The sequence below is a fragment of the Nicotiana tabacum genome, chromosome 8 (genome assembly GCF_000715075.1).
Source record: "Nicotiana tabacum cultivar K326 chromosome 8, ASM71507v2, whole genome shotgun sequence".
NCBI lineage: Eukaryota > Viridiplantae > Streptophyta > Magnoliopsida > Solanales > Solanaceae > Nicotiana > Nicotiana tabacum.
Window position 1 is genome coordinate 32,137,810 of NC_134087.1, and position 72,089 is coordinate 32,209,898.

The window sequence follows — 72,089 nt, forward strand, 5'->3', positions numbered from 1 at the left end:
ACGTGCGACACTTGACAACTCGCTCACAATCTTGCACAACTTGCTTACGTTCTTGCTATGTCAAGTCAGTCTTACTACACTCAAGATCAGAACATAAGAGAATTGTTAAAGGAAGCTTTGTATTAGAGAGAACATGAATTGTTTGTTTGATAATTACAAATGAATGGCCCCCTTTATATACTAGTCTCCTAGGGGCTATTGGGTAAATATTAATTATTACACAAGTCCTTGATATTTACAAGATAAGGGTTTTTTCTAGAATTCTTTACAAGCCTAGAAGATTCCAAGGACTTTCCTAGCAAATTCATAATGATCTAGGTTTTTCCTAAGGAAATGTCTATATCTCTCTAGAATCTTTTCATAAATGAATGGTGCCTATGTGGCATGATGACATGATGGGTCATCACACTCTCCCCCACCCAATACTGCGACGACCGCGGCACAATGTTGTTGCATAAACTTTCGGATCTTATTTTTGAATTGCCACAAGTCTTCATATCGTTCCCACGTGGCCTCCTCCGGTGATTGCCCTTTCCAATGGATGAGGAACATAGCTGTGGCTTAAAGAATAGCTGGGTGGCTTCCTTGGCTGTGCAACATGGTAAGGCGGGCATGAAGGTGACATATTTGGAAAATCTATCCACGACCACCACAATAGTACCATAACCGTCGGACCTTGGTAGGCAAGTGATAAAGTCCATAGTCACGCTCTGCAATTGGTAGTGGCTCCAAAAGTCCTTCGGGCTGTTGTTGCTCAACCTTGTCCTGCGGACATACAAGACAAGTTTGCACATAACATTCTATATCATCTCGCATGTGTGGCCAATAGTAGACTGACTCAACCAAGGCCCTGGTGCGACGTTGGCCTGGATGACCAACCCACATTGTATCATGACTCTCCCTTATGATTCGCCGTCTAATGTCTCCAAACTTAGGCACGTAGACCCGCCGACCAGTGGTAAGCAATATGCCGTCTTCTACCCAAAAACGTCTTGTCTTGCCCTGGTTGGCTAACTTGATAAGTTGTTTGGCTGCTGGATCATGTTGCATGCCTTCTTTTATAGCCTCTCGAATATCCCATCTCGCTGAAGTGATTGCAGCAAGCTCGGCTTTTCGGCTTAAGGCATCGGCTATAACGTTACCTTTGTCCAGCTTATACTCCAGCGCATAATCAAACTCGACCAAGAAATCCTGCCACCTAGCCTGCTTTGGTGTGAAATTCTTCTGTGTCTAAAAGTAGCTAGTAGTCACATTATCAGTCTTGACCACGAACCTCGACCCAAGAAGATAATGTCTCTATGTATGAAGGCAATGCACAATGGCAGTCATTTCTTTCTCTTGTACCGTGTAACGCCGCTCCGTCTCATTTAACTTGCGGCTCTCAAATGCTATGAGATGTGTCACACCTCCTTTTTCCGCACCCGAGGGGGCGCAAGGGAGTTTTTTCCAATTAAAGGACAATCGAAACGGGATTTGTTTATTTATTTCAGAGTCGCCACTTGGGAGATTTAGGGTGTCCCAAGTCACCGATTTTGATCCCGAATCGAGGAAACGAATGACTCTATATTATAGTCTGCGTACCAGAAATCCGGATAAGGAATTCTGTTAACCCGGGAGAAGGTGTTAGGCATTCCCGAGTTCCGTGGTTCTAGCACGGTCGCTCAACTGTTATATTTGGCTTGATTATCTAATTTTAAATACAATTATGAACCAATGTGCCAATTTTAACTTTTAACCGCTTTATTATTATTGTTTTACTAGAATGTGAACATCGCTTAAAACATGTCTTTGGACTGCGTCACATGAAATGCACCCACAATCCGGAACACATTTTATTTGATGTTTTGGGATTTGGATTTGGGTCGCATGAAATGAACACCCATGTTCAAGAAAGTAAATTATTAAACACGCGCCTAAAGAGACTATCGTGTTATTATTCTGGGAAGACCGTGAAATTCGCTAAACGGCCCTCTTAAATTCTAAGTAATTTTAAAACAAGTATTTACTGAGGGCCCCGCAATTTGTATTTTTATTCGGCGAGGCTCGTCTCATTTATTTTAAAAGGGTAAGCTTAAAGTAACTACACTTTACTTTGTTTATTTAAAGAGTTAATTCAAGGTTATTAAAATATATTGTAAACCACGCTACATGGAATGCACCCGTGAGTCACGACAAGTTCTATTTAACCTTGTTCCGAATCGGAGCCGGGTCGCATGAGATGCACCCCAGGTTCCTTTAACCTAATTACATATAAACGACAATATTACCACAAATCGCTAACTTGATGCTATTTATAAACTATCACTCTCTTCTTCTTAATCTAGTTTAATGAAGTATAAGCTAATAACCTCCTAACCCTACAATAAATGGCAAGGCAACTAACAATCAGTGATAAACAGAAATATAAAAATCAACAACAGAACATCACATTAACAATCAGTAATAGACTAACATGACAATATAAATTTTAAGATACGACAAATACATTACTACTACTCAAATTTACCTAGACAAAATGCAAAAGCAAAGAACAATCGGGCCAACAACAGTAACACGAATACTCACGTTTAATAGCAGCGTCGAGCTTCAAATATCTCGAACTCGCCGGAAACTGGACAGCAACAACTTCGACGGAACTCATAACCCGAACGGCAACCTCAAGAGTGGTTTCATGGCTGCTCTGGTGGTCGTTTATGGAGGTCTGGAGAGGAATAGAGGTTGGTTTAGGTGGTCGTTGGCGATGCGACGCAGCAACGCAGCCACAACTGCTGCTCGAAAGGAGACGATGAAGCTACTATTTTTTCCGGGCAACGGCAGTCGAAGGGCAGCGACAACGGGGCTGGTGCGTTGGGGGGAGGGGGGGCTTGCTGGAAGGGTCGCTTGGTGGTGGTCGCAGCGGACTGCTTGGGCAGTGACGACGTGAGGGAGTCGGTTGAAGCTGCGAGGAAGATGAAGCAGGAGGTCATCGGAACAGGCGGTCGATGGGGGAGTTCCGCTGGTTCGGGTGGTGGTTATGGCGTGGAGGTGACGGGGTGGTTTGATGGTGGTGTTTTGGACTGGTGGTTTTCGGCGTTGGTGAAGGGAGGTCCGACTGGTTTGGGTGAGGGTTTTCGTTGGTTTGGGTGGTGGTTATGGCGGTTTCGGATGTGAGAGAGTTGGTGTCGTCGGAGCAGGTGGTCGACGAGCAGGTGCCGGACTGGTGGAGTAGGTTTTTGCTAGGGTTGTTTCCTAGGTTTTCTTGAGGAGGAAGGAGATGGGGTGGTCGTTGATGGTGGTTTGGGCCGTGGTTGACGATGGCTGCTGGGTTCCGACGTGAGGGGAGTGGAGGTTATGGCGTTGTGGGTGTTCGTCAAGCTGGTGGAGGGGGAGTTCGTTTGTTTTCCGGCGTTCGTTCGGACAGTAGGGTATTTCTCGTTCTTCTCCTCTTGGAGAAGATGATGAATAGTCCCTCTTTCCAAAAATTTCCAAAAGTCCTCCTTCCCAAATGTTTCATCCGTGTATTTGACATGGCTTTGCCCAGAAAAATGAGCCCACGCGTGGTGGGGTTCAAGGTTTGTGTCCCCCACGCGTGGTGGGGTTCCCCATGTGTCCTGGACACGGTTTATTATGGGTTAGGTCCGAAATTAGGCCTAAAACCGGGTAGTTTGAACCCGAATATTATTCTTTTGCCCGGACCCGGGAAATAGGAACACATTGCTTAATTAGTCCTATGTAAGCAAAATAACTACAAAAAATAAGACTAGTATTTAAACAAAACTATATCCTTTTAAATATTTTTCAAGATTTAAAATAGCTACAAAATATTAATAAAACTATTTTTTGTAATTTTCGTTTTTAAATATTAAGATAAAATGTGAGGTAATATTTTTGTATTTTTCAAAGTTAAAAATGACTATAAAACCTTAATAGAACTATATTTTTTGTAATTTTCGAAATTATATAAAGTACAAAAAATAAAGTGCAATTTTTGTATTTTTCAAGTTTATGAGAGATACATAAACTAAAATTTATATATATATTTTTTTGAAATTTTCTTTTTGCAACGAAATAAAGTAAAAATAGTTAAAATAGCTATACTAGACCCAATTTCACATATTCACGCTAAAAATGTGAAAATTCTCGGGGAGGGTCAAAAATCACGTGCTTACAGCTGCCCCTCTTTGACTGGAAACACGAAGAGTTTTCCGACAAAGAACGACTAGACGTGTTTTTGACCCGACCATTACTTGGACGGACTACACTTAAGGAAAGGGAGGGAATGTGACCGAGCCCTGGTATCTGAGCTGCCTACATATCCTTGGTTATACAGGAATCAGGCCACGTGTAGTTCGGGATGAGAGAGATAGTGAAGTGTACCGAGGTGAAGAGCCGATCGAGGTGCCGTTCCGTTGAGGTTCCGGTCTGCGGTCCTGTCATTACAACAAAAATGAAAACTGAAAAAGACTAACTAAGCCTATCAGCTACTAGTTACAAGGATTCCTATCTCCTAAGTCTTCTGAAACTTGGTCTTGAGTCTTGAATGGTGCTTCATACAGACTTTGGATCTGAACCTTGATACTTGCTAGTTGTAGGTGCTAGTTCTTGAGCAGACCACATTTGTTCTCCACTTCCGTAATTTGGATTCTTTTTCTTTTTTCTTTTTTTCTCTTTTTTTTTTCTTCTTGTTTTTTTTTTTGTTTTTTGGTGACCAGCTTCTGTTGATCATCCCAGACTATTGATTCGCGTTCTTGAGGCGAGCTTCTAACTTGGATTGAATGCTGGGGATTTCTTTTGTAATCCTTCTGCTTTTCAGTGGGTCACTGCTTGATCTTTGACAGGCGGACTCCTGACTTCTTCGATCTTTGACATACCACAAACTCCGTTCTACAGGCGGGTCCCTGACAATCAAAACAAACAAAACAAACAAAATTTCCTAACCCAGTTTGCACTGGGGAGGTTTGTGAGTCGTTAGCAAAATCGTAGCCCACTGATACTACTGATGCAGTGCTGAGAGTGAACTAAACACTAGATTAGGATGTATTCCCTTGTTATACAGGTGGGCGCCTAACTTCAATACTTGAAAAGTAAAGACTGAAATGTATGCCTCTGTTATCTGGGCGGGCTCCCAACTTCAACACTTGAAAGTAAAAATTGAATGTATGCCTCTGTTATTATGGGCGGGCTCCCAATTTCAACACTTGAAAAGTAAAGACTGAAATGTATGCCTCTGTTATCTGGGCGGGCTCCCAACTTCAACACTTGAAAGTAAAAACTGAATGTATGCCTCTGTTATTTGGGCGGGCTCCCAACTTCAACACTTGAAAGTAAAAACTGAATGTATGCCTCTGTTATTACGGGCGGACTCCCAATTTCAACACTTGAAAGTAAAACTGAAATGTATTCCTCTCGTTATGCAGGTGGGTGCCTGGTTTTAGGAATGAAAATACTGAAATGTATTTCTCTCGTTATACAGGTGGGCGCCTGGTTTAGGAAAATGACTCTTTTATTTTTCAACCGTTTTTTTTTTTAATTTTTATTTTTATTGTTGTTTTTTTTTAGCATCTTAGGAGAAAGATTCATCAGACTAAGATTTTGATCTTTTTTTTTTGGTATCTTAGGAGAAAGATTCATCAGACTAAGATTTTGATCATAGGAGAAGGTTCGTCAGACTAGGTCTCTATCTTAGGAGAAAAATTCGTCAGACTAAGATTTGGATCCTAGGAGAAGGTTCATCAAACTAGGTCTTTTCTTTTTGGTATCTTAGGAGAAAGATTCATCAGACTAAGATTTTGATCCTAGGAGAAGGTTCGTCAGACTAGGTCTCTATCTTAAGAGAAAAATTCGTCAGACTAAGATTTGGATCCTAGGAGAAGGTTCATCAGACTAGGTCTTTTCTTTTGGGTATCTTAGGAGAAAGATTCATCAGACTAAGATTTTGATCCTAGGAGAAGGTTCGTCAGACTAGGTCTCTATCTTAGGAGAAAAATTCGTCAGACTCAGATTTTGATCCTAGGAGAAGGTTCATCAGACTAGGTCTTTTCTTTTTGGTATCTTAGGAGAAAGATTCATCAGACTAAGATTTTGATCCTAGGAGAAGGTTCGTCAGACTAGGTCTCTATCTTAGGAGAAAAATTCGTCAGACTAAGATTTTGATCCTAGGAGAAGGTTCATCAGACTAGGTCTTGTTTTTTTTTCTTCAAAAACAACTTAGGAGGAAATGCATCTCCTATGGGTAAAACTTAACTTTGAGGAAGTGCGTTTCCTGTGGGTACAATAAACTTAGGAAGTGCGTCTCCTATGGGTACAATAAACTTAGGAAGTGCGTCTCCTATTGGGGATAACTGTTCTTAGGAAGTGCGTCTCCTACTGGGTGAACTATTCTTAGGAAGTGCGTCTCCTATTGGTACAATGGATCTAGGAAGTGCGTCTCCTATTGGTAAAACTTAACTTAGGAAGTGCGTCTCCTATCGGTGAAACTTTTTTAGGAAGTGCGTCTCCTATCGGTGAACTTAACTTAGGATGTGCGTCTCCTATCGGTGAAACTTTTTAGGAAGTGCGTCTCCTATCGGTGAACTTAACTTAGGAAGTGCGTCTCCTATTGGTGAAATCAACTTAGGAAGTGCGTCTCCTACTGGTGAAACTTGTCTTAGGAAGTGCGTCTCCTACTGGTAAAACTTGCTTAGGAAGTGCGTCTCCTCAGGAAGTGCGTCTCCTATGGTAAAACTGAACTTAGGAAGTGCGTCTCCTATGGTAAAACTTTTTAGGAAGTGCGTCTCCTACTGGTACAATGGATTTAGGAAGTGCGTCTCCTGTGGGTACAATAAACTTAGGAAGTGCGTCTCCTACTGGTGAAACTTGTCTTAGGAAGTGCGTCTCCTACTGGTAAAACTTATCTTAGGAAGTGCGTCTCCTATTGGTAAAATTTTTCTTAGGAAGTGCGTCTCCTATTGGTAAAATAAACTTAGGAAGGAAATGTATGCCTCTATTATCTGGGCGGGCTCCCAATTTCAACACTTGAAATAAAAAGACTGAATGTAGCCTCTGTTATCTGGGCGGGCTCCCAACTTCAACACTTAAAAGTAAAGACTGGATGTATTCCTCTGTTATTATGGGCGGGCTCCCAATTTCAACACCTAAAAGTAAAAAGACTAAATGTATGCCTCTGTTATTATGGGCGGGCTCCCAACTCCAACACTTAAAAGTAAAGACTAAATGTATGCCTCTGTTATCTGGGCGGGCTCCCAACTTCAACTCTGGAAATATAAAGACTGAAACCAACATATCCTATTTGAGGGCGGATGAACCCAACATATCCTATTTGAGGGCGGATGAACCCAACATATCCTATTTGAGGGCGGATGAACCCGACATATCCTATTTGAGGGCGGATGAACCCAACATATCCTATTTGAGGGCGGATGAACCCAACATATCCTATTTGAGGGCGGATGAACCCGACATATCCTATTTGAGGGCGGATGAACCCAACATATCCTATTTGAGGGCGGATGAACCCAACATATCCTATTTGAGGGCGGATGAACCCAACATATCCTATTTGAGGGCGGATGAACCCAACATATCCTATTTGAGGGCGGATGAACCCAACAGATCCTATTTGAGGGCGGATGAACCCGACAGATCCTATTTGAGGGCGGATGAACCCAACATATCCTATTTGAGGGCGGATGAACCCGACAGATCCTATTTGAGGGCGGATGAACCCAACATATCCTATTTGAGGGCGGATGAACCCGACAGATCCTATTTGAGGGCGGATGAACCCAACATATCCTATTTGAGGGCGGATGAACCCGACAGATCCTATTTGAGGGCGGATGAACCCGACAGATCCTATTTGAGGGCGGATGAGCCCAACATATCCTATTTGAGGGCGGATGAACCCGACATATCCTATTTGAGGGCGGATGAACCCGACAGATCCTATTTGAGGGCGGATGAACCCAACAGATCCTATTTGAGGGCGGATGAACCCGACATATCCTATTTGAGGGCGGATGAACCCGACAGATCCTATTTGAGGGCGGATGAACCCGACATATCCTATTTGAGGGCGGATGAACCCGACATATCCTATTTGAGGGCGGATGAACCCAACATATCCTATTTGAGGGCGGATGAACCCGACATATCCTATTTGAGGGCGGATGAACCCGACATATCCTATTTGAGGGCGGATGAACCCGACATATCCTATTTGAGGGCGGATGAACCCGACATATCCTATTTGAGGGCGGATGAACCCGACATATCCTATTTGAGGGCGGATGACTGCTAGGGATAACACTGTTGAGGAATTATTTACTTACCTGTTGGGGGTAAAATGTTATCAGCTGGGGGTACCTGACTTCCAGAAAATTTTCTAAATGGAAGGAAAATTTTCTGCCCCAGTTTGATAATATCCCTTGTGGCATGCGTTTCTGCATCAATGCCATTTCCTTTACCTGTTTCAAATCAAACAAAATTTGTTAGTTTAAAACATGGTGGTTGGCTGTGATACTCCTATTGGGATTGCTTTCCCTTTCTCCTTCATTGCGCTGTGCTCCACGACTTGTTGGGGATGATATTATGTGCTGGGGATAATCCCTTCCTGCTGGGGATATCCCTCTTCTTTTGTGGCATAGCTTGGAAACTGGCATTTCCCCGACCTTTTAGTCTAGTATGGATTTCGCCGAATCATGCTCACTGCTCTCCTTGCTTTGTTCACGGGCCTTGTCTTTGAGGTTTATAACCTTGGTTTTGGCAAGGATATCTCTCTTGACGCTCGTCAATCCTTTTGTCAATTCCCTTTGCGGGGGATATGTTTTTGACATTGGCCTCGCACTTGTTCCTTGACGACTATACCATTTGGGTGCACTAGTCAGATCTCATCTGGCATAATTGGAAAGCTGATGGCATATTTTGAAGTCAATTCACACTTGTTCTGACCAAACAGACTCTATTGAGGAATTTTTCTATGAAAGGAGAAAGACAAAAGAAACAAAATAAAAGACAAAGGAAACGATGACTCTTTTACAAAAGAAACTATAAATAAGAATCTATCAAACGCAGATACTGACTCTAATGGCCATGACATGCGTGTGTGGCCTATCCTCTACCGTCAATCATCTTTCAAGATCTTCAATTGGCGATTCCCCATCTGATTCTCAATCTTATTCGACTTGTAGTGCCCGAAGGGTTTTCACTATCAAGCCTCTCTCATTTTGGTTTTCTCTCAGCTTTCATCGCCTTACGGTGCCTGTGAAGGTTTTCACCAATAAGACTCTCTCGTTTTGTATCTCTCTCCAGCTGGGGGATTTGGAGTGTCGCCGGTATGACTCTTTCTGCCGGGGATTAGAGTCTTTTCTGCTGTGGATCAGAGTGTTATGTACACCGGTAAGACTCTCATTTGTCTGACTTGACATCTTTTGAAGACTGATCAGAAGGTCTTTCTTTGGACCGTAATGTGGGTTTTGGATAGGGCTAGAAAAAAAGGGTATTAAAGGCTCAAAAATGCATGAATTTTGGGTTATTAATTACAACCTTCGGAATTAGATTTATTTACAACAAACGCAACTTTTGCCCCAGTTTCTTGCTTGGGGATATTTTAATTGATTTTTTTTTTCATTTTTTTTTTAAACTATGACCGAGCCGTGAAGCGCCTACGTATCCTCTTTGAGGAATCAGGTCAAACGTAGTTCCCCATTCCTCTTTTTTTTTCTTGTGACTTTCTTTTCACTCATTTCTTATCTTTCTTTTCTTTTTCTTTTGCTTTTTTTCTCTCTTTTTTTGTTTTGTTGTTTTCTTTCTTTCTCTTTTTCTTTTTTTTTCTTTTTTTTCGTTGCAACTGATTCCGAACGAGGGGTATGAAAGAAAATAAATAAGGCTCAAAAGGGGTTAACGAAGGATAAAGTGTTTAGGTAGCAGAACAAAATGCCTTCGTCATTTCAGCCTTCAAAACATGCCAAGTGCAAATAACACACTTTAAATTTGTAGTCTCTTCTGATGGTGCTGGACTTGACAATTATGTTAAACATTTTATTTTCCTTTGTCATTTCTAAGCACCGTTGGGCGACACTCTCATTATCATGACCGACCCTCATGCCAATTTGGCGAATCTTGCTTTTAATGGTTTTCTTTGTGCTTAACTTGCCCCAGTTCCACATGACTCAAGCTCTGAATAATCTCAAACCGTCCTTATTTTCTTTAAATGGTCTGATCGCCTTTCCAGGGTTTTATGATTAACTTTAAAGACTAGGCCCAAAGTGTGTGCGCATGTCATGTCCCTAGAATCGGCATTGAACGAAATGATAAAAGGACTAAACAAAAGACGACTGGAACTAACAAAAGACCGACTTTGTATTAGACTACCGGCGAAATGGTTTGAATAATAAAACAAACAAAACAACAAGAATAAAATCCTAACACAAACTGGACAAAATTTAAACAAACTGCTATGACAAAATGGAAAGATAAGAAGGTTTGACACAGGACAAAATCCCAATTACAACCTTAATAATCCGAACAACAGAAATGACCACAAAATAAGCCACCACAAGCTTCTCTCTTGCTGACCAAGGAACGAAGCGTCCTCCAAAAAAAATTGGCATCTTAGCCACTGAGCTTTGCATCAATACTGCCAAGACTATTGCCAGCTTCAACATCATCAACCTCCGTCAACAAGTTCTCGATAGGGTTTGAGTGCTCCATGTCCCTGTTATTGATCATAATCCGCCCTTCTTGGATCATTTTTTCTATTTCTCTTTTCAAATCCCGACAACTTTCAACATTGTTCCCCTGGGCATTGGAATGGTATTCACATATTTTAGAAGGGTCAAAGCTTCTTGCACGTGGGTCCACACGATTTGGAGGAATAGGTGCAATCATGTCATGATTCTTTAATTTCTCAAATAAGCTTTCATAGGACTCTCCTATTGGTGTAAAATTATCTTTCAACATTTGTTCCCCTTTATACCACTGGCTTGGCTATGGGTTATAGGGCATCTGAAAATTTTGTGGAGACTTCTGGAGATTTTGTGATGCTCGTGCTCGCCTCCTGGGGTGTTTTGGTGGCTGGACAACATACTGAGGTGGAGCGACAGAGTATTGAGCGTCCTGAGGTGGATAATACTGCTCAGGGGAGCCATAGAAAATCTGAGGAGGCTGCTCATACCTTCGAGATGTTCTCCTGGGACCTCTTCTAGACTGTCATCATGATTTCTTCAATCTCCTCATTTGTGTCGCTAAGATTATCTGACTCAACCCGGATAGCCTGAGTTGCGGCTTTAAGAACAGCTTGACTTATAATTTTGCCTGTCTTAAGACCATTCTCTACCATTTCTCCAATTTTGATTGCTTCCGAGAAGGTTTTGCCAACTGCGGACACCATGTTTTGAAAGTAATCTGGCTCTTTCGCTTGAAGGAAGACAGTAATTATCTCGTGGTCATCCATGGGTGGCTTAACTCGAGCTGCTTGCTCTCTCCATTTTATGGCATATTCCCTGAAACTTTCACTTGGTTTCTTCTTCAGGTTTGAAAGGGACATGCGGTCTGGGGGAATGTCGATGTTGTATTGGAACTGTCTGACAAAGGCCTGTGCCATGTCATCCCAGACATACCAGCGAGACGTGTCTTGATCCATAAACCATTCAGAGGCTACTCCCGTAAGGCTTTCCACAAAATAAGCCATCAACAATTTTTCATTTCTTCCTGCCCCTCTCAGTTGATTGCAATACCTTTTCAGGTGGGCTATGGGATCTCCATGTCCATCGTACTTTTCAAATTTTGGAGTCTTGAAACCAGGCGGCAAGTGGACATCGGGGAACATACATAGATCTTTGAAGGCAACACTCTTTTGGCCTGCCAACCCTTGCATGTTTTCCAACCATTGTTCTAAGCTTTTCACTTTTCGGGTCATTTCTTCCTGTACCATCTTTCGGGCAGGCTTCTCAGTTTTTGCAGCAAGATCAAACGAGTACGAGTGGTACTCAGGAGAGTGGTACTGCTCTTGTTGTGTCGCAAATTGTGACTCATGACGAGGAACCCTCCGACTCTGAGTCTCTGGAGCACTTGTAACAGCTTCGACGTTAGTTGTCATTTTTCTTTGAGGCACAAACCGACCACCTCAACTTTCTTCACAATTCAAAACCAAATATGTTAGAATGGACTCAGTCGGTCCTTATTATTATCAATATATATATATATATATATATATATATATATATATATATATATATATATATATATATATATATTTATTTATTTATTATTATTTTTTTACCTTTTTTTTTTTTTCTCTTTTTCATTTTTTTTGTTGTGGTCGAATCTTATGGAGATTGCCTACGTATCATGACCCCGCATGAATCAGACCTTGCGTAGTTCGTGCCAATAAAAGATAAACAATACTAAATACTTTTCAATTTTCATATTAGAACAAACTGAGTTTCAAAGGTTTGAAGATGACCTACAAACTTGAAACTCAGGCAACCCACATTATTCTAATCAGGAGATTTATAAACTCAAAAACAAAAGGCTAGCTCCCTTTCTCTGTTCGACAAATGCAACCAGATGGTTATTTTTGCAAATGTGGCCCCTTCCGAATTTCACATGAATTTTGATGCCGGGGAGGATTATTTTATGACACTTTACCAACTTGTCCATTCTTTTACGAAAATAACCTTTCGACAACATGAAAGATACTCTAAGGCTATTTCGGCAAGAACGGTTTAAGACGCGGCCGAAGCTGACTCGGCTTATTATGACAAAATTCAAACGGTATTCACCTGACCGCCGACTCTTTGTTTTTTTTTCTTTTCAAATTATAATAAAAACTTGGTGTTGCAAACACGGCCCTTCAGCGCCTCGGGGACGAAGATTTTTTAAGGCTGAGTGGGTCAACTGGATCAAAATAAAAAATGACCCGAAGATGGCTGTTTATGCAAAGTCAGCCTTCCGGCGTCCCTTTCGAGAACATTCGGCTATGTCTTGACAAAACAGCGTCACCCGACTTCTTTATGACAAAATTAAAATTTGACATATTTTTTTTTTATTATTATTTATTTGTTTTTGGCTTTTTAGCAAAAGGTGGGGTTGGACCCGATGAGGGTTGCCTACGTATCTCACATCCGGTGAGAACCAAACCCGCGTAGTTCGGGCAAAAGAACAACTTTAAAAGAAGAAAGGAAGCATTTTTTGATTGATTTTCTTTTTACAAGAAACACTTCTAAGATATATTTTGAATTTTCATTTGCTCTTTTTTTTTCTTTATTCTAAAGAAGAAGAAGAAAATATTTTTTCGGAATTTTGCTTTTAATAAAAGAAATGCTTCTCAAAATGTTTTTTTTTTGGATTTTGAATTTTCTTTTCAATTTTGAAAAAGAATCAAAATATTTTCGGATTTGTTTTTTATTTTATTTTATATTATATTATTTTTTTTGAAAACAATTAGAAAGACTTCCTAGAGAAGCCAATAATGGAGAAAATATTTTTGGATTATTTTAATTTTGTCATTTTCATAAACAAATAAATAACACATATTTTAAAAACAAGACTCTTTTTTTCATTTTTATGGCAAGACAAACAATTTTCTTTTCTATTAATGCTTTTTTTTAATAAAACAAACTAATAAAACATATATTTTTTATTTTATATTCTCAAAATTTCGGCAGAGTTTCGACACTACTTGGACATTTATTTTTTTTTTCTTTCTAAAAATAAGTAGTTATATCTCTACACTGCCATTTCCTCATCTTTTCACGATTTTCTAATTTGTGGAAAATGATGACAACATACAAAATCTTTTGAATTTTCATGCCTTGTGTTTATATGTATTTTTATTTTTTTGTATTTATTGTTATTTTCAAAATGTGGCATGGGAAACATAAGGATTTCCAAGACATCTTGGATTTCGCAAATGTTCCCCATGTGTTTTCCCAAAAAGTAAACGTGGGGGACATAGGGAATTCCAAGGCTTCTTGGATTCCACAAATGTTCCCCATGCTTTGATTAAAATAACATCATGCTGGAAATGACCAAATGACCCATTCGCCCTTGACTGAATACAACATGTAGCACATAGGATGCCATAAGATGGTCTATTATTTTCAGGTTGCTTGTCCTAGACGGACCCAACCCCTGTGTTGAGTCCCCTAAGTCAAATGCACATGATGCAAATAAACGTTCCTACTAGGGATCCGGCATGTGGCTTTGTTATACTAGGTTCAGAACCTGGGTGTTTGTTCTAGACCTGGCTTACCCGAGCGGACAGCTCGAGCCGGGGGGGGGGCAGCGTACCGGGAATACAGAAGCTTCACCGGCTTAGCAACTTATCCGAACCTCGTTCTAAATTGGGATTTGACGCTATACAGAAAAGAAGTCATACGAAGTACGCCCTCCTTCATGATTTAGAAGACTCAGAGAGAAGATGGGTTTCGGCACAATTTATATACAGTTCACATAATATCAAAGCGGTAAAAGCAACATTTAGCACATTAGGCTCAAAACATGTAAAAAATCAGATAAAGCCAAATATAACAATTTATCTAAGCTCGAATTTCTAACCCTGAACCAGTGGTTCTGGGTTTATCTTCCCCAGCAGAGTCGCCAGAGCTGTCACACCTCCTTTTTCCGCACCCGAGGGGGCGCAGGGGAGTTTTTTCCAATTAAAGGACAATCGAAACAGGATTTGTTTATTTATTTCAGAGTCGCCACTTGGGAGATTTAGGGTGTCCCAAGTCACCGATTTTGATCCCGAATCGAGGAAACGAATGACTCTATATTATAGTCTGCGTACCAGAAATCCGGATAAGGAATTCTGTTAACCCGGGAGAAGGTGTTAGGCATTCCCGAGTTCCGTGGTTCTAGCACGGTCGCTCAACTGTTATATTTGGCTTGATTATCTAATTTTAAATACAATTATGAACCAATGTGCCAATTTTAACTTTTAACCGCTTTATTATTATTGTTTTACTAGAATGTGAACATCGCTTAAAACATGTCTTTGGACTGCATCACATGAAATGCACCCACAATCCGGAACACATTTTTTATTTGATGTTTTGGGATTTGGATTTGGGTCGCATGAAATGAACACCCATGTTCAAGAAAGTAAATTATTAAACACGCGCCTAAAGAGACTATCGTGTTATTATTCTGGGAAGACCGTGAAATTCGCTAAACGGCCCTCTTAAATTCTAAGTAATTTTAAAACAAGTATTTACTGAGGGCCCCGCAATTTGTATTTTTATTCGGCGAGGCTCGTCTCATTTATTTTAAAAGGGTAAGCTTAAAGTAACTACACTTTACTTTGTTTATTTAAAGAGTTAATTCAAGGTTATTAAAATATATTGTAAACCACGCTACATGGAATGCACCCGTGAGTCACGACAAGTTCTATTTAACCTTGTTCCGAATCGGAGCCGGGTCGCATGAGATGCACCCCAGGTTCCTTTAACCTAATTACATATAAACGACAATATTACCACAAATCGCTAACTTGATGCTATTTATAAACTATCACTCTCTTCTTCTTAATCTAGTTTAATTAAGTATAAGCTAATAACCTCCTAACCCTACAATAAATGGAAAGGCAACTAACAATCAGTGATAAACAGAAATATAAAAATCAACAACAGAACATCACATTAACAATCAGTAATAGACTAACATGACAATATAAATTTTAAGATACGACAAATACATTACTACTACTCAAATTTACCTAGACAAAATGCAAAAGCAAAGAACAATCGGGCCAACAACAGTAACACGAATACTCACGTTTAATAGCAGCGTCGAGCTTCAAATATCTCGAACTCGCCGGAAACTGGACAGCAACAACTTCGACGGAACTCATAACCCGAACGGCAACCTCAAGAGTGGTTTCATGGCTGCTCTGGTGGTCGTTTATGGAGGTCTGGAGAGGAATAGAGGTTGGTTTAGGTGGTCGTTGGCGATGCGACGCAGCAACGCAGCCACAACTGCTGCTCGAAAGGAGACGATGAAGCTACTATTTTTTCCGGGCAACGGCAGTCGAAGGGCAGCGACAACGGGGCTGGTGCGTTGGGGGGAGGGGGGGCTTGCTGGAAGGGTCGCTTGGTGGTGGTCGCAGCGGACTGCTTGGGCAGTGACGACGTGAGGGAGTCGGTTGAAGCTGCGAGGAAGATGAAGCAGGAGGTCGTCGGAACAGGCGGTCGATGGGGGAGTTCCGCTGGTTCGTGTGGTGGTTATGGCGTGGAGGTGACGAGGTGGTTTGATGGTGGTGTTTTGGACTGGTGGTTTTCGGCGTTGGTGAAGGGAGGTCCGACTGGTTTGGGTGAGGGTTTTCGTTGGTTTGGGTGGTGGTTATGGCGGTTTCGGACGTGAGAGAGTTGGTGTCGTCGGAGCAGGTGGTCGACGAGCAGGTGCCGGACTGGTGGAGTAGGTTTTTGCTAGGGTTGTTTCCTAGGTTTTCTTGAGGAGGAAGGAGATGGGGTGGTCGTTGATGGTGGTTTGGGCCGTGGTTGACGATGGTTGCTGGGTTCCGACGTGAGGGGAGTGGAGGTTATGGCGTTGTGGGTGTTCGTCAAGCTGGTGGAGGGGGAGTTCGTTTGTTTTCCGGCGTTCGTTCGGACAGTAGGGTATTTCTCGTTCTTCTCCTCTTGGAGAAGATGATGAATAGTCCCTCTTTCCAAAAATTTCCAAAAGTCCTCCTTCCCAAATGTTTCATCCGTGTATTTGACATGGCTTTGCCCAGAAAAATGAGCCCACGCGTGGTGGGGTTCAAGGTTTGTGTCCCCCACGCGTGGTGGGGTTCCCCATGTGTCCTGGACACGGTTTATTATGGGTTAGGTCCGAAATTAGGCCTAAAACCGGGTAGTTTGAACCCGAATATTATTCTTTTGCCCGGACCCGGGAAATAGGAACACGTTGCTTAATTAGTCCTATGTAAGCAAAATAGCTACCAAAAATAAGACTAGTATTTAAACAAAACTATATCCTTTTAAATATTTTTCAAGATTTAAAATAGCTACAAAATATTAATAAAATTATTTTTTGTAATTTTCGTTTTTAAATATTAAGATAAAATGTGAGGTAATATTTTTGTATTTTTCAAAGTTAAAAATGACTATAAAACCTTAATAGAACTATATTTTTTGTAATTTTCGAAATTATATAAAGTACAAAAAATAAAGTGCAATTTTTGTATTTTTCAAGTTTATGAGAGATACATAAACTAAAATTTATATATATATTTTTTTGAAATTTTCTTTTTGCAACGAAATAAAGTAAAAATAGTTAAAATAGCTATACTAGACCCAATTTCACATATTCACGCTAAAAATGTGAAAATTCTCGGGGATGGTCAAAAATCACGTGCTTACAAGATGCTTATCCTGCATCAGGTCACCCCCAATGGCAAAGTCTGAGGTATCTATGTGCACCTCAAAAGTCTTGGCAAAGTCAGGTAATGCCAAGACTGGCTCCTCTATTACAGCTGCCTTAAGGCCTTCAAACGCCTTTTGACAATGCTCCGTCCAAACTCATGGCTTGTTCTTCTTTAGCAACTCAGTCAATGGTGCGGCCTTTGCTGAGTATCCACTGATGAACCGACGATAGTAGTTAACAAGGCCAAGGAAGGATCTCAACTCAGTTACCTTTATAGGTACCTCCCACTCCTGGATAGCACGTACCTTAGCCTCGTCCATGCGTAGCTCGTCATTGCTAATGACATGGCCCAAGAAGTGCACCTTTGATTGTGCAAACTCGCACTTTTCTCTCTTGATGTATAGCTCGTTCTCCCGCAAGACTTGGAAAACCTTCCTTAAGTGCTCCATGTGTTCCTCCAAGGTGTTGTTGTAGATGACTATGTAGACTACCACAAACTGATCAAGGTAGGGATGGAAAATCTTGTTCATAAGGGTGCAAAATGTGGCCGGTGCATTGGTTAAGCCGAAGGGCATCACCAACCACTCAAAGGCTCCATATCTCGTCACACATGCTGTCTTTGGCTCATCCCCTTCCGCAATGCGAACCTGGTAGTAGCCCTTTCGAAGATCCACCTTGGTAAAGTACTTGGCTTGCCCAAGTCTATCAAACAAGTCAGCAATGAGCGGGATTGGGTACTTATTCTTCACGGTGACCTTATTAAGTGCTCGGTAGTCTATGCACAAACGCAACGATCCATCCTTCTTCTTAAGGAACAATACTGGTGTGCCAAAAGGTGCTTTTGATGGGCGAATGTGACCAGCATCTAGCAGCTCCTTCAATTGTTTTCTGAGCTCCTCTAGTTCGGGAGGTGCCATACGATATGGGGCAAATGCGAGTGGCTTAGCCCCTGGCTCCAACTCAATCTTGTGATCCACCTTTCTCCTGGGCAGCAAGTGCTTAGGCAACTCCTCGGGCATGATATCTTTGTTTTCCTTAAGCAACTTCTCTATGCAAGGCGGCACTATCTCTTGAAAAATTTTGTCTTCCTCTAGACTTGCAATGGTTGCCACGAACATCGGCTCCCCCTTCTTGATCCCCTTGAAAACCTGCATAGCTGAGAGTTGTGCTTAGATCTGTCCGCGTGGCATAGTCACTGTAAGTACCATGCAAGCTCCTTCTCGCTCCATAACCAAGAGACATTGGAGATAGGGGTCGATTAAAGTATGACAATGTCTAAAAAACTCTTGCCCCAGTATGATGTCAAAGATATACATAGCGGTTACGGTAAAGTTTGTCATACCTTCCCAAGCTCCCAATTTGACACCAACTCCATTAGCTACCCCACGAGCATTCTGTATCTCGGCATTCACGGTCTTGACGCGAGAGTTGGTTGGAGCAAGCTTCAATTCTAGTCTCTTTGCGGCAGCCTCAGTCACGAAATTATGAGTTGCTCCAGTATCCACCATTGCACGAGCGGGCTTGTTGTTGATGGTGAGATCCACGTACTGATTGCCATTCTCGGTGGGTTGTATAGCTTGCTTCGTGACAGCACCACATAATCCGATCATACCCAATTGTGCGGTTCCCGGACTCTCTCCTTATGGCTGCTCCTTCCGCTCATGTACCATGGCACTGAGTCTCTTGAGGTCATGACAATTCCTGAAGCCATGTGGCCCTCCGCATATATAGCATCCCTTCTTCTCGACCTGCGCCTTCTTTTCCGCGTAACCCTGACGACCACTCGACTTTTTGAAATTTTGAGTCTTGGAGTATTGTTGTTGTATCTCCTTGACTTTGCCACGGTCTCCCCCACCTTTAGCATTGTCAACCTTTGACTCCTTGACATTGCCTTTGTTGTGCTTGTCATGCCTGAAATCCATTAATGATTCGGCCTCCATTATGACTTGGTTTATATTAGTGACTTGTCGGCGTTGCAACTCATGCTTAGCCCAATTTTGCAATCCGTCCATGAAGTGGAACATCAAGTAATCATTGGTCAGGTTGGGGATTTGAAGCATAAGGGTAGTGAACTCCTTGACATAGTTACGTATGCTCCCTGTTTGCTTCAATTCCCTAAGCTTGCGCCTTGCCTCATACAAGACATTGTTTGGAAAGAACTGTCACTTGAACTTGGTTTGAACTGATCCCATGTGCTAATAGTACATAGACCTTTATCCACGTCAACCATCTTCCTTCTCCACCATAGCATGACAGTATCTGAGAGGTACAATACCGTAGTGTTGATCTTGGCCTCGTCGTCCCTCACTTTGTCGTTCCTGAAGTAGTTCTCCAAGTGCCAAAGGAAGTTTTCCACTTCTTGTGCATCACGAACACCTTTGAACACCGGGGGTTTGGGAGCCTCGATCTTGGCCTCCCTCGTCACCACAACATTGCTGGCTATCTCGGTCACGCCAGCATTGACATGCTTCTCGAGTGACTCTATCTTTGCCTTCATAGCATCGATAGTACTCAAAGCCTCTATGAGTTTGCATTCTAAGGCAGTGATGGTTAGCCTTAGTTCCATCTCAGTATGTGTACATCCCTCCAAGTCATTTCGGATACTCTCAATCTCTTCAAGAGTGTGCCCCTCAAGAACGTTAAGGATGCCTTCCACCTTCCCCAAGCATTGGCCAAATATCTCCACGGTGTCCATCCCCACGTTCATCTTCATCACCCACTCTTTACCGAGCGAGACGTCCTCTGGAAGGGCCTCCATTTCATCCTCGCTCGCCTCAGTGGCAGATGGTTCTTGGGATGTAAGCCCTTCGTTTGACATAAGCCTCAGGTGGTACCTCTTGGCTCTTGTTGGTGGCATTCCTCTTTTTGCTACGGCCGCTCTTGCCAGCAGCATCCTGGATGACGTTGGCTTGGGTGTTGGCAGTGTTAATTTCTCCATCGTTTGTCATTCCCTTAGTTGAAACCTTCGCTCTGATACCACGTTGTCACATTCTTAGTTGTTAACTAAGTACACGTGTGGCACTTGACAACTCGCTCACGATCTTGCACAACTTGCTCACGTTCTTGCTATGTCAAGTCAGCCTTACTACACTCAAGATCGCTAAGAGAATGGAAGAAAGAACATAAGAGAATTGTTAAAGGAAGCTTTGTATTAGAGAGAACTTGAATTGTTTGCTTGATGAATTACAAATGAATGGACCCCTTTATATACTAGTCTCCTAGAGGCTATTGTGTAAATATTAATTATTACACAAGTCCTTGATATTTACAAGATAAGTTTTTTTTTTAGAATTCTCTACAAGCGTAGAAGATTCCAAAGAGTTTCCTAGCAAATCCATAAGGATCTAGGTTCTTCCTAAGGAAATGTCCATACCCCTCTAGAATCTTCTCACAAATGCTAGCCTTCTTCTTATGTAAGCTTTCACATGGCATTAATATATGCCAAATGGTGTCTATGTGGCATGATGACATGGCGGGTCATCACATAGTGCTATGTTTATTGTTACTTTTTGACAATAAATATAATGTGAATATAAAATTATATATATATATATATGTGTGTGTGTGTGTGTGTGTGTGATGTGAACGGTAGGAAAGTAGTGAGTAACATTACACTTACTAATAGAGATGTACATCCAATCTTGCCGTAGCCACATCCCCATTAAAAATAATGGGAATATTTGCATTTTCTCATGTGATATAAACGAGAAAAATGGACCAAATAAAGACAAGGACAAATAGATAGAAAAACAACATAACTAAGTGGGTTGAGTAGGTGCACTGTAGACACTTTTTATTACTCGTATCACTTACCAGTCAATACTACCTATGCATCTGATTTTAATCCACACATCAAATTATACTGCAGACAGTGCTTGCATCTCTCAGACATTACTTGGTACTAGTAAGGGTGTAATGTGGGCCGGATCCGGGCCTAAACGGGCTTTGTGGGCCGGTCCTAAATGGTTCCGGGCTTCGTGGGTTTTTGGTCGGAACCTGCTTGGGACCAGGACCACGAACTGATGGTCCCGGGCTAAGTGGGCCCAACGGTTAATTTTATTTTTTTTTAAATTGTTATCTAAGGCAATTTCTTGTAAAAATTATATTATAGAATTGTGAATTCAAATTTAAACATAAAAATATTGTAAAAATATATTCAAAGCAATGCGTTATAATTTTATTATAGCATTAGCAAAACATGACAATATCTTTCTTAGTCTTCCTCCCCCATGGAATGAACACAACAAGGTGCTAATACCACCATTGAGAAGAAAAAGAAACTAATCAAGATGTGCAAAAATACAAGTTACATATTAGTTTTACATGGTACCTCTTACAAATTTCATAAATTTTTTAACGTTCGGAGGAATTTTCGTTATTGGTGGTGGAAAAGAAGCTTGTTCATCACCGCTTCCGGGCGAAGCTGCATCCTCCACAAGTTCAGTTAGCATTTCTTCGTAAGTTTCGTCTACCTCTGGTTGTGATTCAACAATTCCAAAATTTCTTCGTTTCGAACGGATCCAATCTCTCTAAAGTACTGATTTTTCCAAGATCTCCCTCATACACGCTCTATAATCACCGAGTTGAAGTCTTGCTTGACTAAAAGCGCTCTCCGATGCCACTGTTGAAACTTGAATGGTTAAAATGTCTCGGGCTATCCTCGAAAGAATCAGAAAGTATTTCTTTGTCCTTCCGCCATTCCAAAATATTAAAAGAGCCGCCGGGATTCACTTGCTCAATTCCCTGTGACAAATAAACTTTCAAGGTCGTTTAGTTGTAAACAATCACTAGTACTAGAACCTCGAGAACCCAACCCAAGCAGTAAGTGCTCTTACTCCCGCAGTTCTTTTAGATGATTGAGAACTAGAAGAAGAAGTTGGAACATTTGGTGTAGCATGATCTATTGCAATTTGATAAACACTATAAATAGTTTGAGCATTTATTTTAATTGAGGCTTGTGCTTCCGAAAGTGTAGATAACTCCTCATCTTTAAGTGTGAAACCATTATAAACAGTTTTATACCAAAATTGAGGACCTCTTAATTTCATAGTAGGATTTAACAAGGCAGCAACACCATAAATATGGGTAATAGGGAAAAAATATTTTTTAAACTTTTTTCCAGTTATTACGGGGTTGCACCAAGGGTCTGCGCTCAGCCCATTCCTATTTGCCCTGGTGATGGATGCACTGACTCATCATATTCAAGGGGAGGTGCCATGGTGCATGCTATTTGCTGATGACATTATTCTAATTGACGAGACACGAGGCGGCGTCAACGAGAGGCTAGAGATTTGGAGACATGCTCTTGAGTCTAAAGGTTTCAAGTTGAGCAGGACGAAGACGGAATACCTCGAGTGCAAATTTAGGGTTGAGCCGACGGAAGCGGGAGTTGAAGTGAGGCTTGACTCTCAAGTCATTCCCAAGAGGGGTAGTTTCAAGTACCTTGGATCGGTTATTCAGGGGATCGGGGAGATTGACGAGGATGTCACACACCGTATAGGGGTGGGGTGGATGAAGTGGAGGTTAGTGTCGGGAGTCTTGTGTGACAAGAAATTGTCACCGTTACTAAAAGGTAAGTTTTATAGAGCAGTGGTTAGGCCTGCCATGTTATATGGAACTGAATGTTGGCCTGTAAAGAACTCATACATCCAGAAGATGAAAGTAGCAGAGATGAGGATGTTGAGGTGGATGTGCGGGCATACAAGGATGGATAATATTAGGAATGAAGATATTCGAGAGAAGGTGGGCGTGGCCCCCATGGAGGACAAGATGCGGGAAGTAAGACTCAGATGGTTCGGGCACATTCAGAGGAGGAGCATTGATGCACCGGTGAGGAGGTGTGAGCGACTGGCTGTAGTGGGCACGCGGAGAGGTAGAGGGCGACCTAAGAAGTATTGGGGAGAGGTGATCAGACAGGACATGGCGCGACTTAGGATTACTGAGGACATGGCCCTTGACAGGGAATTATGGAGGTCGAGCATTAAGGTTGTAGGTTAGGGGAAAATTGTGAATATTTCTACAGCACAATAGAGTGAGACTAGCCAGTTAGGAGTTAGACTAAGAATGTCATTGCTCGTCTATTGATGCAGGGCTTTACCTGCTAGTTTTTACTATACCAGCCATCTATTTCGTATTTCGTATTCTGTATTTCATATCTCCTATATTGCTGTTATTTTATTATGCATTTTTATGGTACTAATATATCGTCTCCTGTTGCTTTTTTGAGCCGAGGGTCTCCTGGAAACAGCCTCTCTACCCTTCGGGGTAGGGGTAAGGTTTGCGTACATATTACCCTCCCCAGACCCCACTTGTGGGATTATACTGGGTTGTTGTTGTTGTTTTCTTTCTCATAGAATCAATAGCTTGTTTATAAATTTCCCCACCCTCTGAAAAATAAGCAAAAAAATTTGCAAGTTCTGCAATATAAACTAAACAGTTAGAATAGTAGGATAATATTATCCAGAAAATTCATTTGTAGCAATATGAAATTTTTCTAAAAAATCTACAAGCATTTTAACATTAGCCCCATCTGCATTTGTAAGGTGCTCATCATCATCACTTACATGAGCATTAAGCGTTGAGTTTATGGGGTTTCTATATTCATATGCAACAACTAAATTTTTATACATGTAATTACATCTAGTTGGACAAGGTTTAGAAACCTTTCTTTCTCTTAGGCCAAATTCATCGCATCTTTTAAAATATTCTCTAAATCTACTTCTACGGTTTGAATAAAAAGCCAGTGAAGAGCCATTTTAACATTTTCAATTTCAACATTTAAAATTCTCATACCATCACCCACAATTAAGTGGTAAATATGACAAATACATCTAACATGAAAAATATTACTAAATTCAGGATTTAGTGTAGTGGTAAGCAAGACTACAACATTAATGTTACTAGTAGCATTATCCATTGAAATTGACATTATTTTATCACTAATGCAAAAATATCTACAAATATCCGTAACCGTGCTAGAAATAAACTAACCTGTGTGATGTAAATTAATTATTCTATAAGCGATAATGCACTTTTGCATTATCCAATCCTCATCAATCCAATGACTGGTAACAGTAAGATAATCACAGTCATTACCATTTCTACCAATATCAGTAGCAATAGCAACACGACAATTACTATAAGTAAATAAACAACGCAAATATTGTTCATATTCATGCTTATATTTATAAATATCGCTCTTTACGGTTGTGCGAGACCATCCTTTATAAGCAGGATTTCAAACTCTTCTAATATAATGCACAAAGTGAGGGTTAGAAGGAAAACTATAGGGTAAGCACATAACAGTAATTATTTTTGCCAATTCTTTCCTATCTTTCTTGGATCATAATATAAAATATCACCGGTAACAGTGTTAATTCCTGGTTGAAATTGATTTGACCCAGTACTAGGGTCAGGCTGACTAGGTACACTTGTCCCCTCGGCCGACGCTTTCATATGAAGATATTTAACTTTATCTTGAGGGTGTAGCATTATGTGTCTCCTCAAACTTCCTATCCCCCGTCGACCTCCAACATATTTAAAAGCTAACTCTTTGCCATAAGTTCTACACTTAGCCCTATTTTTTTCTCGTATTTGAATAAAAAATGGCCAAACAAGAGATGTTTCGACCCGTTTAGAAGGTTGTCTAGAAAAAGTAGGGGCAGTAACAGGGGGGTCAGACGGGACATCATTTGGATTATTATTAGTTGGGTTAACTTCAACAACACGACTAGTGGATGTATCGTTATCCGGTTGCGTTTCATCAAAATCTATTTCCTCTTCATTATCTTCATCAATAATTGGATTACCATAAAGAGCATTCATATATTCATGGTCTAAGTGTTCACCACCTCCAACATTATGCAAATATTGACTCTCAGTAAATTGTAATAAAGTATTATCACTATCAAGAATAGGAGCAGGTGGAGGGGCGGGTATGGGGTTTGGGTAGGGGAGCCCGGGGAATTGGAGGAGGAATAGATTGGCCACTAGATTCATCACTCTTGGATTTTCCCTTATTTTCACTAAACATTTTTTTAACGAAAAATCCATCTTAATTAATCAAACAATACAAAAGAGTAAATAAAACAAACAAAACTATAATATTAAAACTTATGAGTTGGAACGAATTTACTGAATTGACGAACAACTTGTTGAAAATTATATATCATTGAAGACTTGAATACTTCAATTCACCAACTTCACAATTTTTCACAAATTGCAATAATAAAGTAAGCAAATTATAGAAGAAAATTAGAGAGAGACTAAGAGATTGATGATTTTATGAGAAAAATGAAAGAATGAGAGGGTATTTATAGTTGAAAATAGGGAAAAAGTGTGATTATAAAAAAGTTTGGGGTTAAAACAAAGTTGGGAGGAGTTAAATGGCTATTTTAGAAATATCAAACGGCTATTTTTGCAGGCCAACGACCATTTTTTAAACTTTTGTAACGGCTAAACAAAATTTTGGAATTAAATTTTTTTTTAAAAAAATTATCGTTGGGCCCGTTTAGGACCGGTTGAACCGGCCTACTTAGCAACCGGTCCCGGACCTAAATGGTCCCGGTGTCACGGGCTTTTTTCAGTGGACTGGCCCACTTAGCAGCCCACTCCCACCTGATCTCGAGCTTAAACGGTTAGGCCCATTTAGGCTCAGTACCCATTTAACCGGCCTACATGCCAGCCTTACTCGTTAGTCGTTGGGGGACGATATCGTTAGTAGGAAAAACTATTGAAAAAAGAATCTATCAACACTTGTGTTTGTGTCAAATCACATTAATATACTACTCTTATAATAAAGTAATACATTGCGGTGAAAATACACATTTATTAACCATGATTGGTAGTAATGCAAAAAGTAATCATATTTTCGTGATTTGATGTGAGCATTGGCGAATAACACTTTCCAATCGTATGTAAAGAATTGAATGCAAGCAGCGAGTTTGAATTTACTTTATTGACCAAGTGAATGTACGAGTAAAATTATGCTACAATTGAGCTCGGATTACACCCAATCTTCCAGGCAACGTTGGATAACTATGAGCTTGTAATGGTAATATCGTTGTCGCAAGTTGTTGCGATAGGCTGCAGTTAATTTACAGTCCATCCACATGCTGTTAGTATTTGTTTTTACATCCCAGGACAACATTTTCCAGCTGAAGACTATGTTGACGGCGATCGTGTTTAGTGACATTAATTGAAGAGGACCATAGACGCGTAATATTTTCCCTTTCTTTGATACCAAAACTTAAACAAAAACTTTTACAATTCATAACCAGCTACCCTGCTGATACCAATGCGGAAACAAAGTAACAAGAACACAAATAAAATGATAGAATGATAAAGATTTAATAGAGAACCAACTAAGGAAATTGAAAGAACATTTGAAATAAACCAACACCCAATCAATTTAGGGAAAACTTCCCTGTATAGCCCTTCAAAATTTTAATAGCCCAAAGTTTTCCCCTTGGACCCGAAATGTCCCTCCGACCCAATCTTATTACATCTACTAGCCCATAATCCATAAACCACCCATACTTTTGAATTCGCTCGTTTAACTCGCTCTCTCAAACCACCTTTCTCCTCAAACACAGCTTCTGCATTTTTACTCTTGGTTTCAATGTAAGTCAAAATTTCAGTAGGTTTTCCGATTTTTCTTCATAGTCGACTCTAGGTTTTCCGATTTTTGTTCATAGTCATCTCTATAATGGGGAAAAGGAAGTCTTTGAAGAAAAAAATGAAGATGATGACATCTCCAAATTCTCTGAAATTAGCCGGTAAATTAGTAAAATATAACCCTAATTTCATTAGCAATGACGATGACGATTTTGAAGATTTACCAGAATTTGGGTGCGATTTGGGGTATGCAACCCATAAATCTGTTGAAGCAATGCAAAATACCCCTAGTGAAGGAAAGCAAAATACTCATGTTGATAGAAGGACTCGTTCTCATAGCGGGACTCTCAATGATAGAGTAGCGAGGTCACACACTGCTCAACATGTAGTTGTTGAAAAAGGTACAAGTTCCAAAAGAAAGATTAAAATAGCGAAAAAGGATGTTGTGAAGGATAAGGGTAAAGGTTCTAAAAGGAAGGCTAAAAATGATGGGGATGATGTTCCATCAAAAAAGAGAAAAGTTCATGTTAATCAAAAATGTTCTAGCTCATCTGATTTGAAGGTATTTTCTAATGATATAACTTTGACTTGTATGCGCCTAGTTTATTTTAATATGTAGAAATTTAACCAATATGGCAGTTATGTTCCAGATTTGTATATAAAATGTATCATTCTTTTTCATATTGTATATAATGTGTATCAAGTCAATAAGTAATGTGCAACTTTTGTATATAAAGTGTATCATCTATCCACATATTGTATAAGTAATGTTTAAAGTGTGTATTTGTGATTGTTATGAAGCTTATATATATTTATATTTTTGTGTTGTTTGCAGCTTTGGGATTACTATGTTCCTTTGGCTGATCATTATAGTACCCGTATGAGTGTGCATACAAACTGCAGTATAGTGGAACATTTGAAAAATAATCTGGATGATCAGCAGATTGAGATGTTTAGAAGAACATGTTTTGGTTATTTTGTGGACTTGCCCAATTTTTTTATACAGAACCAACTTATCCATTCACTATTTCTTAGGGAAGTAGTGTCACCTAAAGATAATGAGTTATGGATTAAAGTGAATAGCACCAAGTTGCGCTTTGGACTTGCAGAGTTTTGTATTATTATAGGTTTAAAGTGTAATGGTGATCCCAATAAGGATTATGAATCTGTCCAGTCGAGTCGGTTGATGGAATTGTACTTTCCAAGCATGTCAAAAGTGTCTAAGAAATCGTTAACTGACTGTTTCTTAAACAAGATGTGGAAATCTGATGAGGATGCATTAAAGATTGCAGTATTGTATGTCATTCACAGTTTTCTGTTTTCTACTACGAATGATGATTTGATAATAAAGAATGATTTTATGTTGGTTGAATCTGGTGATTTTGAGACTTTCCCTTGGGGAAAAGTGGTTTTTAATGCTATGTTGTGTTCAATGAAGGATAAGGTTCATAGTAGGAGAGAGATGTACCGATATGGTGGTTTTCCTTTGGCATTCCAGTGTTGGTTTTATGAATGCTGCCCCTATACTCGCAAAAACCTCGCTTGCCGGATTGGAAATCTTATGCCACGCATACTTAACTGGAAAGTAAAGAAGAAGGTGACGTTTAAGAGGTTGAGGAAAGAGTTTTTTCTTTTAAGTCAGGAGCAGGTAAAAGATATATATTTCTGATACATAAATTATATATTTCTGATACATACATTATACATTTCTGATACATTTCTGATACATGAATTATGCATTTCTGATACATTTGGTGATTGCTAACTTTTATTTACTTATTTGTAGTTGGTGTTTGGTAACATTTTCCCAACAAATGATGAACAAACAAGGCTTCAATTGGATGACTTTGTCCCGGTTTGTGAAGATAAAAATGAGATTCATATTGAATCTGGAGTCGTGGCTGAAGTTAAAACAAATGCTAAGAAGCACTCCAAAAATAAGCCAGAATCACAATCTATCAACAATGAGAATCCGAATCCACAGTCTAGTAACTTGAATTCAAGCGAGAAAGAGCTGAAACTTATGAGAAGTGAAATCAAGAAGGTACAATTCTATTTTGTCTTTGAGCAGTTCTGACAACTTAATTGATATTCGGTTTCACTTTTCTTTTTATAGGTAAACGACAAGGTTTCATCTTTAAAGAACTTAATGATTTCCTCATTTAAAAAGGTTTTTAAAGCTCTAGGTGTACGCAATGCTTCAAAGGTATTCTCATGACTACGCTTATTTGTTATTTTTACCTTTTACTACAATTTTACAACTTGTTGTATATTTTTTCTGAACAGGGTAATCAAAAAAATGACAACCATCATGATAAGGAATTTTCAGAGAATAATTTTGGTAGTGAGGAAGTTATGGAGAAAAATATTGGCATTGAAAAAGTTGTAAAGAAAAATGTTGACAATGAGGTAAGTCTAGAGCAAACTGTTGATGTTATGGAGGGTGTGGTGAAGGATTCTATACAACATGGTAAAAGTAGTGAAGGAGTTGGTGATGACGAAGCCTGGATTGAGGATGCCGAGCCTGAAATCACTGCAATCACCAACAGCTTTGTGACAAAAATACTTCTAATATGGGGAGTTTGGTGGATGATTCTGTACAACTTGGTAAAAATAGTTGTGAGGAAGGTGGTGAGGAAAATAGTTGGAGTAATGATGCTGAGGCTCAAATAACTGCAATCACCCAAAAGTATTTCAATCAAAATATTGTACATGGTGATTGTTTAGGAGTGGAGAAAAATATTGCTACTATGCAGGAAGATCATATAGTTGTTGTTGATCATGACACACCTGAAATGAACCCTAGAGAAAGAAAACCAGTAGGGGTCATGAAGTCACCATTCATAAACACATTTGACTCTGGTGGCACCATCCAAGTTGTTGAAAACAAGCTAACTAAGTCAAAGAAGCTCATCTTGACTATAAAGTATCCTTTTGAGGGAAACGTTGACAATCCTGTTGATTTCAAAGTATTGTGTAAGTGGAACACTTTCATCAATAGAGGCTTAAGGACTAATGCGCCATAAGTTTTATGTTTCAGTTTTTTCTTATTTCTTTTTTTGTTCTTGTTTATTCCATGTTATGAACCATATCTTTTTATCATGATTCATCAGGGACGGTGTTTATATAGAGGCTGACAATAAGCTAAATAAAATCTTTGAATTTGGAGTTGATGATATTGGAGAAAAAAATGGTTCTTCACATTTGCATATCCCGGCCTACCCTTATGTGATTCAGTACGTCAACACTTTAACTGTAAAATATAAACTTGTGATATACATTTTTAGTTTTCTCATACTGTAATTTTCTGACTGTGTATATTCTTCACATTTCAGCATATTGATGTAATTTTTTACTATTTGAGAAAGAAAGGGAAGTACGATGTTGATGTTCCAATAAGATTCACAACGACTGACTGTTGGTTTAACCGCTTGATTTCGAATTTGTACAAGGAGTTTTTGGAGAAAAATAGAGACATGAATTTGATTACTGAAACAGATCCAATTGTTGAGTACATACTTGGGTATTTTTTACGATGTAATGTTCCTTGGTCTACTGTTGATGAAATCCTTTTCCCTATAAATCTATCTGATAAGTGGCACTGGATATTGGCGAGATTGTCATTCATAGATCTGCACATTTATGTATATGATTCCATGAGTGGCGCACGACAGAATAGTGCAGTTCGGAGATCAGTTGAGTCATACTCAGTGTTGCTCCCATATTTCCTTCATCGTATTGGTTTTTGGGACACAAAGGAGAATCCTATGGGAATCCCCGCCAATGATCCTTTTGAGATTCATGTCGTTGATGGGTTGCCAACGCAAGATAACACGTAAATTATTATTGAATATTTCTGATTCTTATTCATTTTTTGTATATGAATTCCTATTTGGATATTATCCTAACTTTTATTCAATGTTTAGGTGCTACCTTGTATGTAGTGATTGCGGTGTTTATGTTGCTGCATTTGCTGAGTACATCATTCAAGGCAACAATATTCCTAAAGCTATTGATATTGACGGGATACGGAATCGATATGGTATATTGCTATGGGATTATGGAGTGAAGAAACAAAGAGGATATGCAACTAGTGATGATGAGTCTACTGGTAGATTGAAGGATTAGATAAAAAAGGATAACAAGAAAAAGAGCAAGTCGCATTCCATTGTTGATGACAAGTCTTTGAAGGATAACAAGAAAAAGGGCAAAACGCATGTTGGTGATGACGAGACTTTGAAGGATATCAAGAAAAAGGGCAAGTTGAAGGGCAAGATGAAGTAGTTTGGGATCGTTTAACAGAAATTTCGCATGTAGTTTTAAGATGGAAGTAGTTTGGTTCTTATATTGTCTATGATAGGATACAGTTGCATACCTATATCACATTTTATGCTTTTTGTTTGGGATGTCTTTGAACAATATGTTTGAAATGCTAATGTTGAAACAGCTATTGCATTTTCGACAGCAAATTGGAAAGGCATGCAAGAAATATATGTTGCTTGTAATGTTACTGTTTTGCTGTTTTCATATTATGCCAGTGAATAGGTGATAAGAAAGCGTTTAAAACCTGTCATGTTGCATTGGGCCAGTTAACTTTACAATCTTAAGCACTGTGGCATCATTAACTGTAGCGTAAGTGTAAGATACTGTTAACTGTAGTTTTGTATATCTATCTGTATATTTTTTGGATAGTCAGAGTCTATTATGTAATTGTATATATATACAATTTCTATTTTGTATATTTAATTGGTAATCCCTCTTTTTTGTATAGTTTTTATATAGTGACGTCTATTTTGTATATTTTTTGTATAGCTATAGTTTATTTTCTATTTTTTTGTATAGGAACAAAATATTTCATATAAATTGTATAGTGACAGTCTATTTTGTATATTTTTGTATAGTAACAGTCTTTTTTGTATATTATTTTGTATAGTGATATCCATAATAGTATTTGAAATAAAACTTCTACCAATACTTTCATTATAACAAAAAGTAGCATCTTAATTCATACATCAGAGAGAATCTGATTGCAAATCTCATTATTTTTCCAATATTCTAATTGCAATATTCAGAAGGATTTTTTTTACAAAATACTAAATCACTGTAGCAACATCTACTAGTTGTCTTGAGCATTCATGCATGTTCTTCTGTTATGTCCTTGTTTTCCATACAGTCCACATGTAACAGTTTCAGTATACAGATATTCATAAAGTCTCTTGCGTCTCGACTTCGTCGGTCTTCCTGGTTTGCCCTTCACTATCGGTGGTAGGACCACATTATCTAACACCTATGTTGGAAGGTCCCATGTAGTTTCATCAGGAAGTGGATTAACTGGCACTTCATATGTCTTCTTGAAGTATTCCTTGGTGTAATAGGAAGAACAATATTTGGGTGCTTCCATGTGTGTGTAGTCCAATACTGCCATAGCATGTGGACAAGGAATCTCATCTACTTGAAATCGTTTGCACCAACATTCTCTTTTTTGTATGCAGACTATGTTCCGCCTTTGTTCAGCATCCATTACTACATATACATAATCGGTTGAAGGCTTAACCTAAATTTAAATAGATATTATTAGTAAAACTAAAACAGGGATATGACAAGTATTACTGCATTTTTGTCAAAGTATGTTACTCCGGCGTATGAAGTAAGACATGATAAAAGAATATTTACCGTCATCTTCTGCGACAAATAGTTATTTTCCTTCAGTACCTCATGATATTTTTGTCCTATGTCAATAAATGTACTCATTGCAGTCATTCTATTCGTATTATTCCATTCCATAACCAAATTCATCATGTAATCTAGCAAACTCATGATTGGTAGCTCTCTTGCCTCTCTGTTCCTTGCATTGAGTGACTCGGCAATATTTGAAGTCATCACCATGGATCTATTAACAGTGGAATGCACTATAGACCACTTTTCATAACCAACTTGGAATAGGTAACCCCTTACCCTCTTATCAATGATGTCCATATCTTCCATGAGGCGATTAAAATCTTCAATTTTGTATGCTCTGGCCATTGCAAAAAATACTTCCCTCAGCCGGTCATGGTTCTTCTTGAACTGCTTCTTTATGTTATTCCAAAGATGAAAGATGCATACACAGTGAGATACCTCTGGATACACAATCGAAGCACCCCTCAATATGCTTGCATGACGATCCGATACGATGCACATCCTTTCCCTTTCCCCAAAAGCTTGTCTAAACATTTCACAAAACCATTCCCATGAAGCATCATTTTCAGAATCTACAACAGCGTATGCTAGTGGAAAAATTTTACCTGCTTAAGCAAATAAGAAAGTATCCACATGTTATTTTTTTATACACAAATAAGAACTATCTATACCATATATAATTATTATACAAGTCTGCAACATATTCACCTGCTGCATCTTGTGCGCTAGCTGTTAACATTGTTCCTCTGTGTGATGATTTGAGGAATGTCCCATCAACCACTACGATAGGGTAACAGTATTTCCATCCTATGATTGATGCATTTAGCGCAATAAAAACATACATGAAGCGCATGTCCTCTGATTTATGTAACCTTGTGACAGAACCAGGATTTGTCATATTTATCATATACAAGTGACCCGGCAGCTTTCTATAAGATTCACGTGGTATCCCTCTTAGTAGTTCAAGCGCCTTTTCTTTTGTTCTATAAGCTTTTATGTAACTCATATTAATCGCATATTGTTGTTTCATGTCGCTCATGATGTCTGTCGGAGTGTATATTGTTTTTGGATTGGTATATTTGTTGCAAATCATTTTTGCAATGGTTGACGAAGTAGCATGACGTTGTAAAAACAATCTACTCATCTCTAGGCAAGTGTGAACATCATTGAACCGTCTAACCTTGAAGACATTTGATTTGTGTAGACTTGAAGATCTAAGACTCCATTTGCAACTTTCATCCATGCATGTAAGACAATACCTATTTAAAATATAGTGTTATGATAATGCATTTATTCAGATTTTTACACGTGTCTCAAATAAACAAGCAGTATACATATGCAATCTCACTATACAATAACTATATATTTTTATACAGATCTGTATACAAATTACAGAGAAGTGCAATCTTATTATACAATAATTATACATTTTTTATACAGATCTATATACAAAAAATTACAGAGAAGTGCAATCTTGTTATACAATAATTATATATTTTTTATACAGATTTGTATACAAAAAATTACAGAGAAGTGTAATCTTATTATACAATAAATATACATTTTTATACAGATCTGTATACAAAAAATTACAGAGAAGTGTAATCTTATTATACAATAATTATACATTTTTATACAGATCTATATACAAAAAAATTACAGAGAAGTGCAATCTCACTATACAATAATTATACATTTTTTAAATAGATCTGTATACAAAAAATTACAGAGAAGTGTAATCTTATTATACAATAATTATACATTTTTTATACAGATCTGTATACAAAAAAATACAGAGAAGTGCAATCTCACTATACAATAATTATACATTTTTTATACAGATCTGTATACGAAAAATTACAGAGAAGTGCAATCTCATAAGTAGAAATCATACCTTGTTGTAGATGATCTATCCACTATAAATTGATATTTTTTCCGTATTGCGTAGTGCTTCATTACACTAATGAGTGTATTTTTGTCCCAATACAACTGACCTTCTGCAATTTCTTCATGTTGTGGATTGTCTATTATACAATTTCCCTTCAATATCTCAATTTTGTCTTCCTTTACATGATTATCCATCATTTCAACAATATTAGTTCCATGTACTTCTTCTATGTTCTGACATTGTAAACCAACTGAAGTTGTTGCAAGTAAGTTTCCAGCTGAAGTTGTTGCAAGTAAGTTGTCACTCAAGTATGAACTTGAATATGAGCATTCAACACTTGAATATAGAGTTTTCAATGTTATGCATAATGGATATTCAGTGATATCCAGGTTTTTCTTTTTCATCTCCATATACAAGCGCACACTCATATCATTGTATATTGGAATTGCTACATAGTCATCCTTCACTGTATATTTTATCTCCATTGCACTCGTAATTGAATCTCTACCCAATTGCTTGTATGTCTCATCAACAAAATAATCATAGCTACAGTCCGAATTGATCAACACGCCATTAACAAGGAAATTAACAAATTTACTCTCACTTACCCATTCACCACTGTGTTGAAGTAAAATCGGAATCAAAGTTGGAACTGTAGTTCCAACATTCACAATCTCCATAGACATTTGTTGATTTTGTCGATTTTGTATTAATTTCACAATTTAAGAACGAAATCTCAACTCTATTAAGCTGATTGTAGGCAGCAATTGTGCAAAAAAATTGAATTTCAGCGTGAATTTTTGGGAACTCTTCTCTGGGTTTAATCTTCAGAAACCCTAGAATTTCTTTCACAATGTGAATAATTGGGCGACTTTTATAGTGTTTGGAGGTTGAAGATTCCATATTGAATGTGTGAATTTAGGATACAAAATCGATTAGAACTGCTTTCCTTTTCGTTTGCGTTGAACGTATGATTTCAGCTTTTTCAGTTGCTAGCCTTTGTTATTGTTTTGAGGCTATTACTTGTAAGGGGTTATTTTGTGGCTATCAGGTGATATAAGTTTGGCCCTAGTGACTATAAATGAAGTTTGCTCATCAATTTAAGACTTAATTGACCCAAAACTAAAGGAATAACCCCCCTTGCAAGTTCACCATAATAAGTAATCAACCAACATAGGAATTCATCCTAAACACTCTCAATAAGTTTTCATTCACAATATCAAAATAAGCTAACCCTAAAATAAAGAGCCTTAAGGGCTATTTACACTAGGGAGCTAAATATTACAAATATAGCCACCAAATGTAATATGGTCTTTAATTGTTGGCGAAATTATACATGTAGCCGCCCCGTTATGAAAGTAGCCTTCAATGCTCGATGGCTATCTAGATTGTATCACATTCTCACAGAACTACTGAATTTTGCTACGTTGCGTACTTCCATAGCACTGCTTACATAATAATTCATCACAGTTACTTTTACATCCTCCAGTGTGTCATATGTATATAAAATATCCAGAAAGCCCAATATACATAAGAATAATGCTACAACCTAACCTCTGTTTTCTCCTTTTGGGTGGGTTTGGGTTGGGGGGAGGGTTGAGGGGTAGCCTAACCTTTTGATCCTTGAAGTGTTTCCAGAATATGTTCTATTCTGTACTTCATGACAGGTTGGCCAGACTTAGTTTTCTTGAACATTTTCTCCCTTAGCATTTTCCTTCGACATTCAGCTCTCTGTCTTTCTTCTTTCTTTGCTAGAATAGTGGCTTCTCTCTCCATCCTTGCCTTCTCTTCCTCCTCCCGTTTTCTCTCATATACTTCTCTCAAGCTTCGAGCACTATACTTCTGGTTCTTCTTATTTCTGTTATCCACCTTATCAGTTTTTTCAATCTTTTCTTCATCCTGATATAGCAATTGGAATTAGAATAAACATCAACCTCCCTTTCCTAGTTCCAATTTTACTCAATAATGTAGCATGAAAGTAGAGAACAATAACACAACCCAGAGATGTCATAGATCAAAGCATGTTCATACTATAAATCAGCTAAGTTGAGCATTTCCCAAATGATTAAATTCCATAATTACACTACATTCTAAGCCATTTTGAAATGAACTTTAGGTTGTCCACATAAAGCGCATGTCTTCATGCTTTAACCAAATTTAATTAGACTTTGCACAACGTAGAAGGAAACAAAAGGAACAAACAAGAGATGGCTAATAACAAACCTCTAGTTGTCTAGCACCCTCAGAAGGCTCTCCTTGTTGCTTAACTATCCTCTTATATTTATTCACATATTTGGCATTCTTATAGAACTCCCTTTGCTTCTCTGCGCAAAAATAACAGCGTATAATACATAAGGTATAGTTACGCGACAATGGCAGACACATGAACTTTAATAAGGGAACTTCAGAATGATGAACATACTGATCAAAATTGTGGGCAAACATCCATATATAAGAGTAAAATCTGAGATTTATCTCATCTAAAGTAAGAAACTCAGTAACTCCCCCAGAATGATAAAAACAAAAACAATCGGGAAATCAGTTAAAAATTCCTCTTGTGCTTTCTATTGTCTACTGTCTATTGAAATTGCATGACACAACACCTCATTAAGCACAATCAGGAGTATCTATAATCATACTGCTTCAAGTAAAATATTAGAATGAGTTATATTACATTCAAACCTAATAATTATAAAAAATAGGTTAAATTGAAATAAAGCAAAAAAGAATGTTCTTTTTTTGCAGAGAGATTTACTTATGATGGCAGGGTTGTAATTGTTGCTCTTGGTTTTGGCGTTGGCAAATGCTTCCAGTGATAAGCCTCCTCTTCCTCCTAATCTTTGCATATTCTTCTTCATCTTCTTCTTCGAATTTGAGCCTTTGATTTTCTGATTTGTGTCCATCTCACGCGCATTTTTTGAGTCTGCAATTTTCTTCATAATGCTGCGGAGAAAAAGCACCCCTACTTAAATTTGGGGCTGATAAACTTCAATCTGAAACCCTAGATTGCAGAGAATGAAGACGAGGGTGATGAATCTAGGTTTAAGATGGGCTCATCAATTGACCTGCTAATCCAATACGAACCCCTCTAAAATGGAGGCCCAATAGGCTACCCAAAATATTTTGTAGGAATTAGCCTATGTGTCCTGAATTTTAGTTTTCTAGTTTAGTTTCAGGACATTTGTGTTATGAATTGTCTTGAAATTAAGATTTTTAGTTTAAATTTTGAGGACAAAATAAGTACTGATTAATCTCTTAATAGCAACCCTAAGAATAGTTGTTTGTGTTCTTTCCCCAAATACTTTCCCCAAATACAAAAAGACTCGAGGATTTGCACAAATAGGATACTTTTGTGCTGATATTTAAGTTCTGTCCATACTAGTGCGAAATTGACATTTTTAAGTTTAATGAAAAATATTTAAAGTAAAATATCCTCAACTTCATGATCTGCAGCTCCAACCTTCAGTTCCAGTAGCTTCAAATAGCACTATGTGCTAGATATAGTTATTTTACCAATTTAAAGAGGTTGGGTAATAAGTGAATTATCTTATTTTTTTTAACATAGGAGCAAGAAAAGTCTAACTAGACGAGTTCAAACTCATGATGTTGTGGATCAAATTAGAATTTTAGCCAAGTTTAGCAAACTTCTTTTAGGTTGCATACTATCATAAATAGTCCCAAAAGTTTGAGATTTCCAATTATACATAATTGACGTAACAATTAAACGGGCATCCTATTTGGTGGCCCTCATTTAATCTATACCCATTTTTTTAAAAATTTTGACTTGTACCCACTTTTTAAACAATTTCAGCCTCTTTTCTCCTTCTCCTTCTCCTCCTCAAAGTTATATCCGCCCTCAATCCGATGGCCCACTCCTTTCTGAAGCCGCTGATTGTGAAAATGTTCCAGTAATTGACATGGGCTGTGGAGATAAAAACCTTTTAGCTCATCAATTTGGTATTTAAGAAGTATACCAAATTGGAGGAATCTGACCAAGAGGATTACATAAATTGGTAAGCACTTGTATTTCCATCTAATACTTTCAACTTTCGAATCATATAGAAAGTCAGTTAAAACTTCAACTCTAAGAAGGCTGGAGCTGAAATTCGCCAGTTACAAACAAAACCATTACAAAAACAAAAACTTCAGCTCTAGAGCTGAAGTTCGCCAGTTACAAAAACAAAAACTACAACAATTACAAACAAAAACTTCAGCAAATAAAGAACAAAACTTCAGCTACTATGCTTAAGTTCAACAATTACAAGCAAAAACTTCAACAAATAGAGAACAAAACTTCAGCTACTATGCTTAAATTCAGCAATTACAAACAAAAACTTCAGCACACTTGGTTCAGCACACTTGCTACTTCAGTCTCGTCTACTAGAATGCTGAAGTTTTGCGTGATTGTCTTTGCTACTTCAGCCCCGTATGCTGAAGTTACGCGAAAAAGTGGGTACGCTTGCAATTTTTTTTGTAAAGCGGGCACAAGTTAAACGTGACCCAAAAGGCAGATATAGATTCAAATGCCCCATAATTGACGAATTTACAAACACAGAATCTTCATTGCAAGTTTAATGCAAGTATTAATAAGTAAATTAGTTGTCAATGGTAAAAAATTACTCACTCAAATTTCTAACCAAGCAATGAATGCAAGACATGCATCATCCACACATATATCACTTAATTAACCATAATTATGTAATATATATTCCCGCCTTAATTTTTGATTGCTATGGTTCAATTGTTTGGTCCCCTCACGCAATTGCAATACTAATTTTAAATTCAGTTAATGTAGTTCAGACAAACGCAAGAGCCATACATTCACCAATTAGTCCCTTTGTAGTGTGTCACCAAACTTACAAGCAAGAGCTCAGAGGTAAACATTTGTGTATAGAGTTGGACCCAAAGTTTCATTTCAGTGGATGTAACAATTACATTCATTGTTCTTTTTGTGGTAATCGATGCAAACTCAGCATATATATGTTATTTAACTATACTTGTTCTGCTTTGTGATACTTTCTGAAGATTTTCACTAAGCAACAGGATAAGCTTTATCGGATGATTATTGCCCATATTCTTTACAGTTAAACGGCCGATCACTAGAAGAAATGAATCAAAATGAAAAAAGGAAAAAACAAGTAGAGGCAGTTGCCTGTTCCATGTAAAAATACACCACTTAGATCAAGCTGAGCATATAATGTCCATTGCCCATGTCATTGGGGATCTTCGCCAGTACCAATCATGCGGGTGTTATATGAATTACAATGCTTGCATTTGTGGCCAAGAATGTGAAAAAATGCTCTACCAGTACAATTGCAGTCATTGCAGAGAATTGGAACCTGCAAAGTAAAAGCTCAACCTCTATCATCCATGTTTTTTTTTTCCGATTCAAAACAGCATCACAACAAAACATTTCCTTCTGGAAAAGAAATTTTTTACCTACAAAACATCTCAATCTTCTAAAAAACAAAAATCGAGATAAAACAGTTAATAACGTGACCAGATCTGTAAGATAAGCATGCATTGCCTTCAGCGACAAATATCTAAGTTCACTCTCAAACTAACCCCACACCTTACCCATTTCTTTCCAATATTCACCAGCAAAGCTCCAGGCCAAAATCATCATAACCCCTCCATTTCTGCTAGGTAGTCTGTTCCCTTAATCACCACCCCAACCCCCAACCCCAACCCGCTCCTACCACCTGCAGTTATAAAGGAGAAAAAAATAAAGCAGAAGAGAAGAAATTTTGCTAAAAGAGGTTCCTATGACTCCAACTCAAGAGCCTGCTGCAATTAAGTTTCTTGTGACTTATCCCCAAAAAAAATCCTTACGCTCAATTTTCTTTTACAACAACACGAACAACATACCCAGTATAATCCCACATGTGGGGTCTGGGGAGGGTAATGTGTACGCAGACTTACCTGGAGAGATAGAGAGGCAGTTTCCGATAGACCCTCGGCTCAAGAAAGTGTGGAGAGGAAGAGAAGGGAGAAGAAGAAGAAATAGGGGGAGGAAAGAAACAAGAAGGAGACAAAGGACGATAAGACAAAGGGGGGAAGTAGTAGCTCAATTTTCTTTTAAATCCATATAAAAGGAAACACATGAATCCAAAATGACCAGCAACATTTAAAATTTAAAAGTAAAGAGAGTACCAAAACAACATTTTCCGACAAGAAAGAGCCGCTTACCTCATACCGATATTCTTCAGGCATGGCTGTTGCCTCAATCTATACAAAAAAACTTGATCATCAGTAAACAGTCATAATGTGCTATGGTTCATATCATGCTCTAAAACTCTGTAATACTTAAACGACAAACATAAGAAGAATATATTGACTAGAAATATTTGTATATGAATAAAATATGTGAAATCTCTGCTGTCTGCCCTAACAAAATAAAAAAACTTAAAATCAACTAATCATCCAGCTCCAGGAAATGCACTCCTATAACGAGCTAACCATGCATGTCAAATGGTGGTAACCGCAATTAAGCTGGAGAGAGGAATTACAAAGAATTAATCCTCTGAAACACAGGAACCCCAAGAAAGCATGATGGACCGCCGGGGAACTGTTTGCCTCGATCATTGTTAAGTGACAACTTTCACAAAGTCTAATCTTCCTCAGTGGCCTAGTGGTTAATGAAGTGGGAGAACCATGAGATCTTAGGTACAAATCCCAACAGAGGCAAGAAATACTAGGAGATGCTTCCCAAATCCTAATAGCCATAGCCTTGGTGGGTAGAGTTACCCGGTATCTATGTTCATTGTAGTACATCAGGTACACGGTAGAATAAAAATTTTAATATTTTTGACGGAGAAACAAAGGAGGGATGCAACACAAGGACTTCCCAAGGGGTAACTAGGTACCCGGTGGAATAGTTAATGTGGTCACAAGCTAACCTGGACACCACCGTCACAATCACACACATACATATAATGTATAGGTGCACTAGATAATTTGATCCAAAGTATTTATCACAAATACCCCACTTGATTTCACCTCCCTTAATATACTTTCTTCTGCGTTGAAATATCTGAGGAGTACTTATAGGCTTTAATCATAGGGAATCAAAATATTTATCACGACTACCATGCTCGGGTACACCTCCCTTCCTATTTGTGCTTCCTTATTGAAATATCTAAGGTACTTCTAGACTTTAATCACTGGGAACCATAGCATCAAGCTAGAAATCACATCTCCCACTACTCCTATAATAAGAAAACTAAAACCTACGGAAGCGACCTGGGAGTCCGAGAAGGACGTGCGGAGCAGATATTCACATTTATTAAGCACCTCAGGTACTTTTCTATGTCCGTTCGAGGACGAACGTTTGTTTAAGAGGTGGAGAATGTAACGACCCGACTGGTCGTTTTGCTTTTTAGAACCCCGTTCCCTTAAATAAAACTTCACGTGCTTGTTTTAACTAATTTACGACCTGCGGGGATGATTGGTTCGGGATTTGGAAGAGTTTGGGTTGAAATATGCTCATTTGATTCCTTAAAATTTTCTTAAAAGGCTAAGTTTGACTTTGGTCAACATTTTTAGCAAACGGACCCGTATTCATGTTTTAACGGTCCCGGAAGGTCCGTAGGAAAATATGGGACCTGGGCGTATGTCCGGGATCGAATTCCGAGGGCATCTGTCGAAAGCCCTATTCTCAATTTGACATGGCCAAGAGTTTTATGTCCAATTACTGGAGGGTTTAGAAACCCTGCAAGTTGCAAAGAGCTTTCTTGAATAACGATTTAGCACATATCCAACAGTAAGATAATTTTGGTGATTGCTGCACCAGGCTTACATTCCAACCAATTTTCAACAGCCATCGACAGATTGGCACAATTTCCCAAACCAACATGAAATCTTCCAAGTAATTTCCAGAATTTAATCCCTAATATCAATGCACCAAGACCATTTACCCTCTAGTATATCCTATCTATATAACTATACTTTCTTGTTCTCATATCATGCCATTTCACATTATGATAACTTCTAATATATATCTAACTCGAGCCAAACATGAAGCCAAGGTCTTCTACTCCATTTTCCCCACTTTCTTCTTAATAGTTCTTCTGCAATTCTGCAATTGCACCTCAGAGTATTTCGTTTGGCATCAGTTACATCTATCCCTAGTCACATCTCATCTAAGCTTAGTCCTACGAACTTCCAAGTTACTATCTTATTTTAACATCAAATCTAACTAATTACTAACATAAGATCTCCAGACCAATACCTAATGCTTGATCACTAGTTGCACATTTGTTAGCATACTTACTGTGCTATGTCAACAGGTTTCTAGGGTGATCTCAAAAGTCTTACAACAAAACGTACGTTATTGCCAAATGAAATTTGGAATCCACAAACTATAACTCAATATCATATATACCATCAAAGATCCATTGTAAAATAGACAACCATAAGAAATAACTTCTAAAATATAAACCTGACACAACTTAATTTTCTACAGAGGAAGAATCAAAAGTCAAACCAAGTTTTAAATGATTTGTCTTCCACTGTCGCAGGATATGAATTGGCTATCAAAAGGTTTTGGTGGACTTAAATTTTAAAAAAGTAATGCACCTCTTTCAGAAGCAAAAGCACAAAACAAAGTTATAATGTGACCGGACAATAGATTTTTCCTTGGATATACTTATGTCACTTTCGCCACTTCCCAATCAGTTCAGAAGAAAAACGAGAGAAAAATCTCATAATTGATGCTCATCTGGTGGCTTTCCCTGAGATGTAATGTAATGTACAAAGGAATTGTCAAATAAAGGGAAGCAAAAAAAAGTTTCATTTCATTTACAAGGAAGAAAGAGGAAAGTAAGAACCAAATGAAGAAAAGGAAGTGTAACTATGTTTCTCTAATCTTATTTCCTTAAACAAAAGGTTTGAGCTTCAACTTAATTTTGAGGCAAAACCGAATAAGCCAAAACACAGTTAGACCAAATCAACTTCAGTCCAGAAAAATGTTAAGGAGAAAAAGGATTGACTTAGATTTCTCTCTGCCTTTCAACCTTTTATCAGTTTAAGCTATATCAGCACTTGTGTTTCTTCTGTTGGGTGGGGAGGGGATGGTGAGGAGCCTGTGCATATATACCCATTGCTTTTCGTGGATGTATGAATAGTAGCTATTCCTTGTAACAATTTACAAAATAAGATTTATGGATGAACTTTGCACAGACGATAACTGAAAATTAAACAGCATTATACCTCCAGATCTAATCTTTCCCAAGTTCTGGACATGTTGAGCACTGACTTAGAGCATATAGGGCAGCGATACCTGTACAGAAAGGAAAGATGATTACACTATGCATTTTATCCCAAAACCAGGGCAGGCTGACTGGTTTGCAGAAACAGAAGCAAAATAATTGTGTTATGCATAAACTTTACTGGTTCTGATGGATCATCTCAGTGTAGCATTCCATATGCATCGTATGTCCACACTTCATAATTGTGGTGCCTTTGACTGAGTCAAAAAGAAACTGGACCAGCCCAAAAGTTCAGTATTAGGGTATTGATCCCAAACAAACCCATATAGCAAGTTAAGGCAGTGGAAGCCAAATGCAGTGTGGACTCGAACCTCATAACAGATGGGACAATGGTTCTTCATTGAATTCTCCACGCATAAGTGATTATCACGCAGATCCACTGAATAGCATGATCCTGTTGCAGAAACAATATCACGAATATTGCTAAAAAGGAAGTATTCCTGATTTAGAGCATTAGATAAATAGAGGAACAAAACTTTGTGAATAGGATTCGACATTTGTTCATTCCAATGTCTTCAATTCCAGCATATATGCAGACATATGTATGAAGTCTTACTCTTACCAGCATAAGTTTGTCAAAACTTCATACAAGTAACTTGGGAAAGGTCAACTGAAGTCCAAGAGGGATGGTTTACAACAAACCAAAGAACACTAATTAGGTGACCTCACTACAAGAGTAAGTTGGCGTTCAGGTTTTTGCCCTTATTATGACCAAGGTTTATTAACCGCTCAACTTATCACAGACTTACAACCAAATGTACTTTGCCAACATCTGACATGAAACATGTCTCTTCCCACCTCAGAAGGTTTACACGAATCCTGACATGAAACCTTTTTACTTGCACATGCTTAATTCAGCATAAAATTTACAAAAAAACCTGACGTGAAACCTTTTTAATTGAACGTGCTTAATTTACATAAATGTATTTTGTCCTTTATCCTTTCACAAAGACATGCCTAACCAGAATATTCCACGGAAATAATTATACAGATTGGGAAGTCAAAAGAAACTTGAGAACTTGACCTCCAATCATTAATAATCTCCTCTAGACATGGACCAACCAATGAATCAAGAGAGAGGGAGAGGGAGAGGGAGAGGATTCAACCGTATAATATGACAGGTTTCTTCAGATGCCTAATCTTATTCTGTTAGGCTGAGCAGCTATAGCTGTTTGACTTCCATTTCTTTTGGCTAGGAGTTAGTTTATTTCAGTGATACAGAAGTGCATAAAGTAAATGGTCAGCTTTGTGATTGTAGATGTAAACAGCAGTAAAATAAAAAGTATACAAGATCAACCTTCCTGTTCAGAGGATAACCTTTTACTACAATATAAGATATGCTATTCAAAGAGTTAATGGAAAGGGCTTCGAGAAGCAGAATTCAGAAAGGAACTGTTAGAAATAGATAATGTCCACCATTAAAAATTTAAAGGAAAAATATCCATCCATGTTAATGCAAGGAACTACATAATAGTAGTTAAACAACAAAGGCGAAAGGATGTAATACCACATTTCCTGCAGTGGAAGAAGTTTTCTCGACCACCTACCCTGCATATAATCAATAGTCTATAAGCATCATACATGATAAATATATGTTGTTTAGATAGAACGAGTAAGAGAAGTGTTAGGGCAGAATGGAGGTTGAATACAATATTATCTAGCTTATCACCTGCAAATTCCACAGTCATCACAGTGAAATTGCCCCTTCGTTGTCTACAAGAAAAGAAAACTAATGATATAAATGCATCAAATGAATTAAATAATCTAGCATCCAAAACAGACCAATCCAATTTTCAGAGACAATTAAAAATAGCACATTACATCGTCATCGTAAAATCTACAGATTTCACAGTAGTACTCCCCAAATTTGATGCCACACTTTGAACAGATCCCAGCAACCTATTCAGCGGAAGCAAGCAAAAAGTTATCCCCCACCAAAGTGGCCGAAAAGTCCATAACCTGAGACACTCAAAGGATAGACAAGCGTAGCAGCAGAGCTTAACAAAACCTGTTGTTCAGTGTCGCATACAGCACAAACAATCTGTAACCAAAAAAATTTGAATCCAACTTCAGTCCCCATAAAAATGAAAACCCAGAAAGCGTCATGAACTAAAACCTTCTCTCCAAAGAAATCAATAAATGAGCTAGACTCGTACTTGTTTCACATCGTGGCGCACAAGTTCGTGACGTTCCTTTGGGTTGCTCAAAGCGCTCTGATCCCAACAAACACAAAGCTTAAGTAAAATTCACTACACAGTATATAAAGCAATCAGCAATGGGTGACAGAGGAAGGTGAGGTTGATGTTGTATGGTTTGTAACATGAAAGTGTCAATTAATGAGGCACCAGACCAATATAGAAACTAGAAAGCACCTCATTATCAAGGAGACTAAGTTACAAAGTTAGAAAGTAATGTGGATTTTGAGCTCAAAAGAGAATAAATGAGTTTATAAGTGATTGTCCCCCATTTCCTAATAAAAATACTTGTCCATCACATGTGATAATTAGAAATTGAATTTACAGATATCATGGATGGATTTGGACCTGCAACTCAATTCACCTTTATTTGGGACAGTTAATTAGCAGAAGAACATATAATTAAGACTAACTGTTTACGTTTTTTTCAAATAAGAAGTTTGCTCCACTTCCTAATAGGAGTAACACAAACCTTGGCGTCGTTGTGGCAGTGACGGCAAGTGAAAATTTCATTGCAACAAGGAGCTCGGAGTTTACATCGTCGCCGATAATGTTCACATCTATTTATTTAATAAAATAAAAGAATAAAATCATTATACAACTTGGACAGAGACACAAAATGTTTGGTAATAATCTATGTACCCATGAAGCATTTTGCCGAAATCTTCTCTGGAACTATTGTTATCATTGTGATCGTCTTGTTCAGCCGGAGCCGGCGGCGGTTGATTAACGACAAAATTGTCACCGTCTTCCATGTAGAAGGTTCCAGACAGACCTTTGGATTATGAGAGTACAGTACAGCCGTGGACCTCCAGGTGAAACCTGTTACGTGTGGGCAATATAGAAGAAAAAAAGGTGATTATTGTAGAGTATGTATCAAGGGTTCAGAAACTCACAATTATTTCATCAAAACGCGAGCGAAAAGGACTGCAACGCGAACAGGGGACCAAGTAATGAAGGGTGGGTTCCCGATCCACTACCAAGTAGGTATGGCAATGGGGCGGGGCGGGCTTTAGACACGTGCGGGATGTGCGGGTTTAAACTAAGGGTGTCTAACGGGTCGGGTTTAATCGTAATCGGATCGGCCCAGACCGGTTAAAACCGGAACCGACCCGGACCGGTACAAGGGGACCGGGTGGGGTCGGGTTAAAGAGGTAAGGGGGTTTGGTCCGTTCATTTATTTTCAATCGGTTACCCGGACGGGTCAAATTCGGTCAACAGAAATACTCTAGAACCGATTAAACTGGACCGGATCGGTCCAGACCGATTAACGGCTAGTTTCTTTTTTTTCTCTTTTTTTTTTTAAATTGTTGATTGCTTATTTGGTTACCGTTGGCGACGGTCACCTGCCAAGGAGTCGTTTCCCAACATTTGATTTGCACAATTAGCCCTTTTTTGGGCATTTTTTTAAATTAACACTTTTTGTAATTAAAAATTTAACCCTTTGTAAAATTATAAATACACCCCCTCTTCTTCATTTCTTCACTCATCTTTCATTTCTCATTCTCAATTTTTCAATTCAAGTTTAATTATGCCCCGTACTTCTAGAGTGACATATGTTTGGGAACACTTTGAGGTGGTAGAAGAAAATGAAGAAGTTCACAAAGTAAAGTGCAAAAACTGTGGTCGAGTCTTAAATCTTTGTCCAAAGTGTGGCACATGCTGTTTAAGGAGGCATATGAAAAGTTGTCTTGAGCAGCCTTCAAAAATTCGTATTTAAATTGATTTGAGACAATTTGTGTTATTTTAAAATTATTAGACATATTTACGCTTAATGTTTTAGTTTGTTAGATTAATTTGAAGTATTATTATGCATGAAAATTTAGTTTTACTCTTTTTCGTTAATTTACTTGTTAAATGCAAACTTCAATTTGTAATTTTGAAATAAATGTAGCACTTGCAATTTATAAGTGCAATTTTTTCCCATTTTTATTGTATTCTTTATATTAATATAACTTACAATAGTTATACAAAATAAAAATAAAAATTAAAAATTACACTAACCCGGCCCGGCGCGGCCCTTTGTACCCGTAACCATTACGGTTCATTTTTTACCCGGATGAACCCGAACCCGTTAAACCCGGTAAGCCTCAACCCGTAACCGGCCCGGATCCCAACCCGCATGGTTACTAATTTTTCTACCCAGTCCGGTCCGGCCCACCCGTTAGACACTCTTAGTTTAAACATATGCGGGTGCGGGCGGAACAGAACGGGTCAAAATAAAAATAATTTAAATCTATGCGGGTGCAGCGCAAGTGTGGGTTTAAAAACTTCGTCAAAAAAGGAAACTCAATTTTTTGACTTTCTAAAAATAAAATTAATTCCACGTAATATATTGAAGCATAATGAATGATTATATTTCTCAATTATCTTACTAATTTGCCTAATGAACATATTTGTTGTATAATAATTATAATTAGACTTTAGTGACAGTTTTAAAATCGTGTGGTCCTATACCAAAAGCAAACAAATTACTAGCAGATTTGGGCTATCACAATATGGGTTATTATATATGTTATCTTTTTTTTTTTTTTGTTAAATTTATATACGCGTAGGATCACTTTGAATAATTGGGTTATCATATATGTTGTCATTGTTATTACTATTATTATTGATGAAAATAGGGCCAAAAGATTAAAATAAGATAGCGGGCTAAACTCTCCTAAAATCGCCTCTACGATATTCTTGTATTGTTCAAGAAGAATAAGCAATAGTGTTATTATGTAGAGGGATATTATTATCCAAAAATTATTTACTACTAATTAAGTAAATGGTTGTGTTTTAAATAGTTATTAAACAGCTAGATTAGGGATAATGACACAGTTACCCACAAAAATAAAACTATTTACTCTTGTTTACCCATTTATTTTTCTACTCATCAAACTAATTATATTTCCTACCCATAGTAATTTTTGTGGAGAATTTTTTCTTTATTCTCCAATTCTTTTTTTATTTCTATGCTTCTTTTATTCTTTTTTTCTTTTTTTCTTTTTTTCTTTTCTCCTTTTCTTTTTCTCCTTTTCTTCTTATTTTTTTCTTTTTCCTATTCTAATTTCATTTAACTTCTTTTTTTTTATATTCTTTTTCTCTTCATAATCTAATTTCATTTACTTTTTTCACTATTTTTATTATTCTTTTTTATACTATTACTAAAGAAAAATCAAATTGTGTACCAATTAAATATAGCTAATACAACCAAAAAATATTAACTAACATATGATACCAGTATAGTATATAGCTATACTAACATGGTATACAATTGTATGCAAAGAGTTAAATTTTTTTTTCTTATTTTGAGTTCAAAATAACCACAAACTCAACAAACCCAATTTATGAGTTTCAAAGCTTCAAGGTCCTCCAATGGCAGATTAATATTTTGCATAAGTCAAAAATCTTGGAATTCAAGTCATAGAATAAATCAAAACGAAAAAAAGATTTGCAATTTCAATTTGCCCCTCACGATGGGTAAAAGCTTAAAGCAAATTAAAAGGGAAAAGGCAAGTGAATTTATGGGTAATAAGTATACTATTATGGTATATTTTATATACTATTAAAGTATATTACATATTATTACAGTATACTATAACAATATATTGTATACTATAATAGTATATTGTTGCAGTATAACCATATATTCCTATAGTATATTGTATATTGTGGCAGTATACTATTAGGTAACTGTGTTCTTCTTCGATTATTACAATATACCGTTGAAGTATATTGTAAATTGCAATAGTATATTGTTGCAGTATAGCTACATACTCCTACAACGTATTGTATACCACAGTGTACACTATTGGGTAGTTGTGTTCTTCTCGATTTTCAACTGAAAATTTCGATCTCAATCACCTCAAATGAGCTCCAAATGCTATCAAATTTCATTATGAACTTCTAGAAGGTACTATAATCAATATTCTATAGCACACACATGGAATTAAACAATAAATCTTCAAAAAGGAAATTTAAATACAGAAGCTTCAAGCTCATCAATGGTGGATTTTCATACACACAAAAATCAGAGTTGGTAAACTTAATATATAATTGCAACAACACATGGGTTCAGAAGTACAAATAAATACAAAAACTACTAATATAGAAAGAGGATTTTGGAGTAAAACTCATATACAATAATATTGAAGATAGAAACACAATCTGAAGAAAAATTCACAAGTCAAATCAGTAATTGATGTGTGAAATATGATTTCTCATGGTTTGGCTATGGGTAAGGGTGTTCATAAAAATCCGAAAAACCGATCAAAAAATCGATATTTTTTGGTTTGGTTTGGTTTTGGTTTTGAATTTTAAAAAATCGATCAAATTTGATTTGGTTTTGGTTTTAATTAGGAAAAAATCGGAAAAAAAAAAACGAACCAAACCGACTAGTGGAGTAGCAATTTCAAATTTATTATTACATCTATATATATATGTATATTTTTATACAAAGTTTCAAAAATTTAATGGTAAGTGTTAATAGTTTGCACTTTTGTATAGTTCTTTACCTTTACATTCTAGTTTGATTGGTAGTTTTCTTTTGTTAAATGTAAGAATCCATTTCGTATTAAAAATAATGTATTTTTAATTGAGTTCTTAAATTATTCATCACTATTGATTCAATTATCATCAATATATATATTGGTAAATAATAGATTTCTCAAAGGGCAATTGATTTGATAGTGTTACGTTAAAAATGTGGTCTCCGAAATATGTGTTTGTTAGTGTATGTCTTATATTGTCACGATCCTAACCCCGAACTCGATCATGATGGCGCCTCTCGTGGAGACAAGGCCAGCCAGTCCAACACAATGCACTTCTTTAAGCAGTTAATTACCATAAAACAGTTTAAAGCATGATTTAGTAGCAATAATTCGCGGGAATATAGATAACAATAGAAGAAACCATCCTGACACAGCCCAAACCGGGGCGTCACAAGTCACGAGCATCTATTAGAGTATAAATACAACTACAAGGTCTGGAATATACAAAACAGGACTGATGAGCAATAAGGGAGAAAAGCGGTGTTGCGAACGCTGGCAGCCACCTTGCTGAACTCCGATAACTCTGCCACCAATTAGCCAAAACCCTATACCGGATGTATAAATACTTGCATCTGCATACAAGGTGCAGGAAGTAAAGTGAGTACTCCAACTCAGTGAGTAATAAAGGTAATAACAACTGAGCAGTAAGAAATCACGTAATACAAATCAACATGCTGTATAGAAGCAGTGTAAAACCTTTGAGAAAAATAATGAAGCTGTGAAATCTTTAGAAACATCTTAGCTCAGTTTAAAACCTCTTTTGAAAATGACTTTTCAACAATTACGCAAATGAATGCAAAATAGTTAGTGCCGATAAGCACAGAACATCCGCCTCTCGGGCACAAATACCACAGTATAACAGGTAAAATGACAAGTAAATGTGAAAGATGAACACATAAAGGTTCGCCCCTCGGGAAATCTCTCAGAACAGTACCAGCCCCTCGGGCTCACTCTTAGAACAGTATTAGCCCCTCGGGCTCACTCTCAAAACAATATCAGCCCCTCGGGCTCACTCTCAAAATACTATCAGCCCCTCGGGCTCACTCTAAAAACAATATCAGCCCTTCGGGCTCACTCTCAGAACAATATCAGCCCCTCGGGCTCACTCTCAGAACAATATCAGCCCCTCGGGCTCACTCTCAGATCACAATGGGTACCCGCGCTCACTGGGGGTGTGCAGACTCCGGAGGGGCCTCTTACGGCCCAAGCGCTATATCAAGCCACCTCGTGGCATCATCTCTCGGCACTTGGCCTCACATCACTCAAGCCACCTTATGGCATATAAAAGTATCTCAGGCCCTCGGCCTCATATCACTCGGCATATCCTCACATATGGCCCTCTGCCTTACTCAGTCCGAAAATCATCACAAGCCCCTTGGGCATTAGTAAAACAGTAGGTTCTCAGCCCAAAACATCACTTACAAATATCATTTAAGTCTCAAAACTGAGTAAAAATGGCTGAGTTGTAAAACAGTAGAAAACAACAGGACTGAGTTCAAGTATTAAGTCAAAACAGTGAGGAAATAGTGATAAAAATTCTCGAAGAGTTCAAATAATTGGCAAGAAGCCCAAATATGGCAAGCAGCCCAAATTATGATGCTAACAAACAGGTTTCAGTCAAATATGCAGTAAAATCATCAATCGGGACGGACCAAGTCACAATCCCCAATAGTAAACGACCCCACGCTTATCATTAGCGCGTGTCTCACCTCAATATAGCACTACGATGTGCAATCCGGGGTTTCAAACCCTCACGACATCATTTACAATCATTACTTACCTTGAACCGGCTACAATTCTAGCTCGCGACGTCTTTGCCCCTCGAATCGGCCTCCACACGCGTCCAAAATCAGAACGGATACGTCACAATATGCTAAGGGAACAAAGCCCAAGCGAAAACAATCGAAAAATATCAAAAATCCTGAAATTAGCAAAACCCGAGCCCCGGGCCCACTTCTCAAAACTCAGACATTTTCACAATCAGTGGGTTCCTTACCCTCCCACGAGTTCATACATACCAAAAGTTCTCAAATCCGACCCCAAATGGTCCTCCAAATCCCAAATCAAAAGTCCAATTTTCTCAAGCCCTAGATCTTCAATTTTAGGCTTAGTTCCATGAATTTCTAGGTGGATTTCACAATAATAATCGAGTATTGAGTTCAAAAATCTTACTTCTAGGTGATTCTCCTTGAATCTCTCTTCAACTTCCTTCAACAAGCTCTTAAAATAATCAACAATGGGGGAAATGAGCCCCAAAATCGCGGATGAAATGACTTAAAACATTCTGCCCAGGTCTGACCCTTCCTTCTTCAAGAACGCGGTTAACCTCTCGCGTTCGCGGAGTACAACTTCACATTGACCAACTTTTACCTTACACGAATGCGACACACCAGTCGCGAACGCGATGCCTTTCCTCCTATACCTCCGTGAATGCGGAGACCATAACGCGAACGCGATGAGGAATTCTCCTGGGAGCAAATTCCTTATACGCGGTCGTGTAAACCATAACGCGAACGCAATGAACAGCCTGAAGAACCTTTCGCGAACGCGGCCTAGACCCTCGCGAACGCGTAGCTTCCAGAACCCAGCCTTTCGCGAACGCGAGCTTCCCTTCGCGAACGCGTAGCTTCCAGAACCCAGCCCTTCGCGAACGCGAGCTTCCCTTCGCGAACGCGAATGCCAAAATACCTGCAACTGCTGGACTGATTTTCTGCAATTTCTCAACTCCTAAAATGGTTCGATTGACCACCCGAACCTCACCCGAGGCCCCAGGGACCTCAACCAATGTCATCAACATATCCTAAAACCTCATTCAAACTTGCTCCAATCATCAAAACACCTCAAATAACATCAAATTACCCAAAACTCATTGAATTCAAGCCTAAATTTTTCAAAAACTTCCGAAATACGCTTTCGATCAAAGACCCAACCAAACCACGTCCGAATGACCTGAAATTTTATACACACATCCCAAATGACACAATAAAGCTACTGCAACTGTCGGAATTTCATTCCGACCTCTATATCAAAATCTCACCTATTGACCGAAAAACGCCGAAATCTCAATTTCGCCAATTCAAGCCTAAACCTTCCACGGACTTCCAAAATGCATTCCGATCATGCTCCTAAGTCCCAAATCACCTAACGAAGCTAACTAAATCATAAAATCCCGATCCGAGATCATATACAAACAAGTCAAATCTTGATCAAACCTTTCAAATTTTAAGCTTTAAACTGGGAACTGTTCTTCCAATTTCATTCCGATTACCCTGAAAACCAAAACCAACGATTAACATAAGTCATAGTACATCACACGGGGTAAGTCATGCCCGAGAACTGGCGATCAAAGTGCAAAAGCTCAAAACCACCGGTCGGGTCGTTACATATATTTAAGTAAAAACCCGACAAATAACCGAAAAAATCAAAAACCCGACATAAACCGAATCGAGAAAAAACCGACTTAATTGGTTTGGTTTGATTCTAATATTTGAAAAACCGACTTACTTGGTTTGGTTTCTTTTTAAGGAAAAACCGATCTAAACAGAATCATGAACATCCCTAGCTATGAGATTTTTGAAATGAAGAAATGGCTGGGTGAAATAGCGTTAACTGAGGCATTAAATAAGGGGAATAAGCTAATGCATGGGCTAGATAAATAGTTTGGGCCGCATGGGTAGGAGAAGTAAATAATTTGGGCATGACATTAAAGAATAAATAGTTTGGAATTAATGGATATAAAGTTAGATTTTCTCATATCATATAGCCTATAGCTGTACAATATGTTTAATTGGTCAATTATTGCATATGACCCACAGATGGCAGATCTTGATTTTTGCACCTTGGCCTCAAAGAAAATATAATATAAAGTATTGTAAAAAGTAAAAATAAAAAGAGAACACTTAAAACTAAAAAAATAAAGAAAAAAATAGTTATGCGGGGTTGGGCGGGGCGGGTGGGTGCGGGTGTGAATGCGCAGTTGAAATTTTGCGGGTTAAAAGAAAACCCACCCCGCACCCGCACCGTACCGCACCGCTTGCCATCCCTACTACCAAGACATGGCGGATGATATTCATAGCACGTGGACCTATTAAAATGAAACTTTACTTTTAGTCCGTTTGGCCATCAAAATTTTTTCCCTTTTCCCGCAAATCAGCATTTGGCCATAAAATTTTCGCTCATATCACTCACAAAAAATCAAAAATTATATTCATATCCAAACACAATCTAATTTTTAAATACCATTTTCACTTAAAAAAAAATTCACTTTTTTCGAACTTTTACAATTCTTATGTCCAAACGCCCACTTTATTTCTCCATATCCCAATTTGTGTGATACAGTAAAAAAGTTCAATTTTACATTTATTTTGAACATAAATTTTTAATACATACATACATATACATATATATAAAATTAAAAGTACTATAAATCAAGATAGTTTATAATTTAAAATTCAAAAAGATATATAAAAATTTCATAACTAAAAAATCTTGTCTATTTGGATTAAAGCAATCCTTTATAGCATGTGAGAGCAAAAAATTAGACAAAGATAATAGTCACATGGCCTTTTCTTTATTTTCTTTTATTTGTTCTTGTAAAAATTCATAAAAACCTATGAAGTTTGAATTGTAAGTCGAAGTTCTATTATGTCTTACTAAGAAGTAGTTTGTTTAAATTTTATTTTTGCATTAAGATACGATTAAACGTTATATAATTTTTAAAATAATAACTAAATATTAACTAGCGTCCGAAAAATGACTATTTGCCCATTTCGTCGTAGAAAGTCGCCTGATTTATTATGTTTTGTGCATACTGACCTTTAAATAAAGTAAGGTGCAGGAATGACATTACTTAATAAGGATGTTAAAGAAGATTAAAAAATGGAACAAGGCTAAATATATCAATGTTTAAAAATACCTTCTATTAGCCCCTACCGTTACACTTAGAGTCAAATACCATACTTTTAAGTTTTACCTGCGGAAGGCACACGTTTGTGAGGTATACCTAATCCATACACTAATCTATTAGGCCCACTTTGCCTTAGATTAAGGCACACAAAGCTTACTTTCAATCTCGTATAATGAATAAAATAGCTGGCCATTGATCAGTTGAAGTTATTTTTAAATGTTTTCCTGTACTCCATTGATGTACAGCAGAAACGGGACGGGACAACATAAAGCTAGAACAAAAACGTGTGAATCAAAGACCAAAAGCAAGAGACAATAATTCATAACTTATCAAATACTACAAAGGTCATCTACGAGCACCCTTCAGATCAACAAGGCAGCTTCTGCAACTCCTTTTTAGGATGAATAGGTAATTCAGGAGCAGAATACGTCATGTATCTATAGAAACTTAAACCAAGGCAGAAGCTCAAAGCTAAAGCACCAACTAATAGTTCTTCGTTCAGCTTGTGGACAAGAACCAACATTGTTATTGCCCCCAATGCATCTTTCCCTGTAATATCATATGCTACGTGCAAAAAGTGGGCAAATATATAGAAATATGTGGTGCAGTCTAGCAGTAGACCAAAATGATAATAATTCAACTCCAAAAGGTGACGCAAGGCTGCTGCAACTACCATAGGGATGGCCTCGGCCATAAATTTTGCCTTGGCACCAATTAACCGGTAAGGTGACATCTCGCGATGCCGGTAACATACAGAGTGCCATGAATGTACATGAACCACATTGTACACCACCAAGAAAATTGTCAGGAAAATAGGGTAGGAAAAATCCAGTAGAATTATAATGGACAAACACGTACACAACCACGCCAGGGAACAACAGTAGAAAGGTGCCACCATCGTTTATCACCTAACAAATAAGCTGAAAAAACACCAGAGAAACAAATTTGGCATCTCAAATAAAGTTGAGAAAACATAAAATCAAACACAGCAAGACTATGAACAAGCATAACTGGAGAGGACAACTTTTCACAAAAAGTCACCACTTCAAGGTCTAAAGAGGAGAACAAGCATGACACTGGCATGTATTGGCATGATGGGACTTTCAGACAATGAATGTGAAATGCATTGATCTTTTGCTGCTGATTTCTAGTGAGTACATGATTCATTCCGCTTATTTAATTTGAACTGTTCCCTCTATATTGCTTCACTTTATGTATTATTATTCTTATCTTATTATATGAACTCTTGCCCAAAGAAACTCACTGAATATCCAGTATTAGGAGTACTTGTTGCCTTCAGATTTTGGTGAGCCTGCATGCTTGTTCGTGGGACTCCGCCATTTATTAGTTGGGCAGAATGCTATGCTTAGTTGATTTTGACCTTTTGATGACAATTTAATTGGAATTATTCTATTTTGACTTGACTTGACCTTATTATTGTTTAATAATTTATTAAATAATTTGGGTCGATTATCATAATCTCTATCTTATTATAAGGTGCTTTCGGTGTGGTTCCTTAGTATCGGATGACTGTTGCGCTGGGTCGGGTTTGGGGCATGACAATACATGAGAATCATCTATGTAACTCTTTACATGTTAGTTAGGAATAAATTTGTAACACCTAACAGAAAAAGAACTTCAAAGGAAATCCTATGATCAAATGGGAATGAGAACTTGACACGCTATTTTTATTTTATTAATTCAAAGATCCTGGAGATATCCTAGGATAAATATTCATGGTATGTGTTTACTGTAGCTAATAGTAAGACAACCAAATTACTCCACTATCTGTTCAGATGTGATAGAGAATGCACGGATATATTTCAAGAGAAGAAGCACAAAAACTTACGGTCAAGTTTAGTTCCCGTTGGGTACCTAGTCATCTTCAAAATAGAAACCACAACCTTGCAGCTCCGCCTGCACTTCTGATAAGAAACCATCATAATCCTGCCAAGGCGAGAGGCACGAAGAGGTTCAACGCAGGGGAGGGGAGAGGGAGAACATCACCCATCTGGCTGCAGACAGATACAAGTCTTATATTAGATTATTCACAATTATATATTAAAGATAAAAGGAAAAAGATGTGTTGATTTCACCACTTCTGATAAAGCTAACAACTGAAAAAAGAAACGGAAGCAAAAGTTGAGTAATTAGGGGCTAACAACATCACAAAGATATAACTAGATAAAATATTCACAAGTCACATAGAGATTTATGAGTAAAGGTTAAAAGGCACCAATGAAAAGACTATAACACACTAGAAAAGTCAATATTCCCATGCATAAATAATTGGCAGAGACGATTAGCCTTAACAAACAAGTTCAAAATTGAAAGTCGGCGTCGCATGGGAAATCAGAAAACAGTTGATGATACAGGAAAGTGCAATATGTAAAAAGTTTCGACCAATGTTCATTTAGAATTTAAAGACAGAGAAATTGATGCTCTGAAAAATTCATATAAACTTGCAAAACTATAATTTTTTCCTTTTTAAAAAGAGATTGTTGCAAAGGGGAAAAATGGATTCTTCAAATACCTGGTCGAAGCTATCCAAAGCAACATGGAGAATTTTAGAAGACAAAGCGGAGATTAATTAGGGTAAAGAAAGAAAATAAATGAAGGGAATTAATGAAGAAGAAGCGGGAGGGAACTGGGGAAGGTGGGGTAGAAATTTACGGAGTAATTTTTTGAAATTGGAAAGTTTTTTAAGGTATAAGATTATAAGTAGAACCACAGTTTAATTATAATGCCCTTTTGCTTAATTTGTACCCTTTATAAATTCATCCTCATTATCACTCATTAATTATTCACGATTCTTGATTGAGTAGTACTATTTCTGAAACATAATTTGTATTCCTTATATTCTCTAGTCCTTTTCTAATTTACAAATTCCACTCGGAACTGGGATTGGATCATGTGCTAAATTTCGCTAGCAGTACAACTAATGAAAATAACTTGATAGAATAATTTAAACCATAGTATCAGTTTTTTCTAGAAAATTACAACTTGAATGGCCCAAGAATTCATGAGCTAAAAACTTTCATCAAAACTTTCCTTTTTTACATCATGTACTATAATCAAGATGCCATGTTTTCACTAGCTTTTATATTTACAAAATAATTATAAAATATTGAGTCATATAGTTGCAAAAGATTTAATGATCGATTTTATAAAGATCTTCAATTAGTACTTCACCAAATATTTCGAGATTCTGTGTCAGATATTCATATTCCTTTTTATGGTAAAGGACTTGAATAAATTAGATACACAAATTATTCCATATGAATGGTGCCAAAAGCGAGTTTCCAAGCCCTAACTCCCCAATTTAGGCTTCAAATCCCCCAAATTTCATGTTTAATTAGGTAGAAAATCACAATAGAATCGAGTATTAGGTCCATAATTCTTACCTCCAAGAAGTTCTCTTTGATTCCCTCTTCAATCTCCCTAAAGAAGCTCCAAAATCGAGTCAAAAATGGTGAACTTAGGCCAAAAATCGCAAAAATGTCCTTTTTAAACATTCTGCCCAACTATTTAATTTACTTAATCGCGATCGTGGGATCTCCATCGCGATCGCGAAGCACAAGCTTCCCAGACCCCAAATTTACTCTACGCGAACGCATCATCTCCCATGCGAATGCGATGCTCAGACATCCTACACCTACGCGATCACGAACAAGGGACCGCGTTCGCGATGCACAAACTCATGGCCAACCTCTGGTCCACTTGACCTTACGCGAACGCAACCTACCACATGCGTTCGTGAACAATAACCTTACAGCCTCACGTGATCGCTGCTCTAACTTCACGAACGTGAAGAACAACCTGGACTGTACCCTATAAAAGCTTTACACGATCGCGAGCCTCGTCACGCGATTGCGAAGAAGGAAAACCTGCAACAGAACTGAAGCTAAAATCTGCAACTTTTCAACATGCAATTTGATCTGTTTAACCACCCGAAACTCACCTGAGGCCCTCGGGACCTCAACCAAATATGACAACATATCCCATAACATCATTCAAACTTGTTTCAACCTTTGGAACCCTCAAAACAACATCAAAACACCAAATTCACATCGGATTCAAGCCTAAGAATTTCAAAAACTTCAAAATTTCGATTTTGATCAAAAAGTCTATCAAGCCTCGTCCGAATGACCTGAAATTTTGCAAACACATCACAAATAACACAACGGACTTACTACAACTTCTGGAATTTCATTCCGACCCCTATATCAAAATCTCGCCTATCAACGAGAAAACACCAAAATTCCAATTTCACCAATTCAAGCATAAATCTACTCCAGACCTCCAAAACACATTCTGATCACTCCAGACCTCCAAAACACATTCTGATCACGCTTCTAAGTCCCAAATTACCTAACGAAGCTAACCAAATCATAAAAATTCCAATCCGAGATCATAAACTAACAAGTCAAAACTTGGTCAAACCTTTCAAATTTAAGCTTCTAACTGAGAACCGTTCTTCCAAATTCATTCTGATGACCCTGAAAACCAAAACTGACGATTTACACAAGTCATAAAACATCACACGGGGCTAGTCATGCCTGAAAATTGGCGAGCAAAGTACAAAAGCTCAAAATGACCGGTCGGGTCGTTACAGTAATATTATAAGTTTGATGTAATTTTCTGTTTTATTTGAATGTTCTTGGCTAACATGACATTGTGTAGGACAATTGGCAAATGCAAATAATTTGTTAAGCAGAGGAATATGATTTAAGGATCTATATGCGAAGCTTATCTTGCAAAGGAAACTGCTCATTTTTGTTCTTATTATTTTGAGAGTAACGTGCTATGTTCTAGGAATAGGCCCAATAGACACACGGTCTGTGACGACCCGACCGGTTGTCTTAAGAATTAATGCCCTGATACCCTATTAACTACTTTTCTCGAGTTTATTTCTGCTATTTTGATTTGCCGGGATGTTCAGTTTCGAGTTTTGGAGGGTTTTGGACACTTAGTCCCTAAATGAGAGCTTAAGTGTTGGAAAGTTGACCGTAGTCGAAACATTATGAAGACGGCCTCATAATGGAAATCCGATGGTTCCATTATCTTCGTTGGGTCGGGTTTAGGAGCATGGTCGGATTGTGTTTTGGAGATCCGTAGCTAATTTAGGCTTGAAATGCCGAAAGTTGAATTTTTGAAGTTTCCAGTTCGATAGTGAGATTTTGATCCGATGGTCGGAATGGAATTTCAGAAGTTGGAGTAGCTCCGTAGTGTTGAATGTGATATGTGTGCAAAATTTTAGGTCATTCAGACGAGGTTTGATAGACTTTTTGATCGAAAGCGTATTTTGAGAATTTTGGAGTTCTTAGGCTTAAATCCATGGTTAATTCGAGGTTACGATGTTGTTTTAGGTGTTTTAAGGATTGGTACAAATTTGGATAGTGGTTTTTGACTTGTTGGTGCCTTTTGGTTGAGGTCCCGAGGGCCTCGGGATGAATTCAGATGGTTGACGGAAGGATTTGGAGTTTGAAGTTTGCTGCAGCAGCTGGTTTACTATCATAACCGCAGTTGCGGTTTGGGTCCCGCAGGTGCGGAGCCGCAGAAGTGGCAGAGCAAGTGCAGATGCGGATTTAGGGAGGATCAGCAGGTTCCACAGATGCGGGTAATTCACCACAAAAGCGGTATCACACCTGCAAAAGGGTAACCGTATTTGCGGAAACTGGCCTTTAAGTGAAAGTCGTAGATGCGGCGAAGTCCTTGGAGAAGCGGGACCGCTAAATGCGGAAATCGCTGGGCAGAACATATAAATTCTTGTCTTCGCGAAATTAAGCCATTTTTCATCTTTTTCAAAACGAGAAGAAGCTTGGGGAACACTTTTCAAGAGAGATTTTCAAAGGAGTTCACTGGGGTAAGGTCTTTGGTCCCTAAACTAGTTATTGAAATGATTTTTATCAATTTAAGCATGAAAAATTAAGGAACATCAATGGTAATTGGGGGGTTAGGGCTTGTCTAATTGGAGACATTTGAGTGATGATTTGAGGGATAAATTGAGGTCTGATTTTGGTACTTTTGATATGTCTGGACTCGTGAGCGTGCGAGGTTTTTGGAAATATAAATTTTACCCGATTCCGAGATGTGGACCCGAGGGGCATTTTGGTCATTTTATATAATTTCGCATATTAGTTTAGAATTTAATTGTAGAATCAGTTACTTGAAGTGTTATTTACATTATGCAATTTAATTGAATAGATTTGGGCCATTTGGAGTCGAGTACTCTTGGAAAGAGCGTGGTTTCGGAGTGATTATTGAGTCGGTTCAAGGTAAGTGGCTTGTCTAACCTTGTGTGGGGGACCTTCCCTTAGGATTGGTATATTTGGTAATTGAAATGCCTTGTACGGGAGGTGACGAGTGCGTAATTGTGCTAATTGTTGGAAATTCGATTTTCTTTAAGTAATTGCTAGTGTGTTTCCTTTCCTGTTTCTAGTACTTGCACTATTAAGCCTGTTGTTAGCTTAGAAAAGCATGTCTAAGTGACCTAACTGCTTTACTTGCTCAGACTGCCTTACCTGAATTCTGTGCAGCATGTTAGGCTAGAATCACTTGTTGCCTTGATATGATAATTTAGCTATTTTTGTATATTTTCCTGTTGCTGTTGTGTATTTATTTTGGGACTACGGATGTGGGATTCCGGTAGCTCCCTCTTGTCTTTTTATTTTTGGACTACGGATGTGGAATTCCGGTAAATTCCCCTGCACAGTTATATAGAACTATGGGAATGCACCCGATAGATTCCCCTAGTACTGGGTATTTACATCTGGCACTACGGAACGAGATTCCGGTAGATCCCCGCGCACTATGAGTTGGACTACGGGACGGGATCCTAGGAAATCCACTGGATATGTACATATGAGATTACAAGACGGTATCTTGGGAGATCCCTGATTGTTATTATTGGTGCTGAGCTGTATTTCCTTTCCGTGTTTACCTTGTTTCTGTATAGTTGTTGTTGTCATGTACATCCTGTGTTATTTTACTGTCGTACTTATTTATACTATTCTGTTCTATACTTTTAATCTTTGTATTTTATTTAACCTCAGTAGGGCCTTGACCTTCCCCGTCACTACCCAACTGGGGTTAGGCTTGGCACTTACTGAGTACCGCTGTGGTGTATTCATGCCCCTTCTGCGCATGTTTTTCATATGTAGATCCAGGTACCGCTACTCAAGCCTACCATCCTTGAGGGAGGCGACTGTTCTAGAGAATTCGAGGTACATCTGCCATGTCCGTAGATCGAGAAGTCCCTTTTTATTCTAGCTGTTAAACATTGCCCTTCTGTATTTTCTCTCTTGTTAGATATTCTGGAGTTAGACTGTTAGATATTCAAAAGGCTTGTGTTTCCGTGATTTTTCGGGTTTTGGGATAGTGTACTTGGTTTTGAGAATGTTGTGTTGTATATGCCGAGCGGCATTATAACTATTGTTTCCATTCAGGTATTTTGGTTTTTTGATTATTTCTTCCACAAGTTTCGTTTATGTTCTGCATTTGTTAGGCTTACCTACTGTGAGCACGTGATTTTTGCCTTACGAAAACTACTCCAAAATAAATCAAAAAAATAAAATAAATTTCTTTTACTGTGTAATTTTTGAATTTGCGTGGTGTTAAATACTTGTGTTATGTCCGTAAGTGTTTACTTTGTCATAATAAAATGAAAAAATAAAATAAAATACATATTGCATGCATATAGGATTTAATTATGCATTTAAAAGATAATTTAAATAAAATTACAAAAAAATATGCAATAGTTCTATTTTAAATATTCCACTGTGTGATTGATGTCTTGTCTATGTGTTAAATAATTTTTATAGAGTAATTAATATATTTTTGAAGTTAAAATTGTTTTATAATTAAAATTAGAAATTTAAATTAGAAAAAATGAAAAAAATGTATATATATACAAAATCGGACCTGGATTAAAATCCAGGCCCAAATGAATTAATTCCCCCCACAGCCCAATCCAGATGACCATGTCCGGTCCAATTCAGCTACGCCAAACGACGTCGTTGGTGATCATTCATCAAGGGCCGTTAGATTAGATCAATTTAACGGCTGAGATACACTACCCTTACCCGTAACCCGTAACCCGACCCTTTGACCCAATCCAGGCCGACCCTGAACTTAGACCAAACGACGACGTTTGGTTAAGTGGATTGATCTCAACCGTGCATCTTAATTGATCCAACGGATGAGATCAATCCACCCCACCCTTATATAAAGACCAAACCCCTACCTCGGCCCCTAAACCAAACACCCCCCTCTCACTGTTCATCATCGTTCCCAAACTCACCACTAACCCTAGCCGCCCTAGGATCCCACCGCCTGAAACCCGGCGGCATCAACGCCGCCGGTCACCAAAATAACACCCTAGAATCCCCTGAACATCCTCTACACAGATCTAACATTGGTTTCCTTCGAATCAGGCCCCAGCTCTTCGAATCTTAAATCGAAGGTTGGCCTGAAAACCTTATCTTCTCCGGTGACCTCCAAAATAACACCACAGTTTCTCCTAAATTCCCTCACCAAGGATCTGTTAGTTGCATGGTTCGAATCATACTGGAACTACTCGAATCTTCATTTGAAGATTCGAGTACAACCTGACCTTATCCCAACCTACTTCAAACTCACACCAGTTACCCCCTGACCTCCCTCGTGCCTAGAACATCTTTGGTTTCCCTCGAATCTAACCAGAAATGAGTAAATCCCAAATCGAACTTTCAAGAACCCTAAAAATACCAGACTTTTGGATTCTGTCCAGATTGAATAAAGATTGAGGTTTAATCGACCTTAGTCTGTTCGATTTCAAACAAAGTCCAAATCCAAGTCGAGTTGAGTTCAATTGAATTTAAAGGTTCAGAGGTAATTTTTGTTTCTTATGTGCATTCTATGTGTATTCTATGTTCGTTTCATTAGTTTGTTTAATTTTTCATAATTTTCTAGTCAAATTTTGTTATACTGTCCCCTACCCGTCAACTTGATTCTAAATGTGAATTGTTTCTGTTGATTGTGATTATGTACAATGTGTGTAATCGACTCGATTAAGTTCGTCGATTAGTTGTATTATGAATCTTGCTTTTGGAAATGTTGACTGAGATAGCCTGTTTTGAATAGATTATTTTGTTATAACCAGTTAATTAGTTATTGTTAAGCAGTTAGTTCTTGTTTAATAAACCAGTAAATTCAAATGAATGCTGTATATGTGTTGATTTCTGAGCATTGAGTTTCTGGGCATTGTTAGTATATTGACAATGCTCCTGTATTTGTTTATTTTTTGGTTCAGTTTTGAATCTCAGTCGAAATGATCCTGCATATTCTGTGTAATGTTAGTGGGTATTATTCAGGTTCAGTATTCAATTGAGAATCATCTATCTTAATTCAACTCTTGTGCATAAATGTGATGTACTGTCTTTAATACTAGGACTGGTTATAACTGTTAAAGCAGACTTTAAAATCTGTTTTGCAACATATTCTGATTTTAGTTTAAGGGCTGTAATTACAGAAGGATTTCAGGTTTATTTTAGAATGAAACAGTAGGGTAATGTGATAGTGTGCTTTCAATAATATGATAGTGGCTATAATTTAAGTAATAATGGGGAACAAGGGATAATGGGGCTGCTGAAAAACAGGATAAATAGCATTTAGTTTTAAATTATTCAAAAGTAGTTTTAATGGAAAAACTTTCTGATTTTAAAGGAGAAAAGGGTCCATCCAGCACTAAACTGTATAGGACCAGCCCTGTATAAATACAGGGAGCTGGACAGACTGAAAAGAGGAGTTTTTCAGAGAGGGAGTCCTTCAGAAGAAAAATAGGAAGAAGAAAAAATAGGAAGAAGAAAAATAGGAAGAGAAAAATCTGATTTGAAAGGAAAAAGAAATCAGATTTTAACAAGGAGACTTTAGGCAGATTTGAGATTGAAGAAATCTGATTTAGGAGAAAAAAGAAAAATCTGAAAAACAGAAGATTTTAAGAAAGAAAAAGAAAGGAGAAAAAGAGAGTGTGAAATTGAGGAGGAAAAATCAGATTTTAAGATCAGATTGTAAAAAGAAGGAAAAATCAGATTTAGATCAGATTTTAAGAAAGGAAAGAAGAGAAGAAAACAGAAACAGAAAAAATCAGAAATAGGAATCCGAAACAGGAAGAAACTGAAAATCTGAAAAAATGTTATCTTTCTAGAATCTGTCCGTTGTTTTTTTTTGGTGGATATTATTCAGTCAGAAAATCTGAAATCTTTCCTTCAAGTTTCTGTCACTATTCATCTGGGTTAACGGGTCTTGTTCAGACTTGCTGTGTTATTGGTATATTCTGCTGGTTTTGTTACTGCTGCAACTGCTGAAAATTTACTTCTTCTACCTTCATTTCCAGGTAGTTATTTCTTAAATTCTATGTTGGAAAGAGATTCAGCATGACAAATCAATGAAGCTTGAATTGTAGTTCTATTTTTCCATTTATCTAAGTTTGTTATTATAAATTTCAGTTTTCGTTTCATGTTGTTTCATATAGAAGTATGCTTGACATGTTAATTATCAGTTGATCATTCTTTTGAAATTCATATAAATGTTGTAATAATATTACCTATTCCAGAATTTCATTAAGGTACAATTATGGTTGAATTGTTAAGATAGGGAATTTGGCATGAAGTTGGCTATTAATTAAGTCTTACGACATTGTTAGATAGGTATAAAGTATTCTGGAAATATCAAGAAAATGAGTGGTTAGTGTATTTCGATTATTTGGTTGTGGATTAAGGCTAGATGATGATTGGTTGTATTTTATTCATATATGGCGTAGTAATGATTATGGTTAACATCAATAATTGGAAGTTGCATTAGTATCCTCCGCTATGTTTGCAAACGTCAAAATAGGGCGAATAATGTTGTATGCAATATTACTTTATTAAGTCAATTAGGTAGATTTGTTCTCTTTCTTAAAATAACAAATGGCCTAGGAATTGTTATAATGTGAAAGTTAGTAACAAGGGTTCTCATAAATTAAGAATCCAATCGGTTTGATTATATATATCTTACATTTAATCATAAGCATAATTAATTAAAATAATTTCGCCTATTAGATTAAAAACGAGTATATGAGAATAAGTTGAGATGTATAATCATAAATTGCCACACTTTATATCAATGGTAATTAGAAATAGAATTTGCACTAAATAAAAATAATGAAAATTCTTGGAAAATATTTCCTCCCTTTATGAATCATTCATTTTCAGTTTCATATGCAATTTATTCTTTGGCATATATATATATGTCATATTTGTTAAAAAAAATAGTATTAATCATATTTTTATTCTGTTCTTTGAATTTGAATAGTTGGAATGAATATAATTTATACTCGGAAATTATAATCAACGGGCAACCTTTAATAGATTGCGAATTCTTTTCAAAGAATTTATAGGCCTCTAAAATGGGAGTTTCTCATGATTTTCACATAAAAAATATATGAATATAATAAACAATTTGTGGAAAATCCCTAAACCATTACAAATATTTTGCGCAATTAGGGATGCGTTCGCGTACCCTGATTATATTTTAAAAGCAAATTCGGATTATGCGTATGCGCAATTTCGAGCGAATATTTAAGAAAAGGATTTTTCCAAAGGCGTTAAATCAATTTCATAAAAAAACCGAGATGTGCGATTCACTATTAAAAAAAAAACAAATTTTCTTGATTCGACACAATTTCGAAAAAATGATTGTTTAATAAATATATTATCAAAAGTTATCGTGTACACGTACGCGTGACACAATTCCGCATTTTTAAATTTATAACACGAATATACGTACGCGTAATTCGATTCAAAGAAGGGTCCTTAATCACAATAAGTATAAGCGGTAGTACAATTACGTAATAAAAGTATATTTAATAAAAATCAAGATAATTAAGCCAATAATAAAAACAGTTAAGCGACCGTGCTAGAACCACGGAATTCGGAAATGCCTAACACCTTCTTCCGGATTAACAGAATTCCTTACTCAGGATTTCTGGTTCGCAGAATAATAAACAGAGTCATATTCTCCTCGATTCAGGGATTAAAATTGGTGACTTGGGACGCCTTAAAATTCTCAGGTGGCGACTCTTAAATAATTAAATAAATCCCGTTTCGACTGTCCTTCAATTGGAGAAAACTCCCCCACGGGCGCGGTAAAAAGGAGGTGTGACACCTACTCGTAAAGACTAGGTGCCTTCACGACGGTTCATGGAGGGCGAACCGGGGTCGTGACAAGTTGGTATTAGAGCTCTAGGTTCATAGGAGTCATGGGTAAGCCAGGTTTAGAATAATCAACCTAAGGTTTTACACTTAGAATAACTCAGCCATGTACCAGATCCCCAGTAGGAACGTCTATTTGCATCATACACATTTGGTCTTGGAGACTCAACACAGGGGTTGGGTCTGTCTAGGACAGGTGAACCCGAAATAAAAAGACCATCATGATGCATCCTACTTGCTATTTGTGCATTCATTAGCCTCGAACATGCTTGTTGACCAGCTTAAATGAAATCATGGTGAGAAGAGAGGAATAAAATGGGTTGTTGTTTTTTTTTAAAAAAAAAAAATTCAAAAAAAAAAAGAAAAATAGTTTTAAATCTTGAAATAAAGGTATTTAATAAATAAAAAAAAATTCGAAAATGATTTTTTTTTAGTATAAATTTTCAAAATGAATTTTGACTTTATTAAAATTAAATTTCAGATACAAAATGAGCACCACACAAAGCCCCTCGTCCACGAGTACAGAAGAATTTCTATTTCAACTTCAAATGTGGTGGTATGATTTAGGCGAAGACGGTCAAAAATGGGTCGTCAAGCATTTGGGAAATCTCACGGACATTATGAAAGTCAAACCCCGTGATGATCTGATTGCGGCACTAGTAACTTTTTGGGACCCTGCTCACAATGTCTTTCGTTTCTCTGACTTCGAGCTTACTCCTACATTAGAGGAGATAGCTGGATATGCTGGTTTTGACGGAAGTCTAAGAAATCAAAGCTTGATATTCACAAAGGCTCCTTCGGTACATCGATTCTTCGGTCTTTTGAACATCAGCAGTCAAATCAGGAAAAGCAATGTCATCAATGGATGTTGTTCCTTCAACTTTTTGTATTCAAGGTTCGGAAAGTCAGATGGGTTCGAAATTCATGAGAAAGGCCTTACCAATAAGCAAAACAAAGACATTTGGCAGATTCACCGTCGCTTTGCTTTCATGGTGGCTTTTCTAGGAGTCATGGTCTTTCCAAACAGAAAGCGAACAATTGATATTCGCACCGCAAAAATTGTGCAAATCCTCACCACCAAAGAAAATCACACCTTTGTCCCCATCATTCTATCAGATATTTATCGGGCTTTAACTTTATGTAAATCAGGAGCAAAGGTCTTCGAAGGATGCAAAATTTTGTTGCAAATGTGGGTGATGGAGCATCTCCAACAACAGCCCAAGATCATACAGTATGGGTCAAACAATGATAATTGCATCGAGAGCTATGAGGAAAGAACAAAAAATTATCAGGCTCCAGAAGGGATAGAAGCATGGGTATCTCATCTAAAGGCTTTAACGGCAAATCAAATTGAATGGACTCTGGGATGGCTCCCGATGAGGGAAGTAATACACATGTCAGCCTCAAATAGTTATCTACTACTATTGGGATTGAGAAGCATTCAGCCATATGCACCACTGAGAGTCCTAAGGCAATTAGGGAGATATCAAATAGTTCCTGATGATGAAGATTTGAGTGTGCAAGTAATCGAATTACACCCAGAAGCCACTATTCCCGAGGCTCTACTTCAGCAGATGTGGAAGGGGTGCCGATACTTGAAAAGTGATACTCAAGTCCCAGACGCTACAAAGGGTGAGATAAATCCTGGATATGTAAGGTGGTTCGAAAAATGGTCTCGCGTGGATGATGTACCAGAGCCTGAGCTAAGAAGGCCAACAAAAAGACCCCATATTCAAAACTTCAATGATAAAATCCAAGAAGGGTTGATCTGGGGAGAAAAGGAAAAAGGGTACAAAGTAACTATCCATGCCCTAAAAGAAAATCTAAGAAGCCTCAGTTTGGAGAAAGATTTGCAAGAACAAGAAGCCGAAGGCGAGAAAAAGAGTCTAGCTTGTGAGAATGAAAATCTTCATGCTCGATTCCAAAAAATGAAAAGAGTTTCTGAAACGCCAAAAAGGAGCTGGAAGGATCAAAAAACCATCGCCAATCTCTTTGAAAGAATGCAAGATTATGATTCCATTCTTGCGGAAAACGAAAGGGCATTGAGCAAAGCAAAAGAAAGGATCCAACAATTAAACGAAGAAGCCAGATCTAACAAGGAACGCCAAGATAGGCAATCCAAAAAAGAGAAGGCACAATTCAAGAAGGAAAAAGACTATTGGATGCAATCAGAAGACCAGCTTCGTGCACAACTAGAAGAGGCAAGAAGATGCAACAGAGAACATCAACAAGCAGACCTCGACAGGGAAAGATCGCAAGCAAGATTAGTGCAGGCCAGACTCCGAGCTCTGTTAGAATCAGCTTTAGATCGTGAAAACCGTGTCAGAGATATATCCACCACTCGTCAGCAGCAATTTCAAGACCAAGACCAACATCTCCAAGGTTTCAGGGCACAAATCCACGACCTGGCAGTCTTCACATCTCAAAGTTATGTAAAATTCCAAGGAATGGATTATGAAAGGTTTACAGAGCATGCGCCCACTTTTGCTCGTCATCTAGCAATGGAGTTGGAAAGGATGTATCGTACGCTGGGAGGCCATCCAGGTCAAGCCCCACATTGAGCAGATAATCCAATATTTGACAACAAAAGTGGAAAGTGGGGCATGTTGTGAGATGTTAAGAATTGTATCTTTTATTTTGATTTAAGTGTGTGTGTTTCAAGCCATTTTCTTAAAGTTTTCAAATGTAATTCCATCTTTGTGTAATGAATAAAAGTGATTGCCTTTAGTCCGAACTACGCAAGGTCTGATTCATGTAAGGCATGATACGTAGGCAATCTCTAAGATTCGACCACCACAATAAAAGATATATATAATAAATAAAAGTGAATAACAATAAAAATTTCAAGAAAGCTGGGACGACACAAGCAGTCGAGCAAATGCATAATAGAAAGGGATTATTTGTCTAGGAGCATTGCATCTCAACGTGTGATTATATATGTGTTAAACTCTCAAAACTAACAAGTTTGTTCATTTTCAGAATTCAAAGCAGTTAGTTTCTCTAAAGAGTATACTGGCATATTATCACTATCACACAAGATCAAAAGGACCAATACCCGAAAGTATGTCTATCCCAGATGTTGACACAGGTATGGAACTAGAGGAGATGGATGTCGGGAAAATGAAAGAAGAGATGTTTAAGCTCAAGCAGCAAATGGCTGAGATGTACCAAGCCTGGTCTACAAGACAGCTACCCCCATCTTACCCAAATAAACCTGCTCTATCAATGACCCAAACTCAGGATAATATCACTACTGAATTATCCCCAAACTTCCCCATTTACCAGCACTACCGAGGCACCACCTCTCAGACACCGCAGTCTCCATCTCCGAAACCCGTTCCATATTTTCCTCCACCTATGACTCCTGTTTTCGTAGCACCTCCCCTTGCTACATTCCACAAATCTCCTAGTGAGCCTACATTCCAGGCCCAGGACAACCAATATTGCCCCCCGGAGCCCACCCTCAAAGCTTTCGAAAATCATTCAACTACTCCTCGTTTTGATCTCCCAACCGAAATTGACAAGCCAACTAAAAATGTTGAACAAGAAGAGATGTTCAGGAAGGTCAAGAGTCTAGAACAATCGTTCAGAGACATGCGAGGATTAGGCAGGCAAGTCAGTGTAGCATACAAAGATTTATGCTTATTCCCCAATGTACAATTGCCAGTTGGCTTCAAGATGCCCAAATTTGACCTATACAGCGGGCACGGCGACCCAGTAGCCCACTTAAGGGGTTTCTGTAGCAAGATGCGAGGAGCTGGGGGAAAGGATGAAATATTGATGGCTTACTTCAGTCAAAGTTTAAGCGGATCAGCTTTGGAGTGGTATACACGCCAGGACCATGGGAGATGGTACACCTGGGATGACCTGGCACAGGCATTCGCATACCATTTCCAATACAATCTGGAAATCATCCCAGATCGATTATCTTTGACAAAATTTGAGAAGAAACATAATGAAAGTTTCAGAGAGTATTTCGGTGGAGAGAACAGGCAGCAAGAGTGGATCCTCCTATGAAGGAGAGCGAAATGGTAGACTACTTCCTCCAAGCCTTGGAACCGACTTACTATGCCCATTTGGTTTCAGCGGTTGGGAAATCATTCAACGAAGTAGTGAAGATGGGAGGTATGGTGGAAGAAGGCCTCAAGACAAATAAAATCATGAGCTATTCAGCAATTAAGTCAACTACTCAAGCTATTCAAGGCGGGGTAGGAGGAATCGGAAGAAAAAAGAGGGAGGAAGCAGCCGTAGTTGATTCAGGAATTTGGTCGGGACCCAGAGGTTCACCGCTTTACTATAATCAACAACGACCTCGCCAATCAGCTTACCACCATGATTCATCCCAACACTACTATCACCCTTCAGAGCCTCATTTTTCCATTAACCATGCTCAAGCATACAATCAGCCACCTGTTCACACCAATTG

At 37.9% G+C, this 72,089-nt stretch overlaps 5 protein-coding genes across 6 annotated transcripts in view; 2 read left to right on the forward strand and 3 right to left on the reverse strand.

The window, feature by feature from the left end:
• LOC107811573 (protein TRANSPORT INHIBITOR RESPONSE 1) overlaps window positions 1–18 on the forward strand; it is a 4,540-nt gene extending 4,522 nt beyond the window's left edge. The window contains exon 4 of the mRNA XM_016636531.2: window positions 1–18. This exon is cut by the window's left edge and continues 393 nt beyond it. The gene's annotated coding sequence lies outside the window, so the exon portion shown is untranslated.
• A 27,031-nt stretch (window positions 19–27,049) lies between these two features.
• On the forward strand, window positions 27,050–31,503 carry LOC142163030 (uncharacterized). Its single transcript, XM_075220280.1, has 9 exons — window positions 27,050–27,520; window positions 27,794–28,606; window positions 28,745–29,002; window positions 29,075–29,164; window positions 29,245–29,565; window positions 29,715–29,927; window positions 30,294–30,793; window positions 30,885–31,069; window positions 31,406–31,503. The coding sequence occupies exons 1-9, from the start codon at window positions 27,050–27,052 to the stop codon at window positions 31,501–31,503; spliced, it is 2,949 nt and encodes a 982-aa protein (XP_075076381.1).
• A 742-nt stretch (window positions 31,504–32,245) lies between these two features.
• On the reverse strand, window positions 32,246–35,211 carry LOC142163031 (uncharacterized). The gene is made up of 4 exons (XM_075220281.1): window positions 34,532–35,211; window positions 33,346–33,896; window positions 32,632–33,242; window positions 32,246–32,512 (listed from the first exon to the last, which is right to left on the reverse strand). The coding sequence occupies exons 1-4, from the start codon at window positions 35,209–35,211 to the stop codon at window positions 32,246–32,248; spliced, it is 2,109 nt and encodes a 702-aa protein (XP_075076382.1).
• A 494-nt stretch (window positions 35,212–35,705) lies between these two features.
• Window positions 35,706–37,591, reverse strand: LOC107806786 (uncharacterized). Its single transcript, XM_016631020.2, has 3 exons — window positions 37,281–37,591; window positions 36,749–36,849; window positions 35,706–36,424 (listed from the first exon to the last, which is right to left on the reverse strand). Exons 1-3 carry the CDS (start codon window positions 37,462–37,464, stop codon window positions 36,134–36,136), a joined length of 576 nt encoding a protein of 191 aa, XP_016486506.1. The 5' UTR covers window positions 37,465–37,591; the 3' UTR covers window positions 35,706–36,133.
• A 1,960-nt stretch (window positions 37,592–39,551) lies between these two features.
• LOC107806785 (E3 ubiquitin-protein ligase MIEL1-like) lies at window positions 39,552–46,979 on the reverse strand. Of its 2 annotated transcripts, XM_016631019.2 has the most exons (13): window positions 46,886–46,979; window positions 46,632–46,811; window positions 46,462–46,549; window positions 45,951–46,007; window positions 45,803–45,835; window positions 45,616–45,693; window positions 45,464–45,507; window positions 45,302–45,342; window positions 44,106–44,188; window positions 43,916–44,007; window positions 43,736–43,805; window positions 40,715–40,753; window positions 39,552–39,864 (listed from the first exon to the last, which is right to left on the reverse strand). In XM_016631019.2, the coding sequence occupies exons 2-13, from the start codon at window positions 46,742–46,744 to the stop codon at window positions 39,739–39,741; spliced, it is 864 nt and encodes a 287-aa protein (XP_016486505.2). In that variant the 5' UTR covers window positions 46,745–46,811; window positions 46,886–46,979; the 3' UTR covers window positions 39,552–39,738. The 2 variants fall into 2 exon arrangements, with proteins under 2 accessions (XP_016486505.2, XP_075075268.1); XM_075219167.1 differs by having other exon boundaries at window positions 46,632–46,906.
• Between the last annotated feature and the right edge of the window lie 25,110 nt (window positions 46,980–72,089).

Bases quoted from the DNA above. Each gene is read 5' to 3' on its own strand.
- LOC142163030 (XM_075220280.1), top strand. From the start codon at position 27,050: ATGGGGAAAAGGAAGTCTTTGAAGAAAAAAATGAAGATGATGACATCT. The intron at 29,003-29,074 runs GTACAATTCTAT...TTCTTTTTATAG, and splicing joins TGAGAAGTGAAATCAAGAAG to GTAAACGACAAGGTTTCATC. The intron at 29,165-29,244 runs GTATTCTCATGA...TTTTCTGAACAG, and splicing joins GTGTACGCAATGCTTCAAAG to GGTAATCAAAAAAATGACAA.
- LOC142163031 (XM_075220281.1), bottom strand. From the start codon at position 35,211: ATGTCTATGGAGATTGTGAATGTTGGAACTACAGTTCCAACTTTGATT. The intron at 33,897-34,531 runs GTATGATTTCTA...TATTTTAAATAG, and splicing joins GATAGATCATCTACAACAAG to GTATTGTCTTACATGCATGG. The intron at 33,243-33,345 runs GTGAATATGTTG...TTGCTTAAGCAG, and splicing joins TAGCGCACAAGATGCAGCAG to GTAAAATTTTTCCACTAGCA.
- LOC107806786 (XM_016631020.2), bottom strand. From the start codon at position 37,464: ATGAAGAAAATTGCAGACTCAAAAAATGCGCGTGAGATGGACACAAAT. The intron at 36,850-37,280 runs GTAAATCTCTCT...ATTTTTGCGCAG, and splicing joins TTACAACCCTGCCATCATAA to AGAAGCAAAGGGAGTTCTAT. The intron at 36,425-36,748 runs GTTTGTTATTAG...TTGCTATATCAG, and splicing joins AGGGTGCTAGACAACTAGAG to GATGAAGAAAAGATTGAAAA.
- LOC107806785 (XM_016631019.2), bottom strand. From the start codon at position 46,744: ATGGAAGACGGTGACAATTTTGTCGTTAATCAACCGCCGCCGGCTCCG. The intron at 45,343-45,463 runs GTGATAAGCTAG...GATTATATGCAG, and splicing joins GATGACTGTGGAATTTGCAG to GGTAGGTGGTCGAGAAAACT. The intron at 44,008-44,105 runs GTTCGAGTCCAC...GGGCTGGTCCAG, and splicing joins ATTGTCCCATCTGTTATGAG to TTTCTTTTTGACTCAGTCAA.